At 31.4% G+C, this 56,325-nt stretch overlaps 5 protein-coding genes and 2 long non-coding RNA genes across 10 annotated transcripts; 6 read left to right on the forward strand and 1 right to left on the reverse strand.

Moving 5' to 3' along the window:
* Positions 1–1,946: 1,946 nt before the first annotated feature.
* LOC134236868 (uncharacterized) lies at positions 1,947–5,402 on the forward strand. Its single transcript, XM_062719024.1, has 5 exons — positions 1,947–2,017; positions 2,621–2,661; positions 3,746–3,812; positions 4,009–4,157; positions 5,146–5,402. The coding sequence occupies exons 1-5, from the start codon at positions 1,995–1,997 to the stop codon at positions 5,379–5,381; spliced, it is 516 nt and encodes a 171-aa protein (XP_062575008.1). The 5' UTR covers positions 1,947–1,994; the 3' UTR covers positions 5,382–5,402.
* A 1,617-nt stretch (positions 5,403–7,019) lies between these two features.
* Positions 7,020–9,662, forward strand: LOC134236840 (uncharacterized). The gene is made up of 2 exons (XR_009985729.1): positions 7,020–7,342; positions 9,610–9,662. It is a non-coding gene; the product is annotated as an uncharacterized LOC134236840 (long non-coding RNA).
* A 1,798-nt stretch (positions 9,663–11,460) lies between these two features.
* Positions 11,461–12,669, forward strand: LOC134236842 (uncharacterized). The gene is made up of 2 exons (XR_009985730.1): positions 11,461–11,606; positions 11,666–12,669. It is a non-coding gene; the product is annotated as an uncharacterized LOC134236842 (long non-coding RNA).
* On the reverse strand, positions 12,608–29,023 carry LOC134236841 (E3 ubiquitin-protein ligase RNF170-like). Its single transcript, XM_062718980.1, has 6 exons — positions 28,877–29,023; positions 28,507–28,675; positions 27,838–28,007; positions 27,533–27,606; positions 26,798–26,917; positions 12,608–13,562 (listed from the first exon to the last, which is right to left on the reverse strand). Exons 2-6 carry the CDS (start codon positions 28,623–28,625, stop codon positions 13,281–13,283), a joined length of 765 nt encoding a protein of 254 aa, XP_062574964.1. The 5' UTR covers positions 28,626–28,675; positions 28,877–29,023; the 3' UTR covers positions 12,608–13,280.
* A 334-nt stretch (positions 29,024–29,357) lies between these two features.
* LOC134236843 (protein Hook homolog 3-like) lies at positions 29,358–45,701 on the forward strand. Of its 2 annotated transcripts, XM_062718981.1 has the most exons (22): positions 29,359–29,494; positions 31,599–31,684; positions 32,013–32,085; positions 32,303–32,353; positions 32,547–32,598; positions 32,874–33,022; positions 33,554–33,610; positions 33,779–33,862; positions 34,226–34,320; positions 34,865–34,944; positions 35,219–35,283; positions 35,807–35,890; positions 36,112–36,154; positions 36,375–36,460; positions 36,635–36,799; positions 37,253–37,395; positions 37,820–37,960; positions 38,285–38,585; positions 39,640–39,744; positions 41,284–41,355; positions 43,126–43,253; positions 45,297–45,701. In XM_062718981.1, exons 1-22 carry the CDS (start codon positions 29,378–29,380, stop codon positions 45,313–45,315), a joined length of 2,196 nt encoding a protein of 731 aa, XP_062574965.1. In that variant the 5' UTR covers positions 29,359–29,377; the 3' UTR covers positions 45,316–45,701. The 2 variants fall into 2 exon arrangements, with proteins under 2 accessions (XP_062574966.1, XP_062574965.1); XM_062718982.1 differs by lacking the exon at positions 39,640–39,744 and having other exon boundaries at positions 29,358–29,494.
* A 2,754-nt stretch (positions 45,702–48,455) lies between these two features.
* On the forward strand, positions 48,456–50,975 carry LOC134236844 (uncharacterized). Of its 2 annotated transcripts, none has more exons than XM_062718984.1 (3): positions 48,456–49,440; positions 49,789–49,835; positions 50,010–50,975. In XM_062718984.1, exons 1-3 carry the CDS (start codon positions 49,148–49,150, stop codon positions 50,255–50,257), a joined length of 588 nt encoding a protein of 195 aa, XP_062574968.1. In that variant the 5' UTR covers positions 48,456–49,147; the 3' UTR covers positions 50,258–50,975. The 2 variants fall into 2 exon arrangements, with proteins under 2 accessions (XP_062574968.1, XP_062574967.1); XM_062718983.1 differs by having other exon boundaries at positions 48,459–49,440; positions 50,007–50,975.
* A 1,467-nt stretch (positions 50,976–52,442) lies between these two features.
* On the forward strand, positions 52,443–56,028 carry LOC134236869 (uncharacterized). 2 transcript variants are annotated; one of them, XM_062719026.1, is made up of 3 exons: positions 52,443–52,852; positions 54,950–55,059; positions 55,627–56,028. In XM_062719026.1, exons 1-3 carry the CDS (start codon positions 52,626–52,628, stop codon positions 55,899–55,901), a joined length of 612 nt encoding a protein of 203 aa, XP_062575010.1. In that variant the 5' UTR covers positions 52,443–52,625; the 3' UTR covers positions 55,902–56,028. The 2 variants fall into 2 exon arrangements, with proteins under 2 accessions (XP_062575010.1, XP_062575009.1); XM_062719025.1 differs by having other exon boundaries at positions 52,585–52,852; positions 54,947–55,059.
* Positions 56,029–56,325: the final 297 nt, after the last annotated feature.

Genomic DNA, 56,325 nt, shown 5'->3' on the forward strand with positions numbered 1-56,325 from the left:
AGCATTTGCGCTATTTTCATAATTTTAAAACAATTCATTATATGAAAACTGTGTATCATTCGGTTGATAATCGTATACTTAATTAATTTTAACAAAAATGTTGATAAAAAAAATTCCATTTGTCAAAGATATCAATTTGATTATTCCGTTAATTAAGTGAAAAACGCATGTAGACCGGTAACAGGAGCGTAGCACTCGCAATTGCAAAATGTTGATAACTTCCATAAAACAAACAATACAAACATAAAATTTGGCAGAAAAATTCAAAATATGATGTAAATGATGTAAATTCTTACAAGTGTGATGTCATTCAATCCGTATGCTCTGAACGCGTTGATCAAATCCAAAACAGAGACGTAGACAAGCGTTAATCGACGAAATATGGGATACCCATAAAAAGTCTTCGGTTACTTAGAAAAATAATTACATGAACTACATCTATTTTGAAATTACATCTCAATCATTCTTTTTGTAGAATAGACTGATATTTTGGGTTGATATGCATGTTGAATTTCTAATTTTAAGCTGATTTATTGTGAGGATGTTGAATAAGATGGTGTGTCACAAAGTTTGGAGGTTCAGTGTCACAAAGTTTTTAAGATCAGTAGATCGGCCAATTTTGTAACACTGGGTGAAAAATTAATGTTGAAAATTATTTTAAATTCTTCAAAATGTCACAGTTATGTTATGTCACAGACGTAAAAAAAATAAGGGCGTATTGACGTTATTACGTTCACACTACTCATGCATAAAAATATAATCTAAAACGTCAAAAGATTTTATATAAACCTACTCCTATGGCCGATAAGCCTGATATACCCGGTAGCATCGTTTGAAATACATGTACTTTATGGGCTGAGGATAGGGACTTTGAATGAAAAAATAGTTCAGTGCTATTAAATAAGCAACATATCTACAATCACACAATGTACTGAATCAAAGGACAGATACTAGCACATACTGATATGTATGAAATTATTTTGAATGTATCTCAATTAAATAAAAAGCAGGTAAGTTTAAATTTCTACCGCACTTTTTATTACATGCGGCAAATTATCCACATATTTCCCTCCCGCATTATGCATGCAAAATTGCAGAAAATTTATCAACATGTGTTTTCAATTAACTGCATTGTATATATTTGACGACATTTACAGAGTTTTAATTTTTCCTTAATAATAAATGTAAGTAAGAAAGTAACGTCAAATCAATTCTTTTCTAACGTCACGTAAAATAACGTCATTTTGATTCTGATTAAAATTCAAATCGGAATGGTATTTCACTCATAGTGAGTGAGTTCAGGTGATTGGAACTCATATTCCATACTTGGCTGATTCGATATGTAGCGATAATGAGTTGTTTTCGGCCAAAAAAAATGTAGCAGTAATGATCGGTCGAAATTTTGAAAAAATGTAGCGGTAGTGAGTTGAAATTTTAGGCGATGTAGCGGTAATATATTGACCTCCCTTGTAGGGTGTAAATACAATAAAAAATCGCCGTCTTAACCCCCTCCAAAAGGGGGGGGGTGACCCTCAATAATTTATTTCTCACTTAATATTTGGACATCACTGTACGTATATAATATGCATAAACATTCAAACGAAAATGAAAAGGAAGTGAATCATTTTACACCATGTATACATGGGACAAATTTTGAATAACAAAGTTTTCACAGTGGAACAGTTTAGATTTATTTAAAAAGTATATATATACATTTTTTTACCTAATTATTAGTAAAGTTTACAATTAATGCTTAAATAGGATGTCATGAGGGCTTAAACTATACAACTTACTTTAAGGACCGTTTATCTTCATCGTAAATGTCAAGAAAAAAGAGATTGGCTAATTAGATATTATAAAAAAAAATTCTCGTAATTAGGAGTACATCACAAGTGCCAACACATTGTGATTACCTGTTTAAAGTGGGAGGGGCTAGTGACAATACAAACAGCTGAGCACCTGGCCTTCCAGTATTACAACGTGCGCGTGACAGTATGGAAACTTCATATCTTATAGTGTAAGTGATTTTCTTATAAGTAGATTTTTGAAAAATATATATATAATTGTAGTTATGTATAGGGTAAGAGAACTATATCCAAAAATGTAACTTATTTATGTTTAAAGGATTATGTACTTTTTATAATTTTTTTTTTTTTTTTAGAAACTATTGATATTCAAACTACACTGTATATTGCATTATTAGATGATGGAACATCAGAAAGTATTTCAGTTTTTATCAAGAAATTACTCATATATATATATATTACCAATCACTTATCATAAGGGCACCAAAAACTATACCCTATAATACAAATAATACATATTAGCTCAAATAAATGTGAAATCTTGGAGCTTAGCAATGAGTTAAAAAAAATCATATTTCATCGATTCATAATTATTTTGTGGTATATTCATAAAAATTAGATTAAAAAATTAGATTAACACTTCCGTGTTTTGAATTTAGTTAAAAATCCGTGTTTTGAATTTAGTTAAAAATTCTACATCCAAGATTTTACCAATTGCAGTCATTTTATATTCATTTGCTTTTTATACATTTTTCGATTATAATACTTTATGCTTGATAAACATGTCATAATAACATTTTTTTTTCATCTTTCAGGTTTTATACCTTATGCAGTGTATACGGTGTTGTAAGCCAAAGTAAGTAAATTTCCCCCCTCTCTCAACAGAGCAGCAAAACATCTCTCTCCCCTGTTTTCTGTCTTAAAAGAGTATCCAATTATAACTTATTTTTATTTATTTTCTTAACCCATTAGGGGGCAATGTTATCAAAACTGACTTAAGCAATTAAGTGAGATTATCGCCATAAAATGTTTTTCACAGCTTTTGTTAAGCCCTTTATCTACAGTAAGCATGTTTTAGCTTACTCGTGGATTTGCTAACAACTCAACTAAAGACCCCTATGATTCAAACAATTATATTTCTTTGTCCATTTGATCCTTAGAAGACCATTAAAGGCTTTAATCAGTGATTTCTTACCCTTTACACAAATCCCACATTATCCTGTAATAACACTTTTGGGATGTTTTGGTTTCTATAATAATCTCTGCTACCATTTATTTGATGCGATAGTTTATCAAACTTTTACAATAAGGTGGAATAATGCGATGGCAAGTTTGCAGGGTGGCAGGAAATAATCTTGGTCAGTTGTGGTGAAATTTCTTTCCAGTCCGGCGCGGAGGGAGCGATAAAAATCGACAAACAAATAGTTCCTATCATCTTCAACAAAGATAACATTAAAGAAATGATAACATTTTTTACAAATTAAGCAATTCGCGTGTCTGTCCATTTTTCTTATCTCTTGTATACAGTTTCTGACTTCTCTTAGTCTGAGTTTTGTGATTCATTTAATAAACAATATAGCGTAAAGTTCAGATTATTTTAATCCTAAAACGTATTACTAATGTACTATTTTGACAAATTTCTTCACTTTTTCCTCAAAAGTATACTTTCGCAATAATTTTGAGAAACTATAGTACACCCATAAATTAATATTTATCATGAAAAAGAAAGTTCTATTTCTTAAAGTAACTAAAAAAAATATTTAACGAGAACTTGTCCCCTATATAGTTCAACTATGGGAATCTAATTTATAGAATGTAAATATCTATCTCATCAACTGAAATTTAAACAATATGAAAGTTATCAAATATATTAACTCTAATTTTTTTCTTCGGATTATTAGATTCTGATTAACTTGGTACAATGTTTCATTTTTTGACAGGTACTGTGAATTCGTGCTGTAAGAATGGGGGTATATGTGTCCTCGGTACATTTTGTAAATGTCCAAAGTAAGTCAAAGCGGTTTAATATTTTGTAACAGTTGTGAAATATAGAAAGACTTCTTTTGCTCTTGAATTCAATTAAAGTCATCATTTTTTATTTAAAATCTGTTCTGCCTTGGAAGAAAGAAAATAGTATGCTTCGTGAAAAAAATCATACTTTATTTTATTTGTTTCCATTCATTTATGCAAAATTTCTTTACAGGTTTTATATTGGGCGATACTGCCAGTATGAAATTAACTACAAGAATTGTAGGAACGTTCCCCATGGTTATTGGATCCGCTCCGATTGCAATAAGTGTCGGTGTTTCAACGGCAGGGTTGTGTGCATCCCAAAATATTATTTTGGTTGCGGTAAGAAGTATATGGGTTTTTTTTTCTTTTATAATTCTGAAATAGCAATGATATATTTTCCTCTTCTGATATTGCGCTAGAAATTACTTTTCGTTTCTTACAGCATAGATAAACAAATCAAGTGATCATTGTATATATGATTGATTTGTTGAGCGTTGGTTAATTTTTTTTTTTTTTTTGTTCATATGTTTCTGTCTATTTACTGATTTATTTAGATATAATCACATAATTTTTCAAATGTCCAACATGAGAAATATTAAAATTTTAATATACTCTTGACATTTGGACTTAAATCTATTGAGAAAAAAATATCAGTTCTTAATGTATTAAATTTCTTCTTTTATGAGAAAATTCCATTCAATTTCTCAAATATAAATATTCATAAAATTTAACATTGAACCACATGTTGCACCAAACATTCACCCTTTAGTGAATGATGAATTGGTTTTTTATTTTGTTTGAATTGATAAAAAAAATTTCACGACATCTAGCGTTTATTAAGGAATCGCTGTCTAGATTGTTGGGTTTGCCAGGGCATCAACGATAGTTGGTTTGCATACTATTTGCATAACGGGCAAAATTTATTGAAATACATGTATAAGTATAGCTATACATGTACCACTTTTCCCTTCGAAATATTATCACCGAAATATTTGCTTTATGGGTAACGAGAAGGATGAGGAACCATGCTTTCATCGTGTGATACCATAAAAAGGCAACTGATTTTGACATTTCAAGTCTGCTTTTTATTTTTATTTTTGGAAGAAAGTTCGGGAGGGCTGGAAGGGTGTGTGTGAAAAACTAAGGTTTTGAAAGTATGTTATTAGAATAATTATTGCGTAAAAGAGGAAAATAAAACACATTGATGTTTCAACCTTTTATAAAAGTTGAAAGTAAGACTTGTGTTGTTGTTGTTTGTTTTGTTTTCTTTCTTTCTTTTTTTTTTTTTTTTTGGTCAGTGTTTTAATCCAATCATTGTATTTTACAGAAGATGACGACGAACCCCTGGATCCAACCAAGAAAATAGATCCATTTGGCGGAAAGACCATCACCATATATGCAAAAGACCCGGATGTTCGATATCCCCCCACCTCTACACCACAAGGGTCGATCGGGGAGCTTTATGATGACGACTATTACTACAGTGATATTTCAGACAGTGCCACTTATGCCCAATTTTCCTTCCTTGTTTCTGTGTGCTTGTTGTCTATCAACTTATTGTGACTTGTGCAATGATTTTAAGGGAAAAAACACATTGCATGCTTTATTTTTATTCTGTGTGTGTCGGGGGGGGGGGGGGTAGTGCAATAATATATGTGTGTTGATATGTGTTGTATCTGTGCTAAATTGCTTTCACTCAAAGTGAAATGTTAAATTTGACTGTAAATATACTCTATTTATCAAACAACGAATACATTATGAATATAACTTGTTTGTAGTTGTTGTTTTTTTCATAAGCTCACTTGAGCCACAAGCTTTCTTTATTATTGTCCACAAACTCTCAGCATCTGCCAGTTGCATGGGATTGGTCATATATTAAAATACAAAAAATTGCTGACTATAAAAGTTCCAACACAAATTCTTTACTTCAAAAAAATTTTGTGGGACGGCAGTATGTCTTGAATTTACAATATTTTGGCTTCTGTGGTCAACTTTTAGCAAAGCTGCTACAAAGTAGAGTGTTCAATTTCTTTGAAAGGTAGACTTAGACAAATTTTTAATCTTATATAGATAACCAAGAAATTTAAAAGAAAAATATTTGCATAAGAAGCACAGAGTAATAGGACATTTTAACCAAACAAATGCCTTTTCATAAATGTCAATACACTTGAAAACAACAATGATTCAAATATGTAGGCGTCCTAATTGAGCAGGTTATATATCAATTAAAATTTCGCATCTGATTGAAAATTATTGAAACAGTAGATAATATATAAGTAAATATTAATATTGTATGACAGGGATATACAACAATAATAATTACACATATAATTTTACAAATATAACAAGTACAATATTCGTGTAAAGTTGACATGTAGCATACAGATTTATTGTTGATAGTCTCTAATTTCAAAAGCTTTTAAAATATATTTTCCAAGTCAAGATAACATTTTTTGAACATAAATAATTACCAATGGTGAGCTGTATAATTTTAAACACAGAGGGGTTGCTCCAACAAAAAGATGTGTTTGTGAAATTCTGATGCCCCCGTATGGAAGCTTACGGCGAAAGTTGAAGTTTCTTTAATGCAAATCAAACCACAAGGTCAAGGTAAAAAATGTTGGTTCTTGCCACAAGGTATACACCTGTGAAATATGAAAACCCTAGTTGTTGAAAAGTTATGGCCATGCATTGATTTTTTTTTTACAAAGTTGGTCATGCTCTGAAGTTAAGGTCAAAAGGTCCAAAATATGTATACTAACTGAAAGGTCTTGTCCCAGTGAATATACATGTGAAGTATGAAAGCCTTAGCACCAACTATTAAGTTATGGCCAAGGTTAAGGTAAAAGTGGGCCAAACTCCAACTTCAAGGTCAAGAGGTCAAATTTGGTGATACCCAGAGAAAGGTCTTGTCACGAGGAATACATCTGTGAAATATAAGAAAGCCTTAGCTTCTCTCATTCAAAAGTTATGGGCTAAGTTAAAGAATTTGCGGACAAACAAACAGCTAGACAGACAGACAGGACATAGACTTCGATTACGGGGACATAAAATATTTCACTGTCATATGATGATAAGATTTACTGACACAAGCACACTTGCTAAATGATCATCTGTAAACCCATCCTTACTAAATGTTTAAAATGAATTGGTTATCAATATTACAAAGAGAAAGTATACATTTCTCAGAATACCCTGGTATTTTCCCTGGCGAATTTTTAAAAATGGTACAGTGTATATATATTTATTAATATCCTGATATAAATTCATTGTGTGCCATATGTATGACATAATGTGCGTTTTATCAGTGGTTTAAAGGGAAGTGTTGTTAACTTTCTATTTGGAAATAATATAATTTTACATATCTCACCCTAAATGTAAATATTCGAGTTACTCCAAGAATATCCAGATGGTCAAAAATTAAAATGTCATCACAATTAAGATTTTATGGATTCTTCCGCTGTCCTGATTGTAACGCTCACTGGGAGAGCGCCTATACCTACAAGAAATCTAGGTATTCAGAGGTATGGATTTCACTATTTCCTATAATTACTGAGTATATCAGAATTTCTTATAACAGTATTATTTCTGTTATTATGTCCCAGTGAACGAAGTTTCGGGGGTGTATAGTTTTTGTCGTGTCCGTCTGTTTGTTTGTCCGCAAAAACTTCATTCATGCCAATAACTTTTGATTTAGTGGAGCTATGACTTTCATATTTCACATGTATACTCCTTGTGACAAGAGCTTTCTTTGGGTACCACCAAATTTGACCTTTAGACCTTGAAGTTTGACCCACTTTTACACAAAAAGTCCAAACTTTTACTTTGGCCATATCTTTTGAACAGTAAATTCCAGGACATTTATACATCACATATGTATTCTTTGTGACAAGACCTTTCATTGGATACCAAAAACCTTGACCTTGGAGATTTCCTTACTTATGAAAAATCTTTAACCTTGGCCATCACTTTTGAACGCTAAGGATTAATGACCTCATACTTCTCAAATGTAATTCTTGTGAAAATACCCTTCATTGGATACCTAGAACTTTGACCCTTTGACCTTGGAGTTTGGCCTTCTTTTAAAAAGCAAACCTTGGCCATAACTTTTAAAGGGTTAGGGTTAGTGCTTTCATACTTTACATAATTAATCCTTGTGACAAAACCTTTCATTTGATAGCAGGATCTTTGACCTTGACCTTGGAGTTTGACCTACTTTTTAAAATTTTTAACCTTGGTCATAACTTCTGAACGGTTAGGACTAGGGCTTTACTTTACATATGTATGTTTTGTGGCAAGACCTTTCATTGGATACCAATTACCTTGACCTTTTGACCTTGGAAATTTTCGTACTGATGAAAAACTTTAACCTTGGCCTACTTTCATGATTCAGAATTGTATTTCCAGTGAGTTTGCATTTAAGAAAAGTGTAATCTTGCTATGTTGCCATACGAGGGCATCAGTGTTTCCCAAACACAGCTTGTATATAAACTTTCTCTACTGGTTTGTGCACACAGATAAACAAAAATAGTTCACCCGGTCCTGCGGGACTTGAACCCATTTCTCTTCGTTTTACATTTACACATTAATAACGTTTTGAACAACTATAGTTCAGGTGAAGCTGCACTTCTTGGGAAAATAAGATGTGTTTGTGAAACACTGATGTCCCCGTGTGGTTCCAAGCTTTTGGTTAGGGTTGACCTTAGAGTTTGAATCACTTAAAAACTTGATTAAACCTTGACCTTAAATATTGAACTGTTAGAACTAGGGCTTTCTTATTCTAAAAGAGTATTCCTAGTGAAAAGACTTTCGGACTTTGTGGCACCTATTATTTCAAGCTCTGTGGGATACACCGAGTAGGCATATGAATCAAATGAACTATAGTTAATTGATAATTTATTTGCATCGTCGGTACATCTAAATGTCGAGTTGAAGGACACAGCAAGTGTTTTCTTCCCGTGTAGAATTTTTAAGAATAAATTCTGCTTTTATGGAACACACGTCCATAAATATATCTGTTTGTAACGGGCGCAATTGGTACCCATGGGAATTCAAAATAGTTCAGTTACTTTAGTAGAATGACAGATTATACAGTTAAAGTATATTGATGGAGTTAGCAAAATTCCAGTTCCCCATGGCCGAGACGCAGCTGAGGGTGATAGTCCTGGTCGAGGGGAACTGGAATCTTGCTAACCACCTCAATGATATACGTTTAAACTGTTTAATTATACCTCTACAGATTTTTCCAATAATGAATAATATAATTTAACACACCCATTTACTATATTATTTGTTTCAATAATTATCTAATTTATTTTGACACAACATATGAGTGACCTCGATGCGAATTTACTTTATTTTAATAACATAATATGGAATACTAGCATTCAACTTTAAAGAAATAAAGGGAAGTAACTGAGGTGTTACAAATTTCTATGAAAAAAATGCAATTTCATTATATACGGTATATATATAGACCCGAGGGTTACAATGCTCATATCGATGTACGAACATGTATATGTTATATTTCTGACACCATAGCAATACTAAAGATTAATTGCTGAATATAACACAAGCAGTTGAATGCTATATATATAATAAACTAAGGATACATGTATCTATGCTTTTCGTTTTCTTTTAATCTACTATCACGCTGAGAAAGCCACAACAAATTCTTTCTTTCAAGTTTTATTTGAATAAAGTTAGTAGATTAATTAATACTATTATCCATTTGTTATGTTGAAAACTTTTTTCTTAAAGATTTAAACAAACTTATAATACTTAATTTCAGACTTATTACGATCAAGACTGCAAAAGCTGCAACACAGCATGTCAGCCATACAAGGTAGAACGATTACGCTGTTCCGTGTGTGGAAGTCAGGATTGCAGGTGCACAAAGGCAGATAAAGCGGCCAGACACAACGATCCAAATAAGCCACACCGCTCGGACTTGTGCCACAAGTGCCGGTCGGGGTTCCCATGCCAATAATCTACTTCCAATGAAAACCCCATTGTATAGCCAGCTGATGGCAATGTTTTGGAATCCATTTTTTCTTTACTGGACATGATACACAACATATGTTACTTTAAAAACAAAAGCCTGGTACATCAAATATGTTATTTATAATAACTGCACGATTCATCAAATACTTTATTGTAAATAAATGCATTACATGTACATGTACTAGGTATCATATACATTTGTACTGAGTACATGTATAGCGATGCATAACAATAGTGTTTGCGACTTTTCAAAATGGCGTACGTAACCACGACGCATTTTGTTAAAATAAACACTAAATTGTGAAACAATTAACGGACTTAACTTTATTGATATTTTGTGAGGTGGCCCTTAAACTTGATTACAGCTCATAGTCGAGTGGGAATGGATTCGCATTGATTACAGCTCATAGTCGAGTGGGAATGGATTCGCAGTGATTTGATATACTAGTAGTTTCATCGAAGAAATTCCAGATGAAATAATTGTTCTTTAATATTTGAGTTCGATTTTACAGATTAAGTTTTTGTTTTTATTCTTAGCTATAAATTCTCTGTAATATAAATTGCCTGTGATTGAACTGGTCATATAACTGTATTAATATTATTTTGTTGTTTGTAGTCTTGAGTAATACAAGCTGTATGTATTTTTCTAGCAGACTGTTGATGGATATTAAGCCTGTGATTATGATCAATTTATTACCGGGTAATCTATTTACTGTTACATGTACATTTTTATTGTATAAATGTCATTTTCTCATCACGAATAAATCATATTTACATTTACATTTTCCAATGTCTTTCTCTGAGATAAAAATACAAATAAGGTAATGGCTTTATAACCCAATAAATCGATCTGCTTAGCACGTGACAGAACTGCATGCTTTTTTCGCTGCGCGTTGCATAGTAATGCACCTGGTTGGGATGCTGAGATTTCTTACTATTGATTTTTTTTTATTGAATTAAGGTTCAGGTAAAAATGTACATGTAAGGAATAAAACTGATTTTAAGGTTTTACGATGATGATCAATTAATTTTTGCTCGTGCAATAATTTTACGCAGAAACGCCGAAATACTAGTATCACGGTGACGCGAGCCAATTGATTACCATTTGATCACATCATAAAACCAAAAACTAGACATTTATTCCTTTGGTAAAACTAAAAAGTATTTTATTACGATAGTGAACTGTTCATATAGCGCAGGCCACTTCCATTGTTTATTAAACTACATCAAGACTCCATTTAGTTTTAAACATATATTTTTATTAGGAGTAAATGTAAAATTTACAACATGATAATTGTAAAATTTGCATTTATATTGTGATGGACCTTGTATTACTTGTATAATGCCTTATGGTGCTGTAAACCTCTTCAAAATTATGTGGAAATACAAACTAAAACTATATCTTTATTCATTTTTATCCCCTCGTAACTGAAGGTTCGGAGGTATATAATTATGCTTATGTGTCTGTCAGTCTGCTTGTTCGCTACAGCTTTATTCTTGTCTATAACTTTTTTGAAGCTATGGTTTTCATATATGATATTTTGACCTTGGAGTTTGATTTTGAACAGTTGCTTCTGGGGCATTATATTTTGCATGTATATTTCTTGTGACAAAGTTTTCTCCTATGTACCATAACCTTTGACCTTGACCTTAGAGTTTAACCCACTTTAAGAAAACAATATTTTTACCTTGACGTAGAGGTTTACCCACAATTAGGAAATCTTTAACCTTGGTCATAACTTTAAAACTTTTAAAGTAAAACCATGCCTTTAATATTCCAGAGGTGTATTCCATGTGACAAGACTTCTTTTTGGATACCATCAATTCTGACCTTGACATTTGAGTTGTACCTAGTTTTGAAAATCCTTAACCATAGCTAAAACTTCTGATTCATTAGTGCTAGACCCTTTATATAACACGTATATCTCTGGTCATAAGACCCCCCCCCTTGTTAACATTAATTTTGACCTTTGACCTTGGGGTTCATTAAAAAAACTTTAACTGCCACAACTTTTAAATGGTAGATTTCATAGGTATATTTACTGAGACAAGTCCTTTCTTTTGGAAACAAAATTTTGAATCTTTTAATCTTGATTTTGGAGTTTGACTTGCATTTTCCCCATAAGCTGCAAAACACATAGGGCATTAATGTTTAAAAAATCTTATCTATTTGTCTTTAAACTTCTGATTGTTTTATGGTTTTTCAAATTAAAATATAGTAAAAAAATTATTATTGATAAGGTATGTGTACATGTATCTTGTTTATGGCCTTAAGATAGCAATGGATCACGTAATGCCATCATGTGTTGCCAAATGGACATTGGTACTTACATATAGCTCTGTTTGTTTGTTGTTTAACATCCCTCTCAAGCATTTCTCACTCACATGGAAACGCCACCACTTGCGACATATTTGCAACTATGATAACTGTGCATTTCTAGTTGTTATTATGTGCCCCGATTGATAGATTCAGGGCGTAAATTGTTATTGTCCTGTCTGATTGTCTGTTTATCTGCCTGTCTGTTGTCAACTTTGACCTTTGCCATAACTTTTGAACCATGAGAGATTTCATATTTAGTATGCAACTATGCATACTCCACTAATTAAGTTCTTTCAAATGATATCAAGGTCAATGACCTTGTGACCTTGAATGTGACCTATATGCTAAAAACAGCTTTTTCGAACTTTGTTGCCACCGAGCGCATAGTGTTTCACAAACAAATCTTGTTTTCATATTACAAAAAATAACACTTTCATTTTCTTGACATTATGAAATTTAAAATAACAACAAGAATATCAAATTTATTCAACAAATAAATTACTGTACATGTATATATTTCAATTTGAATATGAGATAAGAATCATATGTATCAAATGATTGACAGCAGTGTTTTTTATCCTTTATGTTGAAGGCAGAGATAATGACTGGCCTGATTTTTTAAAAACCCAATCTATCCTCACACATGTACACATAATTCCCTATATATACATTACGCTGGTGAAATAATACAATTTCACTGATGCAAGTATAAAGAATAACTGAATCTTTGACTTTCAAAAAAATAAATGATATTGTGAAGATATTGTTAGGATAGGACTATTGAAATGCAAATTTAAACAAAATATTCTTTCATGAGGTTCAATATTTTGCAGGATTAAATGTTAACAGGATTCATCAATTTTAAAGTGAGATAAACATGTATTCTGTTATTGATGTGACTATCCTATCTCTTAGCATCAAACACAGCTTCACATTGCTTAATAATTATCATATTCAGCAATTTTACATCTAGCAAATCAGGATACGACGAACTAGTAAAAACATAAACAACGTGTAAAAAACAAAGGTTGATAAACGAAAAATGAAAAGGTAAAAATCCTATTGAAACTTTACATTGCTAATTAGTGATTAATATTGTTTATCTTTGTTTGTTTAACTTGCAGCATCTTTGGGTTTTTTTAACTTTCAACGTTGGTATTTGCCCTTGATTGTACATAATTTCGGTATAAAATACTGATATAAATAGCCAACAAAAGAAGTACAAATATATCATCCAGAAATCCCAGAATTCCAAACACAGCTTCTGGGATAATGTCTAAAGGTGAAATAAAGTAGAATAAGGCTGCTAGGAAAATTGCTATAATGCGCAAACGGAACATACATATTAGTCCTCCAACAGAGAAGAATTCCCTTATGGCATGTCGTAACAGCGTCGGTAAATCTCGTAGATAGTCCAGCAACTAATTAGAAAAAGGGAATGAATTATTGATTCAAAATTCATATCATTATAAATATCAACAACAAATTACAAGCAAATGTACAAATGAATGTGTTAAGTGAAAAACAAGTTGTAATTTAAAGGTACTGAAAATGGTTTCTGCATCATGCACCATGCATTTAAAAATTCTCAACAAATGAGAAAGTTTATTAAATGTTAGAAATTCTGAGGATACATGTACTCATAATTAAAACTTAGCTAGAATTCTTCAGGATTATATTAATTATTTTGACATCAAAATCAAAAAATTTTAATTTTGAAAACTTGTATTCAATTTGAATTCATTTCATTGTTAGAAATTCTGAGGATACATGTACTCATAATTAAAACTTTGCTAGAATTCTTCAGGATCATATTAATTATTTTGACATCAAAATCAACAATTTTTAATTTTGAAAACTTGTATTCAATTTGAATTCATTTCCCTAGATATATTGTGTATTAAATTTTTGAAATATTTCATCTTAATATAATGGCTACTCGTGGAGTTTCATTCATTTAAATGAAAATTGGTCCAGTGGTTTTAGAGAAGAAGATGAAAACTAGAACTGTCTAGTAGGGACAAATACCCCCGCTAGGTTTTTCAGAGAAGGTGCCAATTCACAAATACTTTATGGATCTAGAGGTGTTCACAATTTACTTATGACACTCGCAAACTAATTGTTGAAAAAAAAATCATATTATACAAAATCGAATTAATCTTGATAACTTTATATCAAATTCATTTTGAAAATAAATAGCTGGTCATCCAGTAATGAAGGGCTGTGACAGACAATAAATTACAATAAAGAGAATAAGAGAAGAGAGATTTTTAAGTCTTGTGCCAAATTCCCAGGAGATATAGATAAAATATGGTTGATAAGAGATGCCGTAACAACTTCCCACACCAAACTCATTAATTTATCTTTAACTGGATGCATGTCCAGTCATTATTCCCACGAGACAAATGAATTTACATCATCTTCTGTATAATGTAAAAACTGTTTTTAACACTTGATGATGTTTCTTTTTTTTAATGAGTAGTTTTAAGCTGAAGTTCACATTTTTGTACAGATATTCTAGATTCTATGTCTCAAACTAAACCTTATACATGAGCACAAAATGAACAATTCAGTCAATTAAAATAAAAAAAAAAACCTGTAAAAATGCAAAAAAAATGAACAAATAAAGTTGAAAATTCCAGGTGCACACCTTCATATGGTGAATAATAAGTGTACAAATTTTCAGATAAATCCTTTTAATAGTTTCTGAGAAATGGTCTGCACAAAACCACAAAATAAAAATGAAAAAACATCTGTAAAATTCAAAATAATCATCCAATCAAGATGAAAATATCAGGTGCACACCTTCATATGGTTTTTTTTTTTTTTTTTTTTTTTATATATACATTTATTTCCAATAACAAACAACAAAAATTTTGAGGTAAAACTTCCTCAGAAGCCCTCGGTTAATACTTCACCTGGGGTGCCAGGAGCTCCCTGGATCGGTATATTTTTCATTTTTCAATTTACAAAAGTTTACAATATAGAAGAACTAATATTTCATTTTCACAAAAAAGACATAAATATTTCAGTAAATAAGAAAAACATTTCATATTTAATACATATATAGATAAAATATCAATTTAATTACAACGTATATAGAAAAATAAAGATTATAATTCGTCTGCTAACTTTTTCAAAAGATGGTAATTAGATTTAACACTTTTTGCACTCTTTGCTATTACATAATACTGATATAAAGACGATTTCAAAAAAAATAACATTTCATTTTGATTTACTATTTCGTTTTGCAACCTACATTTCATTTTATATTTATATAATTTGTATCCCACAATTGATATGGCATTATTAAAAATCAATGTTGTGTTATTGAACTCATTATAAAATCCTACAACAATATGTTTCCAGGATAGATTTAAATTCAATATTTGAGATATTTTTTCCCATATTCCTTTTGAGTCCGTACATTCAAAAATTAAGTGTTTAATATATTCTACTTGTCCGCAAGATGTACACCCATATCGAAAATAAATATAAAAATAATAGATTAAAATAATACAAAAATAATACAAAAAAAGTATATTTTTAATAACCAAATTTGGAACCCTTTTTATCTTGGTTCCAAATTAGGTCAAAAATAATACACTTTCTTAGAAATGAAACACAAAAAAATATATTTTTAATATACTTTATTTCTCAGTAAAAATACAAAAATAATACACTTGATGTATTTTTTCTGTACTCTTGTATTTTTTCTGTATTAAATCCATATCTGAAGTACAAAAATAATACAATTTAAAGAAGAACTAAAAAATACAAAAATAATATAAAATGTATTAATTTTGTATCAGTCTATTATTTCTGTATTATTTGGAGCACCTTGAAAAAAAAATAGGAAAATAATACAAAATGTATTAATTTTGTATCAGTCTATTATTTCTGTATTATTTGGAGCACCTTGAAAAAAAAAATAGGAAAATAATACAAAATGTATTAATTTTGTATCAGTCTATTATTTCTGTATTATTTGGAGCACCTTAAAAAAAAAATAGGAAAATAATACAAAATGTATTAATTTTGTATCAGTCTATTATTTCTGTATTATTTGGAGCACCTTGAAAAAAAAAAATAGGAAAATAATACAAAATGTATTAATTTTGTATCAGTCTATTATTTCTGTATTATTTGGAGCACCTTGAAAAAAAAATAGGAAAGTAATACAAAATGTATTAATTTTGTATCAGTCTATTATTTCTGTATCAAAATCGCATTTAAAACAAAAAAATCTAAAAATAATACATTCTGAAAAATACAAAAAAAATACATTTAGGAGTTCAAAAAAGGTACAAGAATGATAGACAAAAAGTACATAAAAAAGCTTTAAATAATACAAAGCAGTGCCTAGAAAAGTACTAAAAACGTGAAAAACTTGTTCTTAAATGCAGCTTTCAATCAGATTTTAAAGAGAAATGGCTTTAGATTACTGATTTAGTTACTTTTTGTGCAATAATCTTGATCTTTTCTGTCTTGCATACAGTATTCACTCTTCCATTGTCCTCATTTCTAAGTCATGTTTTATCAATCTTATTGTCTTTGTAAATTGTACATTTATAATGAGATATGAATTCAAAAGTCTAGATCTTCTCTCTGCTTTGGGGTTTCTTTTGCACAGCACTTTACTTTGTTGAAGAAGTACATCTCCAGTTTTCTCACTGTCATCCTGCTTGGTCCTGCATAATCTACAAAATAGAATATCAAAATGTACCGGGGTATATCAAAATTAGATGCACAGACACACACAAAAAGAAATCTTCACATATGATTAGCTGATATTGTCAATGTTACACACCTGTAATTATGCTTCAAGGGGTAGGGTGGGTGGGTGGGTGTCCTATTCCTCTATAACTAATCAGCTTTTCTTCTATGGCTCTGCAGAGGCACTCAAACTGTAAAAGTAACGATACTGATAAATGTTTTGCAGAACAGGTAGAAATACAGAGCATTAAAAAATGAAAATATAAAACTGTCAATACACCTCATTGGAATTTTTCATGGCAAAATATTCTACAAATTGAGCCTTTTATTGGGGGGGGGGTCATTTGATTTGAAATCTTAAACTGATATTGGGCAAGGGAAATACAGATCATCATATATTGATATAAAAAATAATTAGTTTGTGCCCAAAAAAAATCCTTCTTACCACCTTCTTCTCAAGTCATTTTTGAAATAAATTATACGTATGCTAAACCATAAATCCATGAAGCTTAGTTGCAATGATTACCCCCCCCCCCCCTTTCACATTTCAAATTTTAAATGGTTGTATGCCAAGATGATTTTATCTGTTATTATTCCATGTTTAGGCCTGAGGGATAGGGTGAAATTAATTTTTAAGTCATTTTGGTCCATGTAAATAATATCATTTGCCATTGAAAGCCCGTAATTATCCATACAATTCAAGATAGAAAGTAGCATAACAAAACTCTCTTTCGCCACAAATCCAATATATCTGCATTTAATTTGACCTACTATGAATTGGTTATAAAAGAAAACATTTATTAATCTACATTTCACATTTTAAAAATTGAAACAACTGTGCTATTTTATGTAAATTCTTACCGCATATGGCGTTGTTTACACCAGGAAAGCCAGGGCATGATGCTTGAAAAACGCCAACCTCCTTCCGTTTTCGCTTTTCTTTGTTTATAAATGTGATCCATGCTTACATGCTGTAGTTAAACATCTATTTTCTACCAATTTCAAGGGCGAATATTTGCTAAATTTTATCAAACATCACCAACTCTCTCAATTCGGTTCGTCGATCTATTTTTCAAAATGGCGTGGGTAGATTACCGTTAACCAATCAGAGAAAAGCAAAGAAAAATTTTAAAATCTGACCAATCAAATAGCTCCTTATTTACGAAGATTGCCGATTTTCAAATATAAAATATTTTTAACAGTCTAAGGAAATGTATTTATGTACGAAGTCTAATAAGTAATATGGAATCAATTTAATAAACCCTTGATCATTACTAGAATAATTATTAGGAATCATTTCTTATAATCGTTATTTTTGTTTTTAAGAAATTTTCCGATTACAGATGAGAAAGATTTCTGGTCAGCCATATTGTTTTGTTTTTGTTTTTTTAATTATACAAGTTGACCTGTAAAATAGACCATAAAGTTCAAGAAAAGGGATCAATTTAGTGTTAAATCTAAAGCAAAATAGCAAGGCACAGAGCCATGCCCCCTTTTCTCGGCGCCATGTCCTTTTTTCCTAACAAAAAATTAATAAATATTCCCAGTGTAGGCAATATTCCTTAGCTGTTCTGTTTATTCAGTGCATACTGATAATCTCTTGTTTACATAACGCAACCAAGTGTGAATTCACGACAGGAAATCACTTCACGCTTGAACGCAAACACAGCCACCTGGCTAATTAACATGCCTCAGGCTGTCAGGGTAGAAGATTTAACTTGAGAAACTGTCATTTGATTGCATTGATTATGCAAGAATTAGCCCAAGATCAAAGATAATTAACTTGTAAATTATTAACTAATTAAAATCAGGATCGTTTTTTTTTTAAACTGAGAGTAGAATTAAACACAGAGTTGAAGAAAAACTGATATTTTATCTGAATAAAAACAACATACTAAATGTACCAAAAACTGAATGTGATGTGGCAAAAGGCTAAAAAACAACAAACTAAGTTAGTTTCTTTGAATGAACTGATAAATTTTACAAGCTCAGAGGGTCAATTTTTCTTATTTAAGCCATTTTTTTTTTCAAAACAAATTTATACATGGCATTAATTTTTTTTTTTTTTTTTTTTTGGGGGGGGGGGGGGGAGATCAATTTTCACTTGATAATGTTGGTAGAATATTTTCCAAGTAAAGAGAATGGTCTCTACATGTATTTTCCAAAATCCCCCCCCCCCCTCCTTCCCTGGAAAAAAGTATTTTCGTTTAATGTTTAATTAAATTGTCTGTACTACTACACAAATAACACAGTCCAAGCAGGTTAAAAAAATTAATACTTCCAAACTTTAATAATTTTTGCACATGTTTCAGCTAACTTTCTCTAGTGTAAATATCTATCTTAAACACACTGATGATTTAATTAGGAAACCTACTACTTGCACATCCCCTAGACTTGAACATTGTAAGCTCATTTCTTGAAATTTATTTAGGATAATTTGAATATGATTCCTTCTCTGAGTGAAAAAAATGCACATATATACTAAAATCTGAAGAAAACATCGTATGCATGGTAATAGCTAGTTGGGACTTTCCATGTGCACAGGTAAATCACGTAATTTCTGAATTGTAGTATGATGCAATCATTTGTTAGCCTGCAAGACCACCTGTTGTGTGATAGATGTAAACACGTGAAAGATGTAAACCCGCTGAAAAGTCAATGTAAACCCGCTGTAAAATCTTCATGCCCAAGATGGAAATATTTCTCTGGATTACCACTGATTGAGATTAACATAAATTTTAGTACCAATTAATTATTTAAGTTCTAGATAATCGGATACCAAGATTCCTGAAAAAAATATATAATAAAAATTTTCTAAGTACCGGGTATGCTATAAACTTATAAAAAAAGCAGCAAAAACTTTGCAAGGAATTTCTCTAAAATTTATAAAGTTCATAAAGACAAATGTAAATAGAAAATATGTCTAAATTCCCCCCCCCCCCCCCCCCAACAACAAAAAGAAATAGAGACCAAATATATGGAATTTTCTGTAAATGTACTAAAATCAAATTTGAGACAAAAAATACTGACCGTCTTTCTGTAAAATTACCAAGTCCAAATTTAATATAAAAATAATACAGTCTAACTGTAAGGTCTTTTCTATAAATTTACAAAGTCCAAATTTAATATAAAAATAATACAGACAAACTCTGTAAAATTACTAAGTCTAAATTTGATATAAAAATAATACAGACAAACTGTCTGTAAAATTATTAAGTCCAAATTTAATACAGAAATGATACAGTCTAACTGTATAGACTTTTCTGTAAAATTACTAAGTTCAAATTTGATACAGAAAAAATGCATCTGGAAAAACTAAGTCCTGAAAAAATACAAAAATAATACACTGAAAATAATCTAAGTCCAAAAAAATACAAAAATAATACACTGAAAATAATCTAAGTCCAAAAAAATACAAAAATAATACACTGTACAAAATCAAAGTCAAATTTTAATACAAAAATGATATACTGAATTTTTTGTGATAGGAAAATAATATATTTTTTCTGTATTATTTTAAGAAAGTACAAAAATGAATGTATTAAAAATATATTAAAAATATACTTTTCTGTATTATTTTTTGATATGGGCAATTTTTTGCCACTTCTTTATTCCATTTACTAACATGATAATTACAATTCAGTTGGTTGTGTAAAAGTTTAAAATTGAATTCTGCTATCTGTTTATCAAAAATATTTAATATCTTAGCTGTATAGATATCTTTCCATTGACCATTCATTATATTGAATTCTTTTGACCATTTAGCTTCCATTATTGGTTTTTGTTTCTTTTTAGAAAGTAAAATTTTATAATAAAATCCCGATTTTTCAAATTTTGGGTTTATACTTTTCCCTTGAAAATAAAAATACGGGTTTTGAATATTGGTATTCTTTACATTATAAAAATCTATATGCAATTTTTTAATCGCTTTTTTCATGATAAGATATTCACACAAGTAATTACTCTTTGATTTAATGATCTCTTTTACTTCCATAATATTTTTCATACCTTCTGTTGTAAACATATCTTTAACATATAAAATACCACTTTTTGCCCAATTTTTTAAGTATAATGGTTTGTTATTTTGTGTAATGAAACTATTAAACCATAGGTTTTCTGTTATTTTATTTCGTGGTGATGTTAACATTTTACACTCGTTAAAACTACAGAAGATTTCTTTATAAAAATCTGGGAATTTATTTAAAATATTGAAATCAGTCGAATTTTTTATATTACTGCGTAGCAGATATTCAAAATTTATTCCATAAGATTTTAAAGCGTTATCTAGGAAAATTCTAAGTGAGGAATTTTTATTATATAGTCTTTTGATCCATCCCGCTTTTACGCTTTTAAGTTTGCATTCTATATCAATTAGACCAAGACCGCCTTCATTTACTGGTCTTATGAGTGAATTCCGCTTAATTCGCTCTCTCTTATTCCATAAAAAATTATAAATAATTTTATTTAAATTTTTAATGTAGTCAACATCTGGATTTTCAAGAACTGTGAATGCATATACTAATTTAGATACTATTAGTGAATTAATAACGGTACATTTTCCGAAAAAAGTTAAACTTCTAGTTCTCCATGAATCTAATATTTTTTCGAATTCCTTAAGCTTGTTTAGCCAATTTCTTTCATTATTAGATACTTTGTCGTGTCCTAAGAAAATTCCCAATGATTTAATAGGTTTATTTGTCATTTTAATTCCTTCTACCGCTTCCCATGTGTCTTTAAGCGGTCCTAAGAGAATACCCTCTGCTTTTTCTATGTTTATTTTTGTACCGGACATTTCCCCAAAAGATTTTATTACTTTAATAGATTCTTTTAAGGATTCCTGATTTTTCATTGGCAATGTGCAGTCATCTGCATGTTGTAAACATTTTATTTCTCTTGATTGTCCGATTTTGAAAACTTGTATATTTTCAGAAGCATTTATTTTTAACACCAGGATTTCAATAACAAAAAGAAAAAGCAATGCTGAGACGGGACACCCTTGTCGTATGCCTCTTGACATTGTACATTTTCTAGTTAACCAGTTATTATTTTTAACATGAAAATAAGGATTAGTGTATAAAATTTTTATCCATCGAAGGAAATTTTCTCCAAAATTGAACTTTTTAAGAGTTTGAAACAAAAAGGTCCATTCAACTGAATCAAATGCCTTTTGAAAATCAGCAAACAATAATATTCCTTCCTCATTATTTTCTTCGCAATAATTGTATATATCCTGTATTAATCTTGCATTTTCACCGATAAATCTTCCCTTAATATACCCCGTTTGATTATCATTAATGAGTTTGTCCATAATAGTTTGTAGTCTCTTTGCAAATACGAAAGCTAAAATCTTATAATCGCAATTTGTTAAACTAATAGGACGATAGTTATCGAGATTTATCAAGCTTCCTTTTTTGTGTATAAGTGATAAAACAGAAGATCTTTGTGAAGAAGATAATTCGCCTTTTTCAAATGATCTCACTAGGCTTTCATATAAATAAAATTTTAGATATTTCCAAAACATTTTGTAAAATTCCACGGGAATTCCGTCTAATCCCGGTGATTTATTTAATTTCATATTATAAACAGCTTCTGCACATTCTTCAATTGTTATAACTTTATCGCAATTTTCTTTATCTACATCAGATAGGTAATTAATAAGTTCGGTTTCCTGTAAATATCTTTTTACATCGTTAATTGGTACATTGCTAGATGAGTATAGTTTTTCATAGTATGAACTAAGTGTACTTAAAATTTCTTCTGTTTCATATACACATTTATCTCCTACCGATAATTTATTTATAACATTATGTGATTGGTGTTTATTTTCTAGTCTTAAAAAATAGGAGGTGTTTTTTTCACCGTCATCGATCCAACGCGCTTTGGATCTCACCCTTGCTCCTTTTGATTTATATGTATATAAATTGTCTAATTCTTTTTCCAATTGCTTTTTATGTAGCATATTTATATCATTTGAATTAGACATTTCAATTTCTTCAATTTCCTTTTCTATAACTTTTAATACGATTGTTTATACTTTTGTTTTTCTTTTTGAATAGTCAATGCATAACTCTTTTATTTCATATTTAATCATTTCCCAACGAATTTGCGGATCTGGTTGGTTATTTATATTTTCAGGCATATTTTCGAAAAAGGTTTTGATAATGTTACAAAATTCAACATCTTGTAAAATTGACGTATTCAATTTCCAAAAACCATTACCTCTTTCATTTTTTGAGAGGGTACTGTAAAAAATAAAAGACCTATGGTCACTCATTCTAGTATTTGAAACATCTGGAGGTTTTCTAAGTAATATTTTTTCAACAGGATAACATAAATTCTCGGAAGTTAATATGTAATCAATTCTGCTTTTAGGCTTATTATTTGAATCACACCATGTATTCCCTTCTTTTTCAGGATTAATTTTGTCCCATATGTCAATCAATCGAAATTTAAATTTTAAATCATTAATTATTTTTGCACATTTACTCTTTGCACTGTGTACTGAATTAAAATCCCCTACAAATATAATGTTTTGTTCATTTAAACAATATTGAGAAACCCATGAAGCAAGTTTTTTGAAAAATTTACATCTTTCATTTACTGAATTTGGCGCATATATATTTACTAAAGTTATCATGTTCTGTTCATACTCAATATTAATTAAAATTCTCCTTCCATCATCTGATTTGTGTATGTTATGAACAATAATTGATAAACTTTTATGAAATAATACAGATACCCCTCTACTATGGGAAGAGTTGGAAAAACAATGATAGCTTGAACCTTGCCATCTAGCATTGTAAATATTTTCTCTTTCAGTTATATAATGAGTTTCTTGTAGAAAAACAATTTTGCAATTAGTATCATTAAGCCAATCATATAAAGTCTGTCTTTTAGAATAATCATTAAGCCCTCGGGCATTTAACGACAACAGCTTTAACGATGACATAAATATAAGAGTTCTTTGTGTTCATACATCTTAACTTAAACAGTTACCGTTAACGTTTCCGTTGATCTTTTTTCCTGCTTTTTCGAAGATTTTCAGCGGCGCAACCAATTATCTCCCCCATCATGTTTTTCCCTGGCCAGGCCGTTGGTGATGTTTTGATTGTTTCTTCATAAGACAGGCCAGTTCCCCAGTATAGATCATAAACTGGGTGTCCAAAGAACACAGACGGCTTAAAGGAGAGTAGTTCGTCTCTCATTTTTTCACACTGTTTTACCTTTTCTGCGATGATTTGTTCCATAACTCCCTTTTCCGTTTCCTTCCATTGATCTGATTTTTGAACAAGATTGCCAATACGTTTTGCTTCTAGGGCAGTCTTAGCGTTACGAATGCGCTCAGCTGCACCTACATCACCTGATCTTAGTGCCTTCGCTGTTTGAAAGGCTTGTTCTGCCGACCTAAATGACTCTTCAAAGATCTTAATCTCACATGGAAAGAAATTTGACAATACATTGTTTTCTCCTTGAAAAGTTTCCAAATTTTTTGGTTTTACGGGAATGTATAAATCGCAATCTTCAGATCCTGGTTTGTGCCCCGGTTTTTTGCATACTGCGCAGCATGTCTCGTTTTCACAATGGAATTTATTGTGCCCATTTTGCCAGCAATTGGTGCATGTGAGTGCTGGTTTGTCTATATGCTGGTCTTGATGGTATAGCTTACATTTCAGCCCGGCGCAATATACATTTCTGGGTAGGGTTGCGTTGGGTGGTAATGGATCTATGTATAGAAAACGATTTCCATTTAGAACACTTGTCATTCTTTTTGTTTCAGGATTTCTAATTTTCTCGTAGTACATTTCGGTTTTGGGTGTGACTTTAAGTTTAGACAACATTTCAAAGACGGCACTATCATCCACCGATAGAGGGAGGCCGCAGATTGTGACTTTTAGAGACTTATCGTCGGGAGCTTCAAGGCCTGTCGAATATGGATTTGAGTCATATACCTTGACATGTTGGTCCCCGATATCTAAGCCCTGCAGAAGAATGCCATCCCTTCCCTCTTTAGTATTCAAATAGATCCGCCACAAATCTCTATCTAATTGGATACACCGAATGGTGTCACCAACTACCTTTGAAGCGCATTGTACAAGCAGAAAATTAGTGACCTTGCCCTCTTTCGAGCCAAGTATTTCACTGTTCTTTAAATAGACCGGCTTTAAGACCTGTGCCATTGTTAGATGAACTCAATTCACTGATCTCTCACTCGCCGAATTTCGCACAATAAACAGATGAACAGGAAATACAAAGAACACATAAATCCAATCAAATATTTCACAATTTTTCACAAGAAAATATATCTATGTAGTGTTATGTCCATATAGACCACACAGAAGTACAAAACATGAAAATAATTCCACAAAACTCGATCAAAAAAGCGGAGCTCGAAAGGTAACGTCCATACCCTGTGAGCCCGTCACGGTACTCACACCTTCATATGGTGAATAATATGTGTACAAATTTTCAGACAAATGCTTCCAATAGTTTCTGAGTAATGGTCCGGACAAAATCTCGTCTACAGACAGACGGACAGACGGACATGGTGATTCCAATATATCCCCCTAAACCTCATTTGCGGGGGGTATAATTCATGTGAAAAGGTTATGATACAATGATGAAGGTAAAAATGACAGACACTTGACAAATTTCGATAAGAAAAGCTCACTTGAGCCTTTAACTCAGGTAAGCTAAAAAAGAAACAAAAGGCCCAAGGCCACAATGCTCACTTCAGTCACTTTAGTTCTACTGTGTAGAAGATATTTTAAGATTTTTCCCAATGTTCAATCATGTGAATAATTTTAACTCAATACATATTTTGGCCTCATCCTAGCTCGATGAGGTCAAAACTTTTTCTATTTATTTCATTTAAACATTTGATCCTTAAATGTTGCTCAAGCTAGGAATTTTAAAGGAACCTGGGCACAGCTGCATTGCTCTTTTGTTTATTATTTTAAGTTTTTCATCTTTATTTAGGAAATAACTTCAGTTTAAGGAATAAATATACCTGAAAATTCTTACAATTGAATGATTACAACTTTCTTCAAAACCTTCATATCATCACCTCAAACAACTCTGTAAACATGAGCAGGTGATGTAAACATGAACAAGAGCTCTGTTGTAAATGTTTACATTTTACTGGATGTATTCGATTTACTGTAAACCAATGTTTATTTGCGACGACTTTTTTTCACGATTTACCGGGGATAAAGTAGTTCACAACAATTTATTTTCGCAATCAAGCCTTTTCTTGGATCTGTTTTTAATAGAACTGAGAATTTAAGGACTGGTTCGTGGCCAGAAATATTTGCAATGATGAGGCTCTTGCGAACCACACAAAAATTTCTTGCATATGATTAAAAGTTGGTTTACAGTATTTACTCTGAAAACATCACTGCATGAGCACAGAGTGACAATACCAGTGAGTTAGTTTCACTTTCTCCATTTCTAATCTGAATTTTCTAAATCATAGTTTAAATGTTTTTCATAAATGCTCAACAAATGTTCCTCTTTTCTTAAATTGACTTCCTAGAAGAGCAAGGATGTTTGTCAATCAAGCACATTCCTACATTTGTAGTATAAGCAATTTCACGCTTTTATAATGCAGAAACATGTTTATAGCAAACACACTTATAATGAATTGACCCGTATGGCAAAGTAATTTTTATTCCCCTTGGCTTATAAATATATTGGAAACTTACAGATATAACAACTCATGTTTATAACCAAGGAAATTCGCCCATCCCTGGCACTTTGCTATTTGCATGTTTTACTATATTATGGTTTGAAATGCTCTAGCAACGTAAGTCATGATATTTAACTGAAAATTCTAAAAAATATTAACGCTGAATCTATGTTCAATCTCCTGTAAGATTAAGTTCTTCAAAATCTGTGAATATTGGGATATTATAACAACTTCAGTCTACTGAGTTTCACTTACAGGTCTGGGTTCCCCTGAGAAGCGTCGGTTATAGTCCGCGATCTTGTTCAGAATCTCTGTCTTCTCTGGACTTGTTTGGAGGTGTTCTTCTTCAGTAAAATGAATAAGTAGAAGAGTTACCTAAATCAGATAAAAAACTAAAATCACTTTTTTCCTCCAAGGATATGCATAAAGTTTGCTGTCCAACTGGGGCTGATAGAAGGATCAAAGCACACATGAGAAAAGATCTTTTCTTGGGCTTTAAATTTTCTCCATGCATTCTATAAGTTAATTGATGAATTCATGGTGATGGTCTCATGATATGACGTCTTAGAGCCATTTAGCAATATTTAAAAGTACCGGCACTAGTACTCATGTAAAACAAGAAAAGGTCTTTTATACTTGTCAGAGTTATCTCTCTTACAAAAGGGTCATTGAAGCCTTAAATTTACTTTTCATAGAAGGAAAAATATAATAATTGTACAAAATTTAATTAGGTTAACAGCAACTACATGTATTTGCAGTTTTAAAAAATTTAACAACTATTACACATGCTATCTATCTTAAAGTTAAAGCTTAATCTCAGTTGATTTAAAACAAAATATTGTATCTTGCAGATAACTACAAAGTTGTTGGCTAGTAAAAATTAATTCATTCTAAATGTACAGCAAAGCTTGTTTGGTACGAACACGGATATAGCGAATTCATGGATATCAAGTTTTACTGTATACGTGATGATAATGTAATGTTTATCACCTGTTGTCTACACACTGGACACCTCACAGCTCCTAACCATGTACCATGCTGCCAGTAAGTGGTGATACAGGTTCCTAAAAAAGTTCAATGTTCTGTTCATACTGCCCACATATTATTATTATGCCCTGTCATATACATGCATGTAAATATATATTTTTTTTCAAATGAATTGCTTTCAACTTATGTAGAAAATGGTCCAAGACCACTAGATAAGTCTAGTTGAAATGTGAAATTAAAGTTTACAACATGCCATGACCCCCTGATTTTAGCTTTAAATGATGGTAGGCTAAAGTGATGATTCTAACCACAAAAAATATGTCCACAATTGGTTTCTATTCCATAATGTGTATTGCCTAAACAAACAGGACAGTCAATTTCTCCTGGATTGGTACGGGCTCTGTCGGAGGTTTGAAGACGTTCTCGGGTGGTTCGCACATTTTCCTCACTATCTGGATGAATATTCTGAACATTGTCACTGTAGATTATACAAAAATATATGAAAATTTCATTTTAATTAACTTATTTAAATACTACATTAAATGTTTCATTTGATTTTGATGTAGTAACAAACTCACATTAAATATTTTAAAAAATTAAAAACTCGTTTTAACATTCTACCTTAATTAATCGTCTGTTAATATTGAATTTACTGTCTTTTTTAAAAAAAGAATTACAACATAAAACTATGCAATGTCTAAATACATGTACATTCAAATCTTGTTATCTTGAGCTTTGAGATACACTGTATCCAATGATTTGAGATATCGAGGGTGAAATACTTATAGAATAAGTGATTGGGACTTCCAAATAGCTTCAACATATCCATGGTATTTGAGATGTCAGTGTTCAAGATACTGAAGTTTAACTGTACATGTATTTCAAATGACTGTTTCAGATATGTTTAAACACATTTTCTCTTATGATGCCCAATTAAATTCAAGGTACTCAAAATACTCTCAGGGATTTCATCTTACTTATTTCTGTTTATGATGTACACAACCAATGGTGCAAGAATCCCCAAGAAAGCACCAATTCCATATAACACTTCGTCTCCAACTCCTTCAATTAAATGTGTACTTCTAAGGTATGACATATTTTATCTGTTGTTCCTCACAGTTCTGATGGTTGATTTGATGAAGAAAGCTAAAAGTAAAAGAACATTTTAAATGTATTGTTCATTCACTAAAACACATTTTCCAACTTCTTTCTAATATCTTCTGCTTTAATGTGTGAGTCATTTCTACGTGTCTAAATGTACACTCTTAGTACATAAAACTTTTAAAAGAAACATATTGATATTGCATCAGAGAAATACAGAATAAAAGTAGGCAAAATAAAGTTTACCCAATGATAATTGTTGCTCAGAATCTTCAATATATGGAGTGATTTTTCCCCAATTCTCAGTCTCCTAATTTAAATATAAACATAATTGATTCAACCGTTCCCAACCCGATATCCGATGTATTGACGAATCAATGCCGAAAGTGAAAGTAGAAGATCAGTCTAAATAAAGGAATATTTTGAAAAGGATTTTAGAAAAAAAAAACGTGTTTGTTTGCTTGTTTGCTTTTAGTGTTAATAGATAAAATACTGATTAAAGTGATTTTATCATGGCAATTTTTTTAAAATTATAGATGGTAAATTAAGATCTTTAATTCATGGTCAATCTATTATTCTGGCTATTAATATTGACCTATTTTAACATTTCAAAGTCCTTTTAACTATGTTTAACCTTTTATATTTATTTTTTTAAATTCTAACAAATAACAATAGAGTCTCTCTGGGTGATAAAATATTTAGTTAATCTAAAAGTTTATTCAGTTCACTTTTATTAGTGTCACCTACATGTATACCGGAAGTTTACAGTTTTATCTCCCTTGCATCCACCATTTGTCAATTTTTCTCCCAGTCCATCCCAACAAAATGGACAGAGAAGAACTATGCGATAGTCTTATCACATGGGTAAGGTGTAGTTTAGTGCTTGTTGTATTTATTAAAATATTTTTACAGAAAAAGAGATGAAATGTTTCGCCAAGGACCAAATACCAGATAACGTTACCACAGGTACTTGAGTCTTGGTTTATAATATAAATATTTATGTACCTATTTTATTTTTTTACATATCAATAAGGTACATACATATTTATATTATAAACCAAGACCCAAGTATCTGTGGTGTATACAATTTACTAGCTTCACTAACCTTAATTTGATTAGTTTGGACAGTTAGCACCTTAGCATTGTATTATTCGCTGTTATTCCAATGCTAAAAATATGAAAAACAATAAATTGAACAGGTTAAAAAAATGTATATTCAGCTTGTGATGCCTTTCAGAAAAATAGACCATGTCTTTTCATCAGATCCAGTCCATTGAGACTATTTTTCATCAGGTCCAGGCCATTAAGACTATTCAGCCTACTTGAAGTAGCTACTTCTACCTACATTTACCTGTCTTTGAAAATAAAATTAAATAATAATTATAGCACATCTTGAAACAGGTCAAACACTTGTTGTTTATCATCCTTTGCACTTGTACAGAAAAATTAAGGTGTTATCACAGTTCTCTGTTATCCTTGGACTTTTAGTAAGGCGTGGTATTCTTGACGTTACATACTGTAGAAGCACAAATTTTCATGATGATAAAATTTCTTTGTCATCAAAAATAGTTTTGTGGGCATTTAATTTCATTGTTTTGTTTTGAAAGTTACCCTATTCAATATAAAGTCATATAATATTTTGTGTGGGATTAAATTTCGTTGATAATTGTTAACAACGAAATAAACAAAAATGTGCTTTTACAATAGTTAGTGTCTGAAATTTACACAACTTTCATTCACTGTTGAAATATGTACGGGATAGTAATTAGGGTGAATGTCAACGAGTGTAGTAAATGTCCTATAACAGGGTCTTATACGGCAGAGAAGTGAGGATTAAGTCGTCTCATTGTTGTCAACAAAAATTGAAAGTTCCTGATGTTATTCATTTCTTAAGCAATGAGAATCTATTCGCCATTTGAGAGATGCTAATTACGTAGTGCTGAGAATACCAAGCCGTACTGAAAGTCCAAGGATGACAGAAAATTGTTCTAATGTAAAAACTTTTTAAAAGTGGAGAATGGAGAGGAAATGCATTAAAAATAACCCCAAAAACATTTATTTAAAATTTGTACTTTGCTTTGTTTTTGGCTATCAGAAAATGAAGCTGAATTTAGTTTTTGATGCAATTTGATAAATTAGAAAGTGATCATTTTTATAAAAAAAAAACAAAAAAAAACTTTGTCATATTCATCATCAGTGTGACTTTGTTAAGGTCTAGGAATATCCTACTCACCATATTGCGCTGTTCCTGCTTTTGGCTTCAAAATACAAGTAAACCAAAAAGTAGGTAGGTTTTATTTACTTCAAGTAGGTTAAATACCTAGGTAACTATGAGTTTCTACCACATGTAGAAATAGTCTTTGGATTGGACCTGTACTTATACTGGTATAAATATATCTTGTACATCAATATATTGAGCTTGAATTACCAACATGACTTCATTTCAACTCATCAATGTTGTTTTATTTAGGCTATTAAAACGTACTTTCAATCTGAATTCAAATCGTGAAAAAAAATCATTCTCTAAACTTGAAGGGCAGCTGCGATCAAAGGGGCTATGCATCAGTGCTATATGCATCAGTTTGTTGTGACCAAACTGTCACTTCTTCATTGAAATAACAAAGAAGATCTCTTTTGGTTAAAAATGATATTCAGCATAATGGAAAGTAATCATACTTTTCTATGCTGCGTTACAGATGTCAAGGTGATGTACAATTATAATAAATTTTCAAAAGAAGCAGTGCTTAAATTACCATCATGATTGCATGGAATTATGATTCCATGAGAAAAAGTACGTTTACATTATATATATTTGAAATATCCTTCCTTTTCAATGTATCAATGGTGTTCAATGAATTCATGGTATTCAAACTATTAATATTCAAGATTCCAAAACTCAACTGACTGCAATCATATTGAACTACAGTTATCGGTTATTGATGTGCACTTGAACTGTGTTATATTTCAGATGCAGACATTTGACATCTCGGCTCCAATCCATAAAGTGGAAGATTTAATTGATGGAGTGGCAATGGCACAAGTCCTTAATCAAATGTAAGTTTCATAGAAATGTCAAATTCTTCATAATTATCCCAACTTATTTAAAGTTTAAGGACACCTTAAATTTTCATGTAGGATCCGGTTTGAAAAACTGTACATGTATTAGAAACCAACAAATAAAATACTTAGAAAAATATTTCATGTTGTTCATCAGATATATAGAAACTTGCAGAGTATGTTTAAAGATGAAAAATATAACTATCTTCTTGAACTTGACGGAAAAGGCTGTATACATATAACACAAATAAGGATAGGTGCGGTATATGTTTGGTATCAAATATAACTACTTGAAGAAATTTGTATTTGTTTTATATGTTCTCAGAGCACCAGACTATTTTAATGAAGGCTGGATGTCAAAGATCAAATTTGATGAAGTTAAAAACTGGAGGCTTAAGGTATGTAGAGTAAACTTAAAAGTTTATTAAGGAACTGTAACATTTAAAATAAAATCATGTAAATTATAACAAGGCATTCAATTTTTGTTTTGAAAGATGATTTGTGAACATTTTTATTTATTTTATTTATTTCCCCCAATATTTCAGAAAAATGAGATGTTATCTATTTCTGTCATACAGCTATTTTTAAAACTTATTTTTCAAAAATCAATTCCAGGTCAGCAACTTGAAAAAGATTTTAAATGGCATCTTGGAGTACAATATGGAGGTAAATTTTATCATTAGCAATATTGGAGATTGTTTACTTGCATAAAAAACTGAAAAAAATGTATATACCGGGTAAATACAAAACTAGAGTGGTACAGTGTTCAAATATCTTAAAATCTAAGTTAAAATTTGGATTCTGTAGAGGCCTGAGAAGCATACAAATTACAGTGTTTCTTATTTTTTTACTTATACAGGTTTTGGGAATCCATATACAGAATTTTCAAATGCCAGATGTCAGTGCTATTGGTGAGTTTGTCTTTTACATAAAAAGACCTCATGCAGTGTTTATAGAATGACGGTTATTAACTGGTGAATTAAAATTTCTGTCAAAGGGAAATGTTTTCATGAAATTATTTATAATCTTGATGAAGGGTTATTCCCAAAATGGTCCCCATTTCTTTAAAGTTATTCAAATGTAGTATTATTTTGTTATTTTCTCTCAGAATGATGGAACTTCCCATTCATTTACTGCACTTTTTTCTTTCAACAAGTCATCTTTTACAATGTCTGAATCTTTGTAGGTGAGCGCAGTGACAAGGCAGAGCTTGGTCGACTTCTACAGCTGATCTTAGGCTGTGCCGTCAACTGTGCAAACAAAGAGGAATACATTGGGAGGATCATGTCCATGGAGGAGTCCGTACAGCATGTGGTCATGAACGCTATCCAGGAGGTATAAAAGGAATTATTATACTTCTGTTAAAATGTTTCCTACATGTATATAAAGTTCAGATGGTAAAATAACTATCTTTTATAGTTCACGCATAGCAAAGCTATACCCCAGAGTATAGTTTTTGCTATCCACCCTCGGAAAATTTTCATGCAATTTTTGCCGCCAATTTTGATTTGCAGCGATAAATCTATTGACTGAGGATATCATAATGACTTCAGTAGCATTGTGACGTCATCAGGATTTCAGATTATTCTTGCAGTATTATCTTGCTCCAAAAAAAATTCAAACCTCAGAAATTGTATTTTACATCAGTATAATAAAACGCTTATCCACTGGTTGTGAGTGGGATAGCTCTTTTATCAAACCCTTGACAGGGCTATCCCACTCACACCCAATGGATAAGTGTATAATGTCAAAAAAGAAGTGGAAAGCAAAAAAAAGTTTTGTTTGCTGACCTGCTGCTGATTTTGACTTACACAAAAATGTTTATGATTTATCAATTTGATATATTTGTATTTTTTTTTTTAACAGTTAATGACCAAGGAGATCAGTACTGGAATAGAAGGAGATACAGAACTGGGAGATCAGGTATAATGCACTCTCAATTAATAATTACCTTAAAAATGCCCAAGTAAATATACATGTAGATTCTTTTTATTTTCAGAGCTCATGTGGCATGTGGCAATTAATACACTGTCCTCATTGATTTAAAAGGGTAGTTTACAGAATTTAATAAGTGCTTGCTTTTTATTCTAGTTAAAGCGTGCTGTTGATGATTTAAATAGTGCCTTAGAAGCCAAAGAAGAATTGACTCAGCGATGTCATGAACTGGATCAACAGGTAAAACTTACCAGAATTAAGTTGACATACAATGTAATTCTATAGAAATGAGAAGACATTGATTTTCTTGCTAAATACCTGTATCTGTATGTACATAACTTTGTAATTAAGATGATCAAAGAAAAGATTTGCCTGTATTTATAGCCACAGATTGATTTTACATTGATAAATGACAAATAAAATTCACTAATAATAATACCGTAGTCCGATAACTGGTTTACAGTTATATGATTAAGAAATAGTAAGTGGAATAAAAATCGTGTGAGATATGAACATTTTGTATTACTGGTAGCTGTTTACTTAACTAAGTCAAAGGACCACTCAAACTCTTATTATTCAAGTATTCTAACATACCATTGGCAGGTTGCAGCATTGCTAGAAGAAAAACATGCATATATGACAGAAAACGAAAAGTTACAGGAGCGAATCAACCAATCGGAAAACTTTGATGATTCCAGGTACTAAATATGTTTTGTTTAAAGTGTTTTGTATCAAAGTTTTGCCATATGCATTTTATGCTTATAAAAATGCATGTAAAATGTGTGGTGTAGGATTCATACATGTAGTTTGAAAGATTTGATGTCAAATGAAAGGAAGACATTTAATTTGAAACAATTTTCCCCACACACATAGATACATGTATAAGTTTTGGTATGTTAGTTAAGTCAATTGTGTGGCCATAGTAAGGGATCAAAAAATGCTTTGGAAAATCTTAAGATCTCTAGGGTTCAGCAAGGGCTGTTCATTTGAAAAGGGAAAATCTTAACATCTTCACAGAACAATAGGGAATCTAGGGTTATTTATTTTAGCAGCAAGGCTCCTGGACTGCTTGTTTTTATTTTCAAAAATCATTCTGTGGTGTATTGCAACTATAATATCTTTTTTGAGATTATTCTACCTTTATTATAAGTTTTGACAAATAATTGCACTCAGATAATGCAAAATTTATCAAATACATGTAATTAAATCTTGATTTTTTTTTTTTTTTTGCAATGGATGTAGCACCCCTGCTGGGAAAAGATTCTTTCAGCTTCAGCAGCAAGTGGAAACCCTACAGGAAGAGAATTTTAAATTGGAGACCTGTGAGTCAAACTTTAATATATGAAAATCCTTCTATATTGTGTCAATTTAAGGCTGGATTTTTTCTTAAAAATGTAATTGATGAGGAAATATACATGTGTAGTTGGTGAAATGTCTACCACAATTAAATTCAAAAATCTTTTCAATGCATCGAAATTCACACAGATATATATAATTAATAACAATGCTCTGCTTTTGAGCTTTTTTTTTTGAGATTCCAGTGTCTGTTTTGCAATGGGTCTTTCTTTCATGAGTTTTTTTGCTTGTTTCTTGCAGCCAAAGATGATATGAGGATTAAATTTGATGTCCTTTCAAAAGAAATTGCTGAACTAAAGCAGAAGGTTAGCTATTAAAATATTTTTTCACATTTCTTTGCCAAAAATTATATAAGTTAATTTCATTTTCTCATAATTCCCTGAGTCAGCAATAATGTCAGATTAAATTCTTGTTTACAAGAACTGATTACTTAGATGTACAGTAAAACTCATTTAGTACGAATTCACATACATTGCGAATTCACGGATATTGTGGAGTTATCTTAGATCCCCAGCTGAACAAATTTAACGAAATGCTTATACAGATATAACAAATTATGGGTATAGTGAAGAAATTTCATAGGTCCCAGTGACTTTGTTATAACCAAGTTTTACTGTACATGTACCTAACAAAGAGTATGTGAAAATTAATTTCATTAGAAATAGTACTCTGTATATCACTTGTATTTTATCTCAAAATAAGATTAAAAGTATGTTCATCTGGTAAATTCATAAACTGAACAAATACTTCGAATTATCAGATTTGTAAACAACAATGTCATTTCTGCAATATTGGTATAAGATTGAGAGAATATTAATGATTTAACAGAACTCTGAGCTAACTGCAGTGGTAGACGAGGCCAGAACACTGAAGGATGAAGTGGACGTTCTCAGACACACCTCAGAACAAGTGGTAATTCTTACGTGTAGTCTCCTTACAAATACCTGGAATTTAAGTTAGATAAACCCACTCTTTGCTATTTTAATGTCTTCACATAATTAAATATATGAATATGCTTTTTCATGAACATGCTCAAGCTGAGACAAACTATCCTTTGCTATTTTAATGTCCTCAAATTATCAAATATATTTATTTGTTTTTCATTACACTGTAAGATAAACTTTTCTTTGTAGACAAAGTATGAAGCAATGATTGATTCTTACAAAAAGAAATTAGGTATGGGTACAATGCCTTTTGTTTTCGTTTGGATCTATAGTATTTTCATACCCTGCTTCCATATATCTTTCTATTGTGTCATTGCTATTTCGATAAGTGAAAGATACCTTTTATGAGAGATTTACTCATATTATTTCACATATATACACATATTAAAATACACATAAACTGAAGAAATTTTTTGTGAGATAAAATTGTGTGAGAATCTTTTTTTCTACAGAGGAACTGAGTGACTTGAGAGGTCAGGTCAAACTATTAGAGGACAAAAACACTAAATATATGCAGGAGCACTTAGAGATGGAAGAGGTATTTTTTTAATTTTGCATAACATACCTTAATAGCTTTAGCTAAATCTTATAGTTATGCTATCAGTAGATAAATGTATTGCTTCATCAAAAAGTTAAATTTATGATGAAGTTTGAAATGCACAACTCGGACAATTTTTACATTTGTCATTCATTGAAGAAAATGTTTTTGAAGGAATTACGGAAATCTAACACAGTCAAACAGCAGCTGGAAATGTACAAGAGACAGGTTCATGAACTTCAGAGCAAAATGTCCGACGAAACAAAACGGGCAGACAAGGCAGACTTTGAGTGTAAGAGGGCTCAGGAGAAACTTGTGGCTCTACAGAGAGAGAAGGAGGTAGAGTATCTGGGTCATGAATAACTGGGTTATAAAAGCACACAAAATATTTAAAAGATGGAGCATAGGATGTTATTTCTATTAAGCATGGGATCATAGAAGTTTCAGTGAACTTTTATTATAATGTATATTAATATGGTATAAATGAAGGAAGGTGACAGTAAATTTAATAGAGCAGTTATGAATTAGGTAAAAAAAAATTGATTTCTTGTCCCAGAAACTGATGCATCAGGACAAACACTACTGCATCAATCAATTCTATTCATGTTTCAGATATCTTAAGTTAAACATTTAAATAGAAAAGCTGAAATCATTGATAGGATAATGCAAAAAAAAAAAAAACACCTCTCATTTAAAGGATTAATGATTTGTAAATTAACATCTGTCTTTTTGAGTTATAAATGGTTTTGTTTATCTATCTTTAATAGTTATAAATGGTGTTTATTGTTGTAGAGAATAGCTACAGAGCGGGACTCTCTGAAGGAAATGAATGAGGAACTTAAGTGTACACAGCTTCAGGGAGTGGAGGGGGGTGAGCCTTCAGGCCTCACTCAGACCCCCAGGGTGGAGATGTTGTCCCTCCCACCAGAAATCAAGTAGGTTACAAGTCAAAGATGACATGTGTACATGTATATGGATAGTAAATACAAATCTATTTTAGTATACTGTAGATTTGTAAATTTTTGTAAGGTTTTGTATGCGACAAATTTATAATTGCTTAATAACTATAAGCACTATAACACTATAAGCAAAATATGTCAAGCTGAATTACTTGTAAAAACCTTTATGAAATGTCCATGTGTTAATTCATAATCTGGTAATTAGGTGTCTATTGGTCACATTTCACAATATAAAGTTTTTGCAAAAAATAAAGAATATATATTTCTTTATGTGTGTATCATCTTCACATTTGGAGGTGTCATTAAAACTTTGAAATTTCTTTGCCTTCAACTGATCTTTTACTTGTATTGTATCAAGTAAATAAAGCCTCATAGAGTAAGATTTGTTCATGTTACACAGAGAGAAGATGTTGAGGTTGGAGCATGAGAACAAGATGTTAAGGATGAAGAGTTCTGGGTCAGAAGAGGAGGGGTCTCAGGTGTTACAGTCCATGCTGGACGACGCCAACAGCCGCAAGAACGAGCTAGAGACAGAACTCAGGTCAGAACCCCCTTCCCTCAACAAAAATGTAGGGGGACACAGTTTACATAGTACCATAAAATTATCCAAACCGTTCTTGCAGATAAGGTGTACCTGTGTTTAATGAGATGCATGCTTTGTTTGTACTTTGTTGAGTTAGAACAACCTACATTATTTGAGTTTACTAGATAATACTGAATTGAAATCGACTTGAAAATTAAAAAAAAAAAAAGACCTGAAAAGTAGAATCAATGAATTTTTTAAAATAAGAAAATATAGAAATATAGTTGAACTACAGTTGAACAAATTATTTTAAAATTAGAAAATGAATTTTCTATAATACAGAATTGCCAACCAAAGAATCATGGAGTTAGAGGCTCAGGTGGAGGACTTTCATGAGAATCAGAACACTGTGTCTAATGAAGAGGTGGCCGACATCAAGAAAAAGTTAAACGAACAAATTCAGAGGACTCAGGAAAAAGACAATGCCTTGTCTGAAAGCAAAGAGTTACAAGAAGATCTAGAAAAGAAATACAATGTACAGTCTCAGAAGGTGCAAGAGTTACAGGACTTGTTAAATAAAAAAGACAATGAAATGAAGCTGATGGAGGCACGATACAGTAAATACTTAGAAAAGGCCAGGGCGGTAAGTCACTTCTGATTCTCTGTGGTATTTCTTTTACACTCTGTTACATTATATAGGAGGCTAAGTAGCAGGTATTTATATATTTTGTTTATATATGGAAAATATATTAATCGGTAACAGAATGATTTCTACAGTAAATCATTGTGCTACTTGTCAGGATATGCATTCCCACCATAGGACTCTTAAATATCTAATGTGACCCATCAATTGTTACTTTCATTTGTGTGTGCTACATGTAAATCATTCAATCTTCACATTACTTATTATTTACTCTTCTTCATACCCTAAGCACATAAAGTGTACACATACAAAGTATATACATGTACATGTAATTTTATATCTTATAAGGTTAAAGTTGCAAAAATGGTAACTTGAAATTTATAATTTTACTGCTTTGATTTTGCTCATCATATTTGAGCTTCTGAAACAAATCATACATGTTGGCTCATTTTTATTTTGGGATTTTTTGGACCCCCCCTTTTTTTAACAGTTATTTGTCTATATTGTTTTTAATTAAAAAATGATGAAATACTTTTATGCTTTCAGCAACAAAAACGGCCCACAAAAATGGTTTTTAGCATTAACATTAAGAGATTTATACAATACATGTATAAAATTAAGAATAGTGTTTCATTTTAAAAGGTAATTAAATGTCAATTGGACATTGGGAAACATTTCAGAAAGAAACAGGTGAAAAAATCAAGTAAAGGTTTTATTTTGTTAGTTTCCATCTATAATAATCTTGAACAATCTTTGAAAGAGAAAACTGTCTCAAGTAAAGTCCATTAACAATTTAACATACAGGACGGTAGTCAAAGTTATTGAAAGTAAGGCTACTCTTTCACATTTTTAGGAAATTGTCCATGTGTCATATAATTTAGTAGATTATATCTTAATAGTTTTGTTTCTTCATTTCAGTGCATGTTGTAATTAGATTTTCTTTCAATTTTGCATTGAAAAATTGATTGATTTTTGTTATCTGTGAGTTTGGCATGTCTGTAAGGTATGCTTTGTATTCTTCTGTTCTAATACTTCCTCCTTATAATCATCTCAGGTGTTTAAGGCAATTGACCCCAAACAAAACAGCAGCACATCCGCTGAAGTCCAAGCTCTGAAAAACCAGCTTCACGAGAAGGAGAAATACATAGCTCTAATAGAGGTAAAATGGGAAAAAAATATTTAGATGAAATTTTATCTATTATTGTAAACAAAACAAAATATTGTAATAACCACTTCTGTAAAAAAGTATTTCTAAAAAAAATCTGTTTACGTAGTTTTTGCTTTTGCAAATGTTTTGTCAATAATATTAGTACAAATAAATTAGGGAGGGAGTGGAGTTTTACTTGTTTACATTGTAAACACATGGTGTCTATTTTGACCTCTTAACTTTTTCTCTGCATTCCAATTTGATTGTAATTATTTTAGAAGGCATGGTTATATTATTGATTAGGAAGACAGAGGCTAGAGTTAGGGGAAAGGCAATGAAAACAAATCATTTGAATTTTCTTTGTCTATATAATTTGTCACATATGCATAAAATTTGCATATGTGCAAGTCTATGTGATTTACACACCAGTAATTCACACTAAACTTAAAGACATTCCTTATACATATATTTACATTTTACATGTTTGGAAGCACCAAAAATATACGCAATATTTGAAATTCTTGCTGCCCTATATTGTTGCATTTTTACTACATGTAACATTGCTTTAGCCTCATGGTGACGTCATGCTACCAAAAGTTTCTCCATGTATATTTCTCTGCGTGAGTATACATGAAAATAGTATTCAAATCAATTTCACAGGTGTTAAATCAAGTCTTTATGTCCAAAGTGATAATGAAATGACTTTGAAGTGTAAATTATGTATGTGATAATTTTATAAAAGGGACTTCTTGGTTTTGCTAATTATCAGATTCTGCAGTCGCCTAATGTCATCTATCCATATCTCACCAAAAAATATATTGATTCCTTGAATGTAGTGGGGTTTTTTTATCAATAAAGGATCATCATGATATAATGTAAGATTCCTCCTCTTTAACTGCTCTTGTCATACAATCAACTTGATACATATGTCAGATCAATAGGACTGAGAAATCCCAGGATTAAGGTTATACTGGATAAAAAAACTCAGAGATTTAGGGGTTGGCACTCCTCAATTCAACAAATCTATGGTAATTTAAAACAATGTTAAAGATACCAAGGGATTAACTGTACTTTAAAGAGATAATAATGAAATCTTGTGTTAATGAATTTATAACAAGGGATTAATCAATTTACAATTTATATTAAAATGATAATGAAATCTTGTGTTATATGAATTTATTTTTAAAAGCAATTTTTACTATGATTTTATATGAAAAGTCATTATTTTTTCTAAAAATGTGCTAGAAAAACAAAATTTCACTTTTCTGTAATTTTTATGCACATAAAATCAATTTACAATTTATATAAAATAGCAAAAAATGATAGAAACGTCGGATTCTTTTTAATACCAATTTCATAAAGTTGATCTGTCCAATTGCATGTTTGAAGCATGATCTTTTAATGTTTCCTTTTTGATATGACTAAATGCCATTGTATTTTTATTTGTCAGCATATGCATATAATTCACTTTTATTTCTGGAAGTTTGTTGGTGGTTTATTCATGTTGATAATTGATCATGATCACTGACATGTATTTTTGATTTGTTGCAGAAAGAGAATGAGAAAGCTAAGAGTATACGTGATCAAGAAGAAAAGTACATAGTTTCTGCCTGGTATAATATTGTAAGTATTACTGTTGACCCGAAGATTCCATAAAACTTTAAGAAGGCAAACCAAGAATTTTTTTTTTTGAAATACAGTAAAATTTTTTTTGAAATACTATAAATTTTAGTATATACAATTTCATTAGAAAAAATTATTGCAATTAATATGTCCCAACTGCTCATAATTAACAAAATGGCTTACCTCAAAGCAATTAACACCTTTCATGGTGGATGTGCTTATTAATCTGTGTTTACATTGTGCCATGAGACGAACTCATTGAAATGTGGCTGTGACACAGCCCACTTGAAAAAAAATATTAAATTATTAAATTACAATTTAATAAAAATTTACCTTGTTTTAACTCATTTTACCACATTATAACATAAATACAAAAATATTCTATCTACACGATTTACAAATCAAAATATAAATCGGGATCCAAAATCGAACGCATTTCAAAATGGCGCCATAACAGTGTGGGGAAGATGTAATTTTTGACATAAAAATTAAAAGTTCAATCCAATAATTACCACATCGTTAAATAATTGTGCATTACTGATTATACATTGAATGAGCTCTTTGACAAGCGAAACCCGGTCTGCTTGGTATATAGCAGGCCTATAATACGCGTGCCTGTAGATTTTGATTTAGGTAACATTTCACTCCAACTTTCAAACTTCATGAACAAACAAGAAAATACAGTAAGTCATGCGAGACTTTTTTTATAATTTATAGACTCCAAAATATTGATTGATTTTATGATTTAATTATATTTTATAATATGTACATGTATATGATGTACTTGTAAATAAACAACGAAATTTCAAAATTAATAATTTTTTTGCAGTCCGGATAAACCGGCCAAATTGGAACCGGCGGTAGCCGGTTTGGACAAATTATACTGTACATGTATATACACAATTATTGCAATTAATATGTCCAAGCAAAATGGCTTAATATGTCCCTCAGGCATCATTTATAGCAGGGGATAATTTGTTTCTGTCCATCAGTTTGTCCTTCTGTCTCTCATTCTTTCAGGAATACCATAAGCTCGGAAAAAAACACAATCTATGTATGAAAAGTTATCGTGATTAAATTTTCAATACATTACTGTTGACGTACTTTTTTCTAGGGGGTCATTATTCCATGGAATCTCTATTTCTGATTAATCTGTGAAAATAAAATTGTGTGGATTTCCTGTACTCTCATTTTAAGCCTTACATATTTATTAAGTACGATGAGACAATTTTCTGTGGAAAATTTGTGACAGAGTACATAGTGTAAATTAATACCACATGGAAAAAAGTACTTCTACAGTATACAGTATCTACAAAGATTTTAAGTAAAAATTACCACGACATTAAAAGGACAAGATTACTACTTGGTCAGTTTCGGACTGCATGAAAATAATACAACCAGTGACCAAAAGGGGGGTGCTTATTTTAAACAAAATTCAAATTATACTCAGCCAATTTCAAATATGTATTTATGAATCACTTATTGAATAAGTGTACCAGTACAATTGTACTTTAAAGTGGGCACAAAATAGGACAAAAGTTAACACAATTTATTATTCAGTAAGAACAGTACAAATTAGGTGTGTAGAATTCAACAGTAAAAATAATGTTAATGAAAGGCATATGAGTGACACAAATTATTTGAAAACATATATGTGTTAATAGATCTTGATTGTAGCATGTAAAAACATATTCTTTTGAAAAGAATGTTGTACCATGATAGGAGTGAAATGAGTGGAAGACATTGATGGTTTTGTTGTTTTATGTTTAGGGCATGCAGTTAAATCGCCAAGCAGCAGAGGAGCGTCTAAACACTCAAGGACAGTCATTTCTTGCCAAACAACGACAAGTGCGCACCACTAATAGAACTCAATCCATTCCAAACTCAAACGCACAGAGGTGATACAACCTGGCATGTTAGCTTGAAAAACATATAGAGGGTCACATACAGAACTGGAGCATAGAGTAGACTCCCTGAGCATGAGTTTAGTATATGCTTATCCCATTACCACAGGTTGTTAATCACCCAACATAATGCCTGATTAAAGACGTACAAACACACAGAATGCCGTAGGCTGCCTTGCTTCTTTAACTGTACTGCCACTTGATATAAGCCATCTAAAATTATTTTTGTCATAAACATGTATTTTGTAACCATTGCTCTGTACTGCATGAAACTATGCATATAAATGATAGAATGTCTATTTTTACTGGTCAGAGACACTAAGAGCTTATGCATTGGTAAAATGTTCAGTAAGGTGTATGTCTTCTACTGGTGCAAGTGTTTTGTCTTTTTTTTTTAAATGATTCTCTAATAGGGCATTCTGCATTCAGCTTTGGTTTTGTTTGAATAAACATTGGTTTAAGTCTAAAAATATTGAGAATTTTTAGTAAGATATAATTTTTGTAAAATGTAAAAAAGAAAAAAAAGATACATGTACTCCCACGAGTCACTTTTAGATCCGCAGAAGTGAAACCAGTAGAGCTACAATATCTTCAGAGACATCTGGTCAAATTGTGGTCTTATTACAGTCAAAATTATTGATTTTAAGCTCAAGTGCCTAAATATTTGAGATGCTTAAATTCACATGATTAAGAGTTTTGTTTTTTACAATGAATATCTTTTCTAGAACTATTTATATGGTAACTAAATTAGAATATATGCAGAGTGCTTTACAGTAATTTGATTCCATGAGGGTGTAAGGTACATGTAGTGATTGCTTTCTTGCAGTGGATGAGAAAGTAAGATAGTAATACATAGTCTAGCTAGATATGGTTGGGGACACATTGTTAATTTATGTGCATTAAGTTGAATTTTTTATATGAATTAAAATGAATCCTCTACTGTCACTGGTTTGCACATATTTCAGGGAAATGTTTCCTTTTTTAAAAGTATTTGTCAAGCATAAATAGTATATTTGATATATGTTTATGTAAGAATTCAATCTGTTTTGGAAAAATGTTTATTTTCAATAGCTTTAATACTTGGATAGATCTAGATTTAACCTTTTGAAACTTTGATCAACTATTTAATTTTCTTATTTAACCATATATGTCATATCACTGAAATATATATGTTAGGTTGTATATCCCTCAGAGTCTTGTGTCTGTTGTTTATTTCCTTCAGAATATGTACAGTTAATTCCTAAGTTGAAAATGGTTGAATGACATTAAAAACTTAAATTTCAATATAGAAAGCAAGATCTTGCATTTGATAAGTAACATTTTAGATCTATAGAGAAGAATGAAATGAAATAGTTGTCAAGTTGCAAAGATTGAATCCTTTTATGAATTGAACAAAAGATTGAAAGATTTTCTGTAAAATTTACAAACAATTATTTTTGCAAAACAATTTGATTGTTACTGAGGGATGTACATTACTAAAATAATTATATAATCATCTTTCTTCTGTGTTTAGTGCATGATTTGATATATAATATTAAACTCAAAGATAATTGCTCTGTGCAGTTGACAAGCACTTGGGATAAAAGAAAATAATTCTAATGCGATAAAAGAGAGTTTGTTTTTATGTAAAGGTAGAGGGAGACAATTTGATGTACATTGTATGTTTGATGTACATTGTGTGATTGATATACATTATATGTTTTCTTTTTCTGGTAACACATTGTATCAATGTAGATAAAGTTATTTATTATACACCGTAAATACTCATTATTTGCCACAAAAAGTAAGATATTAAGTAAATCAAATTATTTTCTGTAGCATTACTATCATGATTTTATATTTGTTGAACATTTCTAAAATATATGTATAATAATTATTGTGTATTTTAGCTCTTTTTTTTAATTCATGCATAACCAAAAAATCATCTGTAATTCAAAGTAGGTATGATATACAGTGTTTATGATTTGTACTCTATCTTTTAATGATATGATTTTATCACTGTAAAACAATAATGGAGGTTATTTTCTTTGGTTTCAGTGACTTTCTGGAGTATTGATCTGAAAATAAGTTGGTTTGTGTTATGTTCAGCTCCATAGAATCTGTATAGAGCTGTGAGGGACACAGTTACATACTAAAAAAATGATGTAAATGTCTAGGTTGTATATGTACAATGGACTGTAAATATTCAGTCTTTTTTGTATTCTTCTCACTGGAGGATGGGGAAGAAATGAGATCATGTTGCTTTACCAAATTTTGACAATTCAAATGAGTTTATGGACTTAAAGTAAAAGTATTTATTATATATTTATTTTTAAAAGTATTACTGCCTAATGACTGTGATTGGGGAAAGGTGTAATTTATTGTTACCTCATTCTTTGAATGTAAATGTAGGCATATTGGACATGATATGATATGTTTGATAAATAAAAGGTGGACATTTTTTTCTCAGTTTTGTAAAATTGTATTGTTTGCTCATTCATCTCAATGAATATCATAGTTCAAAATATCTGACGTTTATTTGATGTTTTAGGAGGACCTGGAATATCAAAATTGTGAAGAACGTGTGGAAAACAGATATTTTGAGCTATGAATTTGAGAATGGTTTATTACAGAAAACAAGATGTGTTTGTGAAACACTGTTACCACTGTGTGGCAGCAGATGTTTCTCAAATGCAAACTTCAAAGGTCAAGGTCACAATTTTTGGTACACAAAGGAAGGTCTTGTCACGAGGAACGCACCTGTGAAATATAATAGCCCTAGTTTTAACTGTTCAAAAGTTATGACCAAAGTTAAAGTTTATAAAAGTGGTTCAAACTCTTAAGGTCAAGGTCAAAAGGTCAGATATGTTTATACCCACTGAAAGGTCTTGTCACAATGAATAAATATGTGAAGTATAAAAGCTATAGCTCAAACTGTTCAAAAGTGATAACCGGTAACTATAAAGGTTAAAGTGTGGATTTTTATTGTAAAAGTGGGTCAAACTTCAAGATCAAGAGGTCAAATTTGGTTGTATCCAGAGAAAGGTCTTGTCACAAGAAATACACCTGTGTAAATTGAAATCCATAGCCCCACTTTTTTGAAAGATATGAAGTTTTTGCACACTGATGGATGGACAGGTCAAAAACTATACAACTCTGAATCTTTTGTTAGGGAGCATAAAAGACAATATTTTGACTGTTTCTAATCAGCTCCATGCCTCCACTGCACTTCCACTGGAAGTTAATGTGAATATTGAGTATGTGCATACATGTATATAGATGTGTCTGTGAAACGCTGATGACCCCGTATGGCGAAGATTAAACTTTTCTTAAATGCAAACTTAATATATTGGTATCCAAAGTAGGGTATTCTAACTGGTAATACAATTGTGAAATATGAGAGTAGCCCAAGGTTAAGGTTTTCTCATAAGTACAGAAATCTCCAAGGTCAAATTCAAAAGGTCAATGTAATTGGCACCAAATGAAAGGTCTTGCCACAAAGAATACATATTTGAAGTATAGAAGCCCTAGCCTAACCCTTCAAAAGTTTTAAGTTCAAGGGTAAAAATTATAAAATGTCGGTCAAATTCCAAGGTCAACGGGTCAAAGTTCTTTGAATCCAATGAAGGGTCTTCTGATAAGAATTACATATGTTAAGTATGAGATCCCTAGCCCTTAGTGTTCAAAAGTTATGGCCAATGTTAAAGTGCGGAAAGCTCCAACGTCAAGGTCAAAAGGTCAAGGTAATTGGTATCCAATGAAAGGTCTTGCCACAAAAAATACGTATATGAAATATATGGAAGCCCTAACCCTAACATATCAAAAGTTATTGCCAAGATTAATTTTTTTTAAATGTAGGTCAAATTCCAAGGTCAAAGGGTCAAAGTTCTTCACATCAAATGAAAAGTCTTATCACAAGGATTGAATTTGTAAGGTATGAAAGCACTAGTCCTACCCTTTAAATGTTATGGTCAAGGTTTGCTTTTAAAAAGTAGGTCAACTCCAAGGTCAAGGTCAAATTTCTTGGTATCCAATGAGGGGTCATCTCACAAGGATTACATATGTGAAGTATGAAAGCACTAGCCGTTTTCAAGGTCAGAACGTCAAGGTTGTTGGTATCCAATGAAAGGTCTTCCCACAAAGAATATCTGAAGTATAAAAGTCCTGGTATCTACTAAAAGTTTGGAATTTTTATGTAAAAGCGGGCCAAACTTCAAGGTCAAATTGGGTGGTTTCCAAAGAAATGTCTTGTCACAATTAATGTACATGTGAAATATGAAAGTCAAAGCTCCACTAAATCAAAAGTTATGGGCAAGGTTCAAGTTTTTGTGGACAAACAGACAGACAGACGCGACCCGACAGAATCTATGCACTCCCGAAACTTCGTTTACGGGGGCATAAAAAGGGATTTTTTTTATGTTAGCACATACTCAATATTTACATTAAATACTAGTGCGCGTGCATGCAGAGGCACTTGTTTCCCATACGTATTTGGTAAAAATAAGTAGGGGTGCCCCGTATTCAAACAAGTGTCCGTGCATGCATGCCTCACAGAAGATCAAAAACAAATTCAAAGATCATCTTTCAAGTGTAATCAAAATAGAAGGTGAAAATTAATTCATGAATTATTCAAAAAAGTAACTTATTTATTTATTAAACATGAATTTAGCCGATCAGACCCCACAACTTGCTATTAAAAATTTAAACAGAAAGCGTCTGTCACAAAAGCTTTTAAACTTGGTCATAATTTTTGAATGAGGAGAGATAAGGAATTCATACCGTTTAAGCAGATTTTTAGCGTGGATTTAATTTTCGCATTATAAGCGTTATTAATGCGTTTTAGTTGTAATAGCTTCTTTAGTGAGCACTTTAAAATCGCTAAAATTACTTCTCGCTGAAAATAAAGTTTTGAATTTTAAGGGCAAATCGCTAAATCATCTCGCTAAAATTACCACTTGTATATGATATTTCTCAGCTGTATCTGTTGGTGATTACTTTTGAGTGATAAATGATTAGGGCATTCATATTTGACATCCTATCCACTAAGATATCGAATAAGGGACCACTATTTTTTTTTTAATTTGCTTATGTTTACACAAATTCAAGGTAGTTACCTTACATAATTTGTACGCAAAAGTGGTCTGTAATTCATTTGAAAAAAAAAATCATTGAGAAACCAAATTATACATTCCCTTGACTGCAACACCGTTTGGAATACCCAGCTTTGTAAAAATAATTGTGTTATTGGGATAATTGTAAAGACATTCCGCACTGATTGCTAATTGGAAAATTTAAATAACCTTGTTGATATCGAATATCATCCCCATTGATTTCAGATCAGTAGGAATTCATTGGACACGACAATACGGGGGCTATGTGACACCGTCCTGTTGTCAGTTCGACATAGATCACTGAGATTGGAATAAGTGTTTATTTTTACATCAGACCCATTCATTAAATGAATGAGATAAGAATGATATATCTGGGCAGTCAGTCGTGTCCCTTTTGCCCAATGTTAAATTGTAGAGGTAGAGTCCGACCTCTTTTTAAAGGCTTTTGAAAAATTAGACAAAAGAAAGATGTACGCGTAGGAGAAATTGTGGAACTCTTACATACACTATGAATAGGAATTTATAGACTGTTTAAAACTCCATACAACGGAGAATTATGCGTGGAAAAGACGGATTTAAATACGTTTATCTTTGGGACATGTTTATACCGGTATAAGAGGAAAATATGGGTCATTATTGACTTTTTCTTTGTGAAACACTGCGCAAATGCATCAACAATTTCAGGTATATGCCCTATTAATTCATGGAAGATTTTGAATGTAGTCGTGGTTGGATATCTGTGATCTGTTTGTGTTAAATGCAATTGTTTTTGGTGGTCAAGTTGTTGAGTATGAGATAATGGCGACATCGCAAAACCAGGAACCGGTCACAAATGGATTCCAGAATGGCAATAGTCTCACGGAGCGTATGAATAAATACAAAGTGGATGACGAAAAAGACACAACAGAAAGTACTTCTTCTGGAGAACAAAGTTCGCCTCTCTTTAAGGATGAGGCAGAAAGACTGAAACATTTACAGAAGATCCGGGCTTCTCCTACCAGCTCAGCAGCTTCTAGGATAAGAAATAAAACCCGGAGTTACGAAGTTCTCAATCTTCAAAATGGGACTCAGACATACGACAATCTCGGAGTGTAAGTACCGGGTTTAATCAAAATTATTTAAGAAGATGATATGCTAATGAACTTTATTTCTTTGACTTTTGGTTTCCATGAAAGATCGGGTATTGCTCATTCTTATCAAAAAATAACAGAGATTTAAGATCATATCAAACATTAATATGAAAAGTCTATACAATAAATTAAACATGTGTTCAAACAACGAAGATGTCAACGACATTTTCATACATTTTAAATTAATTAAAAATAGAACAAGAAGAAACTCATGTTTTGTACCTTTAATTTAATAGCATCTTTGTCGTCAGTTTTATCTGTCAATACTATACTTCATGAAGTCTTGCATGTATAAATTATCAATTACAGGGTTCAAAGCTCAGCACCAAAGATCCCATCAAGGGCAGCAGCACTAGGTAGGTCTACAGCCTGACCACGGTGTCATTATAATGACGTAATAGATTAAATGATGAAAGGCAAAAGTACTTCAATTTCAAAATGAAGCTTCTACTGTTTATTTTATCAACTGTTTGTCTCAAACTTCGTAGAATATATATGGAATTAAGATGAGTTTCTGTCATTTACAGCAGATCTTCCCCCATTAGTTATTCCGAAGGACGGCAACCTGCAGAGTTTCAGTGTGGACGAAATGGCTACATTTTTCAGGTACATGAGAGTGAATGAAGAAATAGTTCAGAGACTTCATCGAAAGGAAATGGACGGCAGGAAGTTCGGGAAACTCAAGGACAAAACACTGGAAGACTTACAAATCAAAAATCCAATTCTGCTTCATTTCAGGGACAGATCGAGCAGAGATCGAATCGGTTTCATGTTATAGGAATAATGCCATTTACTGAAGTGGAAGTGATTAGGGAAAATCAATGTGATACTTTCATAGTGCCTGATATTATTACAGATATTTACATTAATAATCATAATATATCGTTCATTAACAATTCAATTTTGCCGAAGGGTGATTTTCTGCTTTACAGTGACAAAAATCAGTGTTTTGAGAGAGGTGAACAGAAAGTTTCGAATTGAGCTTTAAGTATATATTTATAAGAGTGTCCTTTCAAAATCTGTTGTATTTATACTTCATGTGAAAAATATATATTTTTTTTATTTGGGTATTATTTTGTGAGCTCAATGCTCCTTGTACCTCTAGTTTATATATCAGTACATTTGAATTGTATATTATTTATTTTGGTTATATATCTGCAGTTTGAATGTTATTTATACCTTGTTTAATATTGCAGTTTACTTTTAAGGTCATTGAATACTCAGTATACCGGTATCCTGTCTACTACTTAATGTGCATGTGTTCATAAATAACCATTTATATTCATACATTTGTCCATATATTATTCGACTTTCTTTCACCCAGAATAATTTCTGTGGGAATGTTCTTTAATAGATATTACCGGTAAATACATAAAAATCTAATCACAAAGTCAACAATAGGAAAACTTGTCAGTAAAATCTTTTCTCATAACATCATCTGAAAATCAGATAACACTCTTTCGTGTTGCCTTTGAAATAAAATGCTTCTTCTATAACAGTTTTATTTCTTGTCAGTTCAAAACAGATAACGTTCCTTTGCTCAGCCTTTCAAATAAAAGGCAGGTTTACATGATGATGTCTGTGTGTAGATTTTTTTGTCTTCTTTTGATGGGAGATAACGCACCTTTCTTCAAGCGATCAACTGAAGGTAAAAGACTGGAAGATTATTGAGAAAAAAGATTAAAATAAACTAAATGCATGTAATACGATGTTTTAAAATTCAAGAAACATTTTATTCGTTGGAAGCAATTGTACAAAGTGACATTAGCATTTTTTTTTTAATCTTTAGGTGTATCGTATCGTAATTTTTCAAATTTTTTGAATTCTGCATATCACATTGTCAGTTATGTTCTGTTTGTAACATGTTGAGCGTTTTGAATACCCGGGGGTTGTTTTCTCATATGTTGGTCCTATAATCCTCGTAATCTTAAAACTCTTCCCCATTTATTCTATGGAAGTGAAAACAAGTTTTTGTGGTGAACAAAGACAAAAATGTTGAAAGCTAAAGAAACAGATACTTAGATACTTTGTCTATTGTTCATAAATCGTTTGTTTATTTGTTAAGTCTATCTTTTAACCAAATAATTGAAATGAGGTGAAGAAAATTCCCAATTTTCCCTCAAAAGTAGAAAACTGCATAAAAGGGTGTAAGAGTTTTTCAAAGAATACGCACTGTAGAACAAAGTACTTTAGGTCATATAATACCTTTTTTTACGGATTTCGGTCAGCCTTTGTACGCATTTCTTTGTGAAACCAATCCTCTGTTCTCTGTAAACACAAAGACTGAATGTGAATTTTTAAAACAAGATATTTATTCAATATTTTAGAACATCGTGGGATTTAAAAAACGATTATTCAACAATTTCTTTAAATATTAACATTAAATTAAACTTTTAAAGATAAACTTACACGCAATTTTGAAACTAGTACAAATTGTAATTTCTTTGGTGTTGATATAATTTCACGAAATACAACTGAAAATCTATGAAAGAGGAACAAAGTCACATACTTTTTCAAGAATTCAGCTTTCAAACCTTAACCAACTGATTCATTGCAGAAGGTCATTTCCTTTGAGCCCCTTTGATACAGAAAATTCGGACAGACATACTACACTGTAGTACCAAACTCTGTCCAAACTTCCTGTTCTATAGAGCTAGGCATCTTCCTTTGACAAGACGTTCTAGAGCAAAGTGTACAGCAAGAAACCATGTTGCCCTATCTTCTCTTTGGATGTGTCTGAAGTGACCAAAAAGAAAAATAATTTCTGTGACTGATCTGTTTCTGGCAAAACTTCCAAAATTACACATTGTGTACTCTGCTTCTCAGACTGAAGAACAGAATCCTATGTAATGTTTCATGTTATAATTAAGCACATGAGTAACTAAAAACTTAGGTCTTATTGATAACTTTTTGTGGTTTGAAGTCTGTTTTACTCGCTGAACTTCATTGTTTTTATTTTAAAGCTTTCCCAGTTTGTCTCTGCTCTCCAATGACTAAGTCAATACCCGCCTTCGCAAATTAGTGTGTCATAACACATATCATGACAAGGCCCTCAAGTAAATCCAAACACAAAAGAAGCCTACACTTATTAAAAACTGACCTCATTTCTTGAATGGTTTTTCAGGCCTGACTGACTGCTTTCACGCATGCTTGGGCATGAATTCAGGTTGAACGAAGTTTCGTCACACACAATAACACGGCAGTCATATGTATATATAAAGACCGGTAATTGGAGTAAAATGGCAGAGTTTGACAGTAGTGGACCCCATATGAACGGACACATTAACGGGGCGATGACCAACGGACACTCGGATACGGAGACAGACAAACAGAGCGAGAGCTCCACCACATCATCAACACGAAACCTCACCAGGTGAGTTACCACACCCGCGCACGTGCAGTGGTACTTTGTTTTTCAGGGACAAAAAAAGTAATTTTGGTATTTACAAAACATATAGTTTTAATTTACTGATTTTAAACGTACATAAAGTCAAACAAACAAAAAATTAAAACATGTCATCGATAAATTGATTTTTTTCCCATCTGATTATGTTTGCGATTACAGCTTTATTTTATCGTTTTGTGTTTTAGAAATTTAAACTTTTATGGTATATAAAATCTTTTATCCCACAACTTCCTATCTGGTAATTCAAATCGTTCAAAATCAGTGAAGCTGTGTTAGACTCGATCGGAATCCAGCTAGACGGGTTCTATCTCTCTAGACCACTAATGGATTATTTATAGTTTTCAATACACATGCAAATTTGTCAGGACGGGGTATGCAGATGGTGTGTACAAAAGAAAAAGGACAATATTTGTACTTGGCTCTCTACTTTAAATGTTTCTTGTTTGTAAAAAAACGCACTTGTTCACTGCGTTAACCCCGACAAAGAGCGGATTGAGTGTCGTCTGTACCAGAATGAGACACGGATATACGGGGGTTAAGGTGTACAATAACACCTTATTCTACCCCTGTTTTATTTCGGAAACAACTTGTCTGTCACCTTGACGTAATCAATGCCATCGAAACCCGCCAACAGACGATAGGAACCGATTATAAAGCTATATCTTTTCTTCAACTTTTTTCTTTCACCCAAAAAGCGCAAAATAAAGCTATTTCTTTTCTTCGTCTTTCCTTCACCAAAAATACAAGAATCAGCGGAATAAGTTTTAAAATAAAATACATTTTGTACAGTGAATTACAATAGCTGTAAAGGTTCCCTTACAGCGCCATCTTCATTATCTTGTCCAGTCTCTTGTAAACGGCTAAAAATGTTTTAAGCTAAAGATTTTCAACGTGAAAATAAACTCATTCCAATTTTAGGTCTGAAGGAACCCGAAATTTCCTTTTTTTTCAAAGATACTATGTAAATTTGACTAATTTCTCTACTATTGTTAAATAATTCTCACGCTTTCATTGCCAAAAAATTCTCTTCCAGACACCACTTGATTACTTTTAAGTCATAAAGCTACTTTAAAATAAATCAAATTATACCGAACAATTACCCTTTTAATGCATTAAAAAGGGTAAGATTAATTTGGTATCGTGTAACAAAACTGTTGACTTCATTATTACAATCATAGAGAATTACCGATATTAAAATTTGGTTTTTCTGTTATGTTTTGTGTTCATGTCATTGTCCCAGAGCTAGAGTTGAACCATAGTATACATGTATAGGACCTTGAAGTTACGAAAGAGAACGCAGCATCAAATAATGATATGCAAACTTTATATGCAAGCTTATTCAAATGAAATTGTATATTATAAAAAAAAAAACAACATGCTGACAGGGTTTCATTTTATTTTTTGCTGTTTATTGAAGGCGTAGAGGAAATCCCAAAATGGTGCCCACACACAATTTGAACACCATTGATTACTAATTAAAAGATAAATATATAAATGAAGATTGTCAAGTCGTACTGTTTGTCTTTATTGTGTAACAAATAGATAGGTGCAATAGATAGTCGTTCATTTACCACAATAATGCCTCCCTCGCTCATTATACGCTACGATGTAATTAAGGAATGTCATTTAACTTACGCATACCGCGATTTATTTTTTGTTTCTCTTTGGTTTTTGTCTTGTTATTGTCAAAATAACCTGTGGATGAACAAATAATCTACAGGGATAGTAATTTTGAAGGCGTTATTCAAAAAGTTGAAGTGTAAAAATTCAAGAGAAGAGACAAATAGACATATAGCCGTAGGGTATTTGTTTACAAATAGCTTCAACACCTTATGTGAATTCCGTGGTTTTTGACATACTCTATCCTACAATTTACATAAATGATTGATAGGAGTTAATTTTGAAAGAGGGAAAGAAAATGGTGTTTATACACCTTTAACAACCAGACAATTAGCTGATAATACTCTCTTATATTTGGCACTGAGTGTAAAAGAAGCACAGTTTAGGCCTCTGCTTTTTTTCAAATAAGGTGTGTATATGGATTTTCCTTTTTTTATGCAGTAGAGATCTGCCTCCAGTTCCAAAAATAGAACACCCTCCTCCACTTCCAAAGGATCCCCCTCGGACAGACAAACTACCACCCAGAATACGAACAAGTAGACCACCTAGCAACAGTAAGTCTCAGTTAAATTGCATGTCACAAGGTTTTGATCCGCTCCCTTTGTTTGCGATGATCTGTGTGCTCACACAAGTCTCTCTGCAATAAAAAGTCTTTGTATTTCTTTTAAAAAAAAATTTTTTCACAAGAAAAAATAGAAGATTTTATCTAATGTTATATCCTAAGATTGGCAAGATGGTCATAGTTTTGAAACATCTTAACATTGAAATCTTTTATTAGATTTCTTTGAAACATACAGATAAACATGTATATAGTATTTGAAATTAATTTCAACATCGATTATCTGGATCTTTGTACAGACAAAGCGATTTGGTTATGTAATATTTACATTTGGCAAAATTGATCCAAAGGCGCAATCCCAACCAACCACAACCAAGAGTAAATATCGGTACACCCTTGCACATGTCAAATTTCAGTGATGAAGAACTAACCTTTCCGACTATGAAATACCCGTTTCTTATGAAGAAATACACCTATATCAAAAACAAATGCATGTATATATAATTATGCTTATCTCAAGATTACGCAGATTTTGATTTGAAAAAATTCTTTTTTTTAACAGCAGTTACAAAATTCATCCCAGAAAATGAAATAACGATACCCAAAGACGGAAACCTATCGTCATTCAACACAGAAGACATGGTGACCTTCTTCCGACATCTGGGGGTCGAGGACAGAATTGTAAATCATTTACAGAGAAAGGGACTCACTGGCAAAAAATTCTCATCCCTTAAAGACGCTGACCTGGAAACAATCGGAATCAAGAACCCCATTGTGTCGTATTTCAGGGACAGAAGCAAACCCAGCAGCAAAAAGAACGTACCTTTTATACTGTAAAGAAAATTGTGCAAGTCAGTGAATATCCTTGTATTATATCGGCACTACAGAAGTGTGAAAAGTGGGTTCCGCATCCCAACTTTGGTGCTTTGATTCATGACGAGAAAAAAATACATCTGAATATATATATATATATATATATATATATATATATATATATATATATATATATATATATATATATATATATATATATATATATATAATGGTTTATTATAAACATTTTCCAGGATGTGCAATTCCATATATGGTACATGCAATACGTTATTAGGATGGACAACAAAGAAGACTGTCTCTTAAAAATACATCTTTAAAATATTGTCTATCTCCAATACATTTGATACTTGAATTAATATTATACATTATGAATATTCTTTTGATGTCCATATTTAATGTATATTTTTGTAATGTCCATTGATGCTAT

This window comes from Saccostrea cucullata, unplaced genomic scaffold (assembly GCF_032062105.1).
Source record: "Saccostrea cucullata isolate Sc308-1 unplaced genomic scaffold, CSIRO_AGI_Scuc_v1 ctg12, whole genome shotgun sequence".
NCBI classification, from domain to species: Eukaryota; Metazoa; Mollusca; class Bivalvia; order Ostreida; family Ostreidae; genus Saccostrea; species Saccostrea cuccullata.

Excerpts from the sequence above, each read along its gene's own strand:
- LOC134236868 (XM_062719024.1), top strand. The coding sequence starts at position 1,995 with ATGGAAACTTCATATCTTATAGT. Across the intron at positions 2,662-3,745 it reads ATACGGTGTTGTAAGCCAAA|GTACTGTGAATTCGTGCTGT; the intron begins GTAAGTAAATTT and ends ATTTTTTGACAG. Across the intron at positions 4,158-5,145 it reads AAAATATTATTTTGGTTGCG|AAGATGACGACGAACCCCTG; the intron begins GTAAGAAGTATA and ends TGTATTTTACAG.
- LOC134236841 (XM_062718980.1), bottom strand. The coding sequence starts at position 28,625 with ATGTCATACCTTAGAAGTACACATTTAATTGAAGGAGTTGGAGACGAA. Across the intron at positions 28,008-28,506 it reads TACATCATAAACAGAAATAA|TGACAATGTTCAGAATATTC; the intron begins GTAAGATGAAAT and ends TATAATCTACAG. Across the intron at positions 13,563-26,797 it reads TCTCAGGGGAACCCAGACCT|TTGCTGGACTATCTACGAGA; the intron begins GTAAGTGAAACT and ends TTTTCTAATTAG.
- LOC134236843 (XM_062718981.1), top strand. The coding sequence starts at position 29,378 with ATGTATACCGGAAGTTTACAGTTTTATCTCCCTTGCATCCACCATTTG. Across the intron at positions 29,495-31,598 it reads GCGATAGTCTTATCACATGG|ATGCAGACATTTGACATCTC; the intron begins GTAAGGTGTAGT and ends GTTATATTTCAG. Across the intron at positions 37,961-38,284 it reads GAGCTAGAGACAGAACTCAG|AATTGCCAACCAAAGAATCA; the intron begins GTCAGAACCCCC and ends TCTATAATACAG.
- LOC134236844 (XM_062718983.1), top strand. The coding sequence starts at position 49,148 with ATGGCGACATCGCAAAACCAGGAACCGGTCACAAATGGATTCCAGAAT. Across the intron at positions 49,441-49,788 it reads ACATACGACAATCTCGGAGT|GGTTCAAAGCTCAGCACCAA; the intron begins GTAAGTACCGGG and ends TATCAATTACAG. Across the intron at positions 49,836-50,006 it reads ATCAAGGGCAGCAGCACTAG|CAGATCTTCCCCCATTAGTT; the intron begins GTAGGTCTACAG and ends TGTCATTTACAG.
- LOC134236869 (XM_062719025.1), top strand. The coding sequence starts at position 52,626 with ATGCTTGGGCATGAATTCAGGTTGAACGAAGTTTCGTCACACACAATA. Across the intron at positions 52,853-54,946 it reads TCAACACGAAACCTCACCAG|TAGAGATCTGCCTCCAGTTC; the intron begins GTGAGTTACCAC and ends TTTTTTATGCAG. Across the intron at positions 55,060-55,626 it reads AAGTAGACCACCTAGCAACA|CAGTTACAAAATTCATCCCA; the intron begins GTAAGTCTCAGT and ends TTTTTTTAACAG.